At 40.6% G+C, this 66,756-nt stretch overlaps 7 protein-coding genes across 11 annotated transcripts in view; 4 read left to right on the plus strand and 3 right to left on the minus strand.

Moving 5' to 3' along the window:
- LOC115755506 (protein PSK SIMULATOR 1-like) overlaps window positions 1-6,613 on the minus strand; it is an 8,726-nt gene extending 2,113 nt beyond the window's left edge. The window contains exons 1-9 of one of the 2 annotated variants that reach the window (XM_048274620.1): window positions 6,377-6,613; window positions 6,172-6,256; window positions 4,334-4,632; window positions 4,134-4,226; window positions 3,946-4,036; window positions 2,395-2,491; window positions 1,723-1,817; window positions 1,127-1,196; window positions 702-805 (exon numbers count right to left, since the gene is read on the minus strand). In XM_048274620.1, the coding sequence (XP_048130577.1) occupies window positions 702-805; window positions 1,127-1,196; window positions 1,723-1,817; window positions 2,395-2,491; window positions 3,946-4,036; window positions 4,134-4,226; window positions 4,334-4,632; window positions 6,172-6,256; window positions 6,377-6,543 (1,101 nt within the window). In that variant the 5' untranslated portion in view covers window positions 6,544-6,613. Of the gene's footprint in view, window positions 1-701; window positions 806-1,126; window positions 1,197-1,722; window positions 1,818-2,394; window positions 2,492-3,945; window positions 4,037-4,133; window positions 4,227-4,333; window positions 4,633-6,171; window positions 6,263-6,376 lie in introns of both variants that reach the window. The other variant, XM_048274619.1, reaches the window with a different exon arrangement.
- Window positions 6,614-27,601: 20,988 nt separating this feature from the next.
- LOC115755473 (sucrose transport protein SUC1-like) lies at window positions 27,602-30,106 on the plus strand. The gene is made up of 4 exons (XM_030694884.2): window positions 27,602-29,016; window positions 29,092-29,155; window positions 29,280-29,323; window positions 29,747-30,106. The coding sequence occupies exons 1-4, from the start codon at window positions 27,814-27,816 to the stop codon at window positions 29,921-29,923; spliced, it is 1,488 nt and encodes a 495-aa protein (XP_030550744.1). The 5' UTR covers window positions 27,602-27,813; the 3' UTR covers window positions 29,924-30,106.
- Window positions 30,107-40,273: 10,167 nt separating this feature from the next.
- LOC115755524 (sucrose transport protein SUC2-like) lies at window positions 40,274-42,588 on the plus strand. The gene is made up of 4 exons (XM_030694964.2): window positions 40,274-41,595; window positions 41,697-41,760; window positions 41,832-41,875; window positions 42,006-42,588. Exons 1-4 carry the CDS (start codon window positions 40,393-40,395, stop codon window positions 42,180-42,182), a joined length of 1,488 nt encoding a protein of 495 aa, XP_030550824.1. The 5' UTR covers window positions 40,274-40,392; the 3' UTR covers window positions 42,183-42,588.
- Window positions 42,589-45,356: 2,768 nt separating this feature from the next.
- LOC115755512 (transmembrane protein 18) lies at window positions 45,357-49,359 on the plus strand. 2 transcript variants are annotated; one of them, XM_030694948.2, is made up of 5 exons: window positions 45,357-45,461; window positions 45,644-45,900; window positions 47,045-47,150; window positions 48,740-48,888; window positions 48,980-49,359. In XM_030694948.2, the coding sequence occupies exons 2-5, from the start codon at window positions 45,760-45,762 to the stop codon at window positions 49,070-49,072; spliced, it is 489 nt and encodes a 162-aa protein (XP_030550808.1). In that variant the 5' UTR covers window positions 45,357-45,461; window positions 45,644-45,759; the 3' UTR covers window positions 49,073-49,359. The 2 variants fall into 2 exon arrangements, with proteins under 2 accessions (XP_030550808.1, XP_048130725.1); XM_048274768.1 differs by having other exon boundaries at window positions 45,407-45,547.
- A 957-nt stretch (window positions 49,360-50,316) lies between these two features.
- Window positions 50,317-53,865, minus strand: LOC115755479 (5'-3' exonuclease). Of its 3 annotated transcripts, none has more exons than XR_007197561.1 (7): window positions 53,401-53,865; window positions 53,124-53,294; window positions 52,189-52,423; window positions 51,647-51,869; window positions 51,397-51,548; window positions 51,225-51,321; window positions 50,317-50,826 (listed from the first exon to the last, which is right to left on the minus strand). XR_007197561.1 is itself a non-coding variant. In XM_030694895.2 (6 exons), the coding sequence occupies exons 1-6, from the start codon at window positions 53,761-53,763 to the stop codon at window positions 50,813-50,815; spliced, it is 1,185 nt and encodes a 394-aa protein (XP_030550755.2). In that variant the 5' UTR covers window positions 53,764-53,855; the 3' UTR covers window positions 50,317-50,812. The 3 variants fall into 3 exon arrangements, 1 of the variants encoding a protein (XP_030550755.2); XR_007197560.1 differs by having other exon boundaries at window positions 53,374-53,860; XM_030694895.2 differs by lacking the exon at window positions 51,225-51,321 and having other exon boundaries at window positions 53,374-53,855.
- A 1,943-nt stretch (window positions 53,866-55,808) lies between these two features.
- LOC115755481 (dihydrolipoyllysine-residue acetyltransferase component 5 of pyruvate dehydrogenase complex, chloroplastic) lies at window positions 55,809-59,793 on the plus strand. The gene is made up of 6 exons (XM_030694896.2): window positions 55,809-56,840; window positions 57,215-57,406; window positions 57,506-57,593; window positions 59,274-59,344; window positions 59,427-59,510; window positions 59,676-59,793. The coding sequence occupies exons 1-6, from the start codon at window positions 55,941-55,943 to the stop codon at window positions 59,778-59,780; spliced, it is 1,440 nt and encodes a 479-aa protein (XP_030550756.1). The 5' UTR covers window positions 55,809-55,940; the 3' UTR covers window positions 59,781-59,793.
- A 2,167-nt stretch (window positions 59,794-61,960) lies between these two features.
- Window positions 61,961-65,630, minus strand: LOC115755513 (LRR receptor-like serine/threonine-protein kinase GSO1). Its single transcript, XM_030694950.2, has 2 exons — window positions 62,857-65,630; window positions 61,961-62,559 (listed from the first exon to the last, which is right to left on the minus strand). The coding sequence occupies exons 1-2, from the start codon at window positions 65,405-65,407 to the stop codon at window positions 62,252-62,254; spliced, it is 2,859 nt and encodes a 952-aa protein (XP_030550810.1). The 5' UTR covers window positions 65,408-65,630; the 3' UTR covers window positions 61,961-62,251.
- Between the last annotated feature and the right edge of the window lie 1,126 nt (window positions 65,631-66,756).

Here is a 66,756-nt window from a genome sequence, read left to right on the forward strand (position 1 = left end):
CAATTTGAATAAATATTGGAAGATCTATATGGAAGATTTATAGCAGAGGCCACACTCCAAATAAAACGAGTATGATTGATAGAAATTTCAAGACATCACGTGGGAAAGCTATAACAAAGCCAATGCAGTGGTAGATGTACTCAATGACAGATTCAACAGCTTCGAGTCACTCCCGTGCTTCTCCATGTTGGTTTCAGGTTGAGAACTTTAGGATTCTGGTAAGCAAATGACGTCTTTTTCATATTTACAGTTAATACAGGCTGGTCAGCCTGCTTGCCATAGATCGATCTGTATTTAAGAACAGTAATGTGGTGGTATATAACCGCACAAAAGTTTCAAGCCACTTTCCTGTTCTAGTCCACATTGAATTCAGTTTGAGAACTTTAGGATTCTGGCAAGCAAATGATGTCTTCTTTATGTTTATTTTTAAACTATGCATGCATAAATTGGCCTTTGCATTTTCCAGGTCAGTCCACAGTACAAGATATCAGATCCAGAGTGAATGGACGCAGACTGCAATTTTAGTGTTTTATGAGTGATAGGTGATGAAGTATTCTACAGCTACTACACGTGCTTTTTCTATCATGATTAGTCCAAGAACCCAAATGAGGATGCACACAATTGAATGAAAATGGAAAGTTAAAAATAGACTAGGAAAAGAGAACTCCAGAAGAGTCAAAATCAGACATATATGGACTCACAATATTGTCAATAAGAGTTATAATGATTGCATAGTGCAAAGCCATGCCAGAAGATCCCAATTTGCTACCACTGCTGGCAGAACCTCCTGCTTCTCTTTCAAAATCTGTACGGTCAAAGATCAAAGATGTTACAAAGGTTTCAATGAAGAGACCAATATTCCATTCGTGGACTTCACTAAATTAATCGTCAATAGGAGGACAAATAGATATGATGAATGATCAACAAAGTAAATGTGGTGGACGACAAGGGACTTGATAAAAGTTCATCCATAAGCTCATAAACTTATGCAACAAAATAATAGCAACACTTCAGTCATTTCAGCGCATCTTTTTCTGATTTCATCTTGGCATAGTTCATATTTCTTCTTTCCAGAATGAAGACAGATTTTAAGGGGAAGAGGATCTTTGCATTTCACAAAGCATACCAGCACTACCAAAGGCTTTAAGTACTTCATATTGTAGGCAAAGGATAATATCCACAAGTTTCTCCACCACCTAAAGAGCAAATAGTAAGATTGTTGTATCAGCAATTGTTTCAATCATACTTAATAAGAGACAAACTGCTTATAATCTGGGCATTCTAATTACTGAAAGAACATAATGGGTGAACACGCTAACAGCTTATCATTTTGTTAATTTACCAGTTTTCTGTAGTTCATTTGTATCTTTAATCTCATTTCCGTTAAAGTTCTGCAAGAAATATTATCCTTGTCACAGCAGTTTTCCCAACTAAAGTAGAATTTACTTCTAGAGTATTTTTGCATCATATGCAGATTAAGTCTGCAAAAACTGCAGTAAATATTAGACAGGGAAAAGGATTTTTTTAGTGTGACTATAGAAGATGAAATTATCTCGAAGTTTCTGTTCAAACCTTATTGAATAGAACATACACAGATTTTTCGGGGAAAAGCTCTTTCTATTTCCTCCTAAATTTAAACAATTTGTAATTCTATGCAATTGAGAATCTATTGACATGAACAAAGTCTAGGAAAAAGCTGAAAGAGCAGAATTAACTAGGTACCCCGTCCAAAGCCCTTGACCAAAGTGATATGTTCTTCAAACTTTTCACATGCCTCCTCTGACTCCTTAGCTTCGACCTCAGAATTGGAAGGCTCTCTTTCACCCATCAAAGTGAACAATAAGGACAAGCTTTTTGCAAAATATGAAAACTATACAAGGAAAAAGTTAATTAGATACACTCTGTAGAACATGAGGAGTTACAGTTTCCTCTTGGGTCCCTGTCCCTGTATACATCTTTTCTAATCCAACCACTAACACGCCAACCTCAATCTAAGATTAGAGTCGCAAAATGACTATAGTGACTCTGAATCAATAGGGCTCTCCTTTTCCTTCTCATTTTGTTTGAGCAATTAAAAATAGGTTAGACTGGTCCAATCCATGTAAAGAGGAAACAAGGTGCAGATTTTGAATCACCACAAGGATGATAGATAAAACAAGCAGTAGAAACCAATAAAAAAGACTCAAGATCATTAAGGCCCAGACAATGATACATCGGTCGCATCGTATATCAAAATGCCTGGACTCCAAAACAATCCAATGAGTAACCGTGTCAAGGAAATTATCTATTTAGCATATAGAGTCGCTATCCAAGGAGATACTGACGCAAACAATTTGGAAGCTGTGACAAAAGTCCCATAGTCTGTAACCAAGACATCATGTCTTGAGAACTCACCGTCTTTATCTTTGGCATCAAGGCTAATATGTTCTTGCAGCTTATGCTGATACTCTTGTTCGTAGCTGTCCAAGGCATGTAATTCGTGATACAACTCCTGTCATTGATAAAGACTAGTTGTCATTACTTCAATGAAAGAACCTGATTCCAGACACATTGGTGGTGAAAAACAATAGTGGCTAGTCATTGAATGTATTCATTACACTCTTTCTTTCAGTCATTAATGATCGCAATTTTCATCCTTTTCCAATAAGGTGACAGCACCACTTGTACTGTTGGTGTTAATGATGTAATGACAGGTGAACCGGTAGAGGTTCCGTTCTACTTCAAATTAAAAATTCCCTTTCAGGATCGACAATTAGATTTCACAGATGTGACAAAAAAGAAACAACGAAACTTGCGCTACACTCTGCTACAAACATGAGAGGAGAAATAATTTTGGGACCACCATATATCATTACCAGATACAATAGTGTTACTTGCATCTCTTTGTTCTTGATTTTACGCTTGTCACAAAATTTCACTGGTGGGTATCCACATGTATGCAAGATTGTAGTTAGCTAGTGTCATTTTTTGGAAGATGTCCAGATACACCTGTTTTTATTTCTAAATATGAGTTGTTCTCCTACTGGTGAGTCTATATCTAGCGCTCTATTCCCTCTTCAAAATTGACTAACAGAAAGTTTGAGGTTAATGAGTAAAGCCTCCACAAGGTTACATATGCAGAGTAGAAAACTTTAGAAGTAGCTTCCGTGTTAATAATGTTACTGGTATGGAAGATTGCAAGAGAGAGAATAATGCAAGTGGCCAGTCACATTGATGAGACACCTCCTGACTTATTACTGAGGTTTTGATTCATGAATGCTTAGATCCTGAATTTCTGCGCTGCCCTTCCTCACTGACAATAACTGAATCCTGAGACCTATCTCTACTAGCATCATTGTATAATCCCTTGCAGAAGCGATGTCTTGAGGATCTAATAAGTAGGAATCTATCTGCAGGTTCAAGAACAACCCTGATTGCAAAAGTCGTCACAACAAAGTTCCCAAACTACTTCGCCAGAAGGCCTTCTTACGCAATCGAGATTTCCAGATGCATGGAAATGAATTTTGGCAGATAGGGTGGGGTTACCTTTATGTAGACTTTAAAGGCATGATTTTCCATTTTGATTACAGGTGGTAATTTCGGACACAAAAAAAAAACGATACTCGAATATGATGTGAAGACAAGACAAATCACTGAAAGTTCATCCAAAGGGTAAAATGAGACAGCAATAAGATAGAAATGATCTTTGAAAGACTAAAATAAGAGAGAAAAAAAAATCATTGAAATATCCTCCTAGAGGATGAAATATCAAAACAAGGTAATTCCCTCCACCTTAATGGCTCTGGATAATCACCCAAACAAAACAGAAAGCGATTTCTCAGCAAGAAACTTTGCCATAAGGTGCAAATTACCTTCAGATTTGCAATAGAAAGAAATTAACTAAGACATGCCACAGCCACTCTCTTAACCAAAGTAATAATGCATGGCTAGGTTACAAGTACTCACAGCTGTAGGCCGAACCAGATTCATTAATGGCAGCATTACTGCCCATGCATCTTTCCTTAATGGTGTCCCTGATGCAGGTCTCGACTCCATCCTATGAGACAATAGAGGGAGAAGCAGGCCCAAGATCAGTTATTACCTGGAAAGCTATGTTTAGGAAGAAGCAGTAATAAAAAAACTCAATTGCTTACTTATCGAAATAAAGGTCCAAGTGGTGGAATTGATGATCTTTACATAGATTCCCTAACCGTACCACCTCTTTTGTAAACAATTGCAATTCTTTCCTGTCAGACAGCAAGATAGTAAAGTTCCTTGCATCCCAATTTAAAGTAGCACATTTTCTCACGTATAGCTTAAAGGAAAAAAAAAATAGTAATCCTGTGATGACCACCTCTGGTCAGCGGCAGCAATTCTCAGTAGTTCATCCATATCCGTTGATACTAGGTATTGCACACCTTCTGATGGAAGCACTTCTACTTTCAAAGATACAATGTTTTGCTCCACGAGGGATTGCATAAGGTTGGCACCCTTCGTGATAGTATTTCCAACTTCAAAGGCCAACACTTCTATAATCTTCTCATTTGCTGCTCTTCTTGACATGAAACTGTTGTTCATGTTCAAGTTTGTCATACTAGCACCTATTGCATCCAGAACTTTAACTGCCTTAACTAAAAGGCTGACTTCCTTGACCTGTCCGACAAATAAACTACATTAAACAACAAAATTAACAGGTTCTTTGAATCTTCAAAAGGAAAGCTATGCCATATCCTGACATCATCAATACCTAAAGAGAATCTCCGGATTGTTTACAACAAAATCACAAGAAAACCATGAGGGATTACGGCATTTTTTAAGCTACAAGAAGTGCTTTGGAAATGTAGAATGCTGATCATCTGGGACCATGTATTTCTTGCTTTAACATAAAAAATCACTCCATTTTACTCAACTTCAGTCTTGTGGACATACAATTTTCCTACATATAGCAGCTCTTAAGAAGTGCATTCAGCCAAAAGTCAACAAGACCAACAAAAGACAAAATGCAGGTTATACTTCCACATTATCCACAAGAATTGAGTACTTATGTATCTGACACGGTATCCTGTTTGTGAGCCCACTTGCCTTTGCTCTTCTAGCTGATAAAAGCTCAGTTAAAGTGACAGCATAATGAGATCCAACATTTACTAAAGTACAGGGGAAAAAAGTAGGAAAAACAAGTCATGAGGGTAAAGGCATGCAGAAGCATGACGATGACAAGATTTTAGGCAGACCAAGCATCCCCCGACTTCCCAACCCTCCCCACATTCCCACTACCTGACTACCCATTGGCCAACAAGTTCCCATTTCTGTTCATTCCACATCATTAAGATTAAACATCACTACACAGAAAGACCTAGAGTTCTAGGATAAAATTCACGCTAAAATGATAAAAGTTCAGGTCTAGTATGATTTCTGCAATTCAAAGCTCAATCTGTAGGCTCATAAATGCCAGTCTGAAGAGTGGTCAAACAGATGACTGCAAATCTAAACTACTTAACATTATTTTACACAAAAGCACAAAGAGGGAACAATGATTTCATCAGGAAAAAGTCCCATGAAGAATAGAATATGTGCAAACTGATCTTCCTTTAGCAGTTGGTCGCATACATTCATGGCCATTAAAGTTCAGCAGTAAATGGAAAAACAGATATTATGACATCGAGTGAGCTTCTATCAACTTACTCACGCGGGTGCTGAATGTGGACCCATGGTTGAAGGAAGGAAATAAAATTTTAAATGGGAGACAAATGAGAGGGCCTCAAAGTTTCAATTTTCATTTAGACATCCCTCTGCTCTAATACCAAATTGGAAATTTGTAGACCATTTTATACAACATAAGCTTTTACTGTGTAAATCCTCTTGATGGACTGCAAAAGAGCACCATTTAAAAAAAAAACACCACACAACATTTAGGGGGAAAAACCTACAAAGAATTAAATAAGTTAGAGAAAAGGAAAGAGAACTGGGATTTCCGGAGAAGGTGATTGACTTATATACCGCTTTCAGCTCCGCCTTCACTCCTGGCTCACATAAAGCTTAGATTTTTATGTGAGACCTCAAAGTACTAGGACAGAAGCTACCAACAACACCTGCTATGCTAATGAATTGCCACTCGGAGGCTTATTTAATAATCCATAACAATCGCGAAAGTTGAAGGACCCTTTAATAGCAAGGACAGCTCGAAGACCTAACCTGCTTCTTTGCAATTCGGTTCGCTTTTCCTGCCAAACCGTTCCTTCCCCCGGAATCCTCGTCCCGCATCTCCTCCGCAGCTCCTCTGTCTCTGGCGCACGAGATCGAGATAAAACGTGAGTTCTCGCAGGGAATCAACGATTTCAAGTCAGAATTAGGGACGATGATTAGGTTTTCTAGCAACGACGACCTAGAGGGACCGTACTCGAGCCGACCCCGAAGTTGCAACTCGTCGAATCTGCTGATGACGCCGATGCATCCATTACAAGCTGGAGGAGAAGCCACCGACGGCGAAGGCAAGAAGGCCGGCGGCGAGCCGGGGCTAGTGTTGAGGGAATCATCGTCGAAGACGAAAGTCAAGTTAAACACCATGGGAAGTGGCGAGGGATCGGACGGGGGATGGACCGAGCGAGAAGGAAACCCGTTTGAAGTTCGAAGTCAACCCGAGCTTGTTGACGCTGCGTCGTCCGGGGAAACGGTCGCGACTAGCGAGCCTGTCTTGGAGGGAAACTTCCGCCTGGGCCCCACGTTCATTTTCGAATATTCACATCAATAATTTTTAAAAGTTGGACCCAGGTTCATCAACGGCAGCGTTACTGTCCACGTGTCTTTCTTTACGTCACGCTGATCGGTCACAATTATTTTTGGGAAAATTCCAAATAAGAGCCCAAAGTCTCTCTATTTTTTCAAATAAGGACCCCAAGTGATCTTTGTTTCAAATAAGAACCCGAAGTGGCATAATATGTTTCAAACAAAGCCTTGGAGTGGTCGGCCTAGCCTAAAAGGCATTTTCATCCGTTCTCATTTTGATTTATTTATTGTATATTTTTTCATTTTTCTAGTCTTTAAAAATGAAAAAAAAAAATGACAACCACACCAGGGGGAGGGCTGCCCTCCCGCTCGCAACGATAGGCCCACCACTAGTTGGGGGTCGGTGGGGGCAGCGAAGGCCGGTGACCACGCCAACTAGAGGCGAGGGCCTCTGGCCCTCTCCCAGATCTGGGGGAGGGCCCGACCTTGGCCCTCACCTGCGGTCGGCAAGGTCGCCGGCCTTGGCAACCTCGCTTGCTTTTGCCACCCACCCCCCCTAGTGGGGCGATAGCCAAAGGCGGGAGGCAACTTCCGCCTTTGTATTTTTTTTATAATTTTTTGTTAAATTTTAAAGAAATTGAAAAAAGAAAAATTTAATAAAAAGAAAAAAATCAAATATAGAAAAAGATTAAAATGCCCTTGAAATTAGGCTTTTTTTTAAATTTCATGATCACTTCAGGCTCTTATTTAAAATAACATTCACTTTAGACCCTTGTTTAAAAAAATAAGGACGCTTCATATCCTTATTTAAAATAAAGTTCACTTGAGGCCCTTATTTAAGAAAATTAGAAGACTTTGAGCCCTTTTTTGAAATTTTTCCATTGTTTTTTTATGAGCCCCGAACTTTGTCACCATGTCAATACATCAACTTGGATTCCATGTATTTTCTTCTTTGTTTTTTGATCAGTCACAATTATTTAATTTGGTCACTTAAATTAATTTTTCTTTTTCAATTTAATTCTTGAACTTTCGAAAATCCATCCGATGATGTTTATTTTAGTCGCTACGCATCGAGAGGCTTGTGAGGTCCCTTGGCTTTCCCAGAAATTTATCACAATCCAACAACAATCTGCGGCATGGTCTTTTCGTTCAAATACGATCGAAATGGTTGACAGAGGCCTATTGCACTTCTAAGTGAATTCTATAGACAAATCACCAATTATCTAACAAGTTCGGTAGCTCACAAAAACAAAAATAAGTAGATTATTTATTAGGTTGGCAGTGTTGAAAGTATAAATAAATGCTGATACTTTTTAAAACCAGTCAAGATAAGATAATTAATGTGACCAACGAACTTTGGTAAGGGATAACAACATATAAAAGTAACTTCAACAAATAGGCAGCCACGAAAATGTACACCGATAAATTACTAAACTATTTGGTAACTTCAGAAATATAAATAAATGTTTGTACTTTTCAGAACCAAGCAAGATAATAAAAAAAACTCGGTAAGTGACTAAAATAATTCAATAACTTAATTCACGAATGTTGGTAAGTCAGTCAAATTAAAATTGGCGAGTACTTAATAAAGTTAGTAACTTTAATAACAAGCCGCAAAAATAAATTTTTGTTTTTGTCTTGGAGTAGTTAGTAATTCTAGAAGTATGAAAAAAAAAAAAACGTTGATGCTTTTTAAAACAAAACAAGATAACGAGTTTGAAGGAATCCGACATTAGTGGATATCCTAATATAATGAATTTTCATACGTCAGTCAAATTAAAGTTGATAATTTTGAATAAAAGATACTTAGTAAGTCATGAAAAAAATTGTCGGCTGCTTATTATGTAAGTTGGTAATTTTTGCCATATAAAGATATATGGATATTTTTCAGAATTAAGTCAAGATTAGGTAAGTAGTTAAAATAAGATGGTACTTAATGCAATTTGATATAGAATTCAGTAACTTTATTACGTGGATAATTCGCCACATAAATATTGGTTTTTTTCTTTTTAGTATCACCTATAGCTAAAAAAAAAGTTGTCTATTTGCAATGGCGAAAAGGAAGTAATTAACAATAAAGGGCTCTCAAAAAACAAATGCCCGACTCTGACCCCAAAAAAAAAAAAAACCCGACCAGATCCGACGCGAACTGAACGGGTCTTTTTGATCTTCTTCAGTTCGGATAAATGCCTAAAGATCCGGGTCGGGTATTGTAGCAGTTCTTGTTTGGTTCGGGACAAACGGTCTAAACCCTACCCACGCCCATCACCGCCTCTCTGCTCGAAGGATCCGCCTCTTCCGCCCGTCGTGGTCTCCCTTCAGGCACGGATTCAGCAACTCCGCTCGCCGGTCTCCCTCTTCGTAGACGATCGCATCGGCGTACACGGTCTCGCTCGTATCAATCTGTTCGTGTCCGCGTTCGCTCGCAGCCTTCTGTGAAAATTTCTCCTGCGATTTCTCTCTAGGTTTGATCGCTTCTTCCTTCTCGCCTGTCTTAGTCTTAGCATGTTTCAGCTTTGATTTCATAGAATGGGTTTCGTTTTTTCCGTTGCTTGTTAAAGTGGATTAGGGTTATTATTTTCTGTGTTTGTTCCATGTTCCCGCTCTTTTTGGATTAATTACCGGTGGATTCGCCTCTTTATTGGTTGATCTGTGCCTTTGAAATGTCGATCTGATAGATCTCTAAGTATGCATTGAAATCTCCGTGAATTTGCTCATTTTTTTACCATTTGCCATGTTTTTGAGGGAACTTCTAGTCGATGGTTTTTGTTTTCTGGATCTGCATGATTTTGCGCTTTTGCTTGTTCCGATAGTCTGCGATCAGTATTTGCTTGTGATAGTGGTGTTGATAACTTGATGTAGCCACTTGGAAAGAGAATTAGAATCAGGTCAGGGCAAAGATTTTTACTGACGTACATCTATGCACGAGACATTGCTGCCGTTTATGAGCTGATCTATGGATTTTCTGTTGAGGAATTTGGCATATATCATTTGCTGATAGAGAGCTGTATTTTCGGTCTATGAATGTAGATGTAGTACAACACTTTTTATGAATGTGAACCTCTAGTTATTTGTCAGGAATATGTAGAGGCGTACAGCTTATATATGACATACTTCTTTTCTATGTGACTGTAGAGGAAAATTGGGCCGGCACATTATATCTAATCGCAATAATAATTTGCAGGTTCTAAGATTGATGTGCAGAAGGATTGCTAGATGTCTTCGGCGAGTGATCTTAATCTCATAGATAGAGATAGAAAGACGAGATCCGTTGTGTGGGGACACTTTCAAAGGATTCCTTGTGCAGACAAGGGCCAAGAAAAGGCTGAATGTATGTATTGTGGGGCCATAATTGGTTGTTCTAGTAGTCAAGGGACCAGTTCCATGCATCATCATTTAGCTAGATGTAAGGGATACCCATATGCGAAAGTGGAGAAAAGGCAAAAAGTTGCCTCAAGTCAACCTGTTGGGAGTGGTAGTTCATCTAGTTCATGGAAATTTGACCAAAATGCCAGTAAAAAGGAACTAGCGATCATGTTTATTCTTGGTGAATTACCTTTCAAGTTTGTAGAACATGAGGCATTTCAGCGATTCGTAAATAGACTCCAACCGAAGTTCTTAATCCCGTCACGTGACGCTTTGAGGCATGACTGTTATGAGTTATACATGGAGGAAAAAAACAAATTGAAGAAATATTTTTCCGAAACTTCTCCTAGAGTTTGTCTTACCACCGACACATGGACCTCTTGTCAAAACTTGAGTTATATGTGTCTGACTGCTCATTTTGTAGATGCGGATTGGAAGTTGCAGAAGAAAATCCTGAATTTTTGTCAAGTGCCGAGTCATTCTTCCGAGATAATAGGAAAAGCAGTTGAGAAATGCTTGACTAATTGGGAGATTCAAAAGGTTTTTTCTATGACTGTGGATAATGCGAGTTCAAATGACTTGGGAATTCAATACTTGAAAAAGAAACTTAGCTCTTGGAATTCTCTAGTACTGAGAGGTGAGTTACTCCACATTAGGTGTTGTGCTCATATATTGGGCTTGATTGTAAGAGAGGGGTTGAAAGACATTGATGATTCTGTTGTTAGAATACGTTCAGCCGTGCGTTATGTGAGGTCTTCCCCTGCAAGGCTAGAACGGTTTAAGAGTTGCATTGAGCTAGAGAATATCGAGTCCAAGAGTCTTGTATATTTGGATGTGGAGACTCGTTGGAACTCGACATACATGATGTTGGAAGCGGCTTTGAAGTTTCAAAAAGCTTTTGGATTATTGGAAATTCAAGATGGCAAATTTGTTAAAGAGCTCTCCAGGGCAAAAGGGTTGCCTACTAGTGATGATTGGGAGTATGCTCGTCAATTTCTTCCTTTTCTAAAGTTGTTCTTTGATACGACTTTAACAATTTCGGGTTCTTCTTATGTCACTAGTAATGATATGGTGAAGCATGTCTATGGGGTTTATATGATGATTGATGCGTATTGTGAGAATCAGGACAAAAGATTGCAGGAAATGGCGAAGAGAATGAAGATCAAGTTCAATAAGTATTTTGGTAATGTGAACAACGTCAATCTTTCTTTGTTCATTGCTTGTATACTTGACCCTCGACATAAGTGGGAATATGTGAAATGGTTGATTAATGATGTTTATAAAAGTAAGCAGGCAGAAACTTTGCGAGATAAACTAAGAATGTCTCCGACGTCATTGTTCGAACAATACCGCACTGGTGTATGTGCCGAAGGCAACTTGAGGTTAAAGAGCATAGGGACGGTAAGTGTGTCAAAGTTTCCCGTAGTTGATGCTGACATTTTGACTGCAAAGTATCTTAAACAAATGGGACAACAATATTTGGAAGAAAAATCTGAATTGGACAAGTATTTGGAGGAAGAATGTGAACGTTATAGCCCCGATTTTGATATCTTAACTTGGTGGAAAGTGAATGCTTCAAGATATCCTATCCTCTCTTCCATTGCTCGAGATATTTTGGCTGTGCCCGTCTCCACTGTAGCATTAGAGGGCACATTTAGCACAATAGGTCGCGTGCTTGATGTGTTTCGTAGTTCCTTGACTCCAAGTATGGTGGAGGCTCTGATGTGTGCTCAAGATTGGCTACGATCCACTCCACTTTCACTTTCGATTGAAGAGGACTTAGAAGAACTCGAAAATTTTGAGTCAGGTATTTTTTTTTTGTAGAATGTTTATGCCCTTCTATGTTAGAATAGAGTTGTCGGTTCTCATTTTCATTGTGAATATAATGCAGAGTTGTCAACTACGACCCTGGAGCCAAACTCGATGTTGGTTTCTCTTGATGATTGACGAAGTTGGAGCTCGGTATTTGTTAATCCAAATTTTTTTTATTGCGAATTTGCTTCATAATATGTTAGACATTTAGTGATTGCTATGTTCATTTCCTAATTGCATCTGAACCTTAGTTAAGCAAAGGTTGAGTAATTGCTTTTGTGAAGAAAGGGTTGATTGTTTGCTTTTTTCCCCTTTCTTTGTGGTCTTTGCAAGAAATTTTGTTCTTTTGTTTGGACAATGCCGAATAAATATGTACTTAAATACGTTATCAGACTGGACTAACTTTGGGATTCTTGTTGGATGTGATTTTGTAGCTTTTGAGTCAAAGAAGTGGTTTTCTTTTTCTTTAATTTTCTCCCTGGGTTTGTTCTGTTGAAAGCAAGAATAACTTTACATGTTCTTTTGTTTTTCTGAGAATGCTATACAACTATGCTTAAATTTATCGACGAACTGGACTTAAGTTTGGGATTGAGGCATGGAATTTTGATCAATGGGCAGTTTCCAGTTCCTCAAGTTAATGTGATCACTAATTACAACTCGATTGTTAGTGTCTACAACTACTTGAAGGGGCGAGTCCTGTTTATTACCGAAACAAATATGCTGCTTCTGTGGAAGTCTAAGTCTGTCATTTTTTTCCCTTTCTGTCTTTTGGTCGTTGCCCTGTTTTCTCATCTTAATATGTAAATGCAGGAGATAAAAGTGTGAAATAGTATAATGTATAAGTTCCTTTCTGTTTATTTGTTTGCTGACTGAGAGAGACCATCAACTTTAAGAATGGCTAAGTTATTGTTTCCTTGTCTAGATTGATCCTCACAAAGTACCATGGTGAGCTTGAAAGGACTATGGCTAAGATGGCATTGGCTGATTGTTTCCAGGTGTTGTGGGCCACTTAATCCTCCAAGCGGTCTTGGAAGAAATAGTAGACATTTGCAATTCCTATTTTGGCAGACTCAGCGAGCCTCACCTCGTCTTTGCTCACAAGCTCTCTCTCTCCTCAAGCACCCCGATGTTCAGGACATTGACAAGGTCCGTATCAATGAGTAGGGCCTCGCTCCCATCAAGTCTGACAATAATAACTCCGCTCATTTTGGTCCAACATTTCTTTTCATCAAGCCCTAGTGGACGAGCCGGTCCCGGAGATGGATCAGGGGCTTTTATATTTGTTCCTTTTAATGTCGGACATTCGCAGGGTATGGAAGTGTTAGCTTAGTGCTTGAGCTGGGAATGTATGTCTTCTCAATTGGATCTCTCGGATTGTTTTCACTAGTCCTATTTGTACTCGTCTTGCTGCAACCTAAGATACTATTTCATGTTATTGTCTCGCTTTTGCCACCTCAATCCCATAATCACCTGGACTTAGTGTTTCAACGGATAACACTGATATATACTTGCACGGCGCAGCTAGCTTCGATATTCGCATTGAAGGAACTTCTAGGTTCAAAATTTTGAATCACCAAAGCCCTTTACTTTCCTGAAGTAAGCTGGTTTGAGATTTTATCCGTTGCTTGTATGTGAGCTCACTTAAAGATGTTATGCAACTTCGTGGATTAGTATGGGATTTTTGGACTTACATTTTCAACTTCACCTCAGTATTTTCGGTTCCCCCTTCCCCGGCCCTCACTCCCCTACCCCACACCCACCCACACCCCCCCCCCCTCTCTGCCAAAACCCCAAAAAAACACACCACCAAAAAAAAAAAAAAAGAGGAAGAAGGAAGACCTGAAGACCCAAACCATGATTTTGATTCGGGTTAATGCAGTTCGGGTCTTAGGTCGGGTTGTGACAAAGACACTTCCATAAAGTTTTGGTTAGGCATTGCCTGTTCAAAAGTTGCTGCTGCCTGGTAGTCTAATAGAAAAGAAGAGTTGGATAAGCGAGCATCAACTAATCATCTAATCAAGAGAGTTCTTTCTTCAGGTATACACTTTGGTTAGGCCATGGCGTCGACTGTCGAGTTTGATATGTTTATGCGAATTCCAGTGCTTGATAGATCATCAAGAAATATATTAATGGAAAACGATGTTATGCAGCAGATAAATTCTGCTGCAAATGCATTCTGCAGGGAACTAAAATGGTGGCAAGCAAAGCACCCTGAAGCTCCAAGTTCTTTAGCGTGTCCCTTCTGTAGGGTTGTCAACCATTTCCTGTGCACATCCGTTTTGAGAGACACCCAGACATGGTCATTTCTCTTCATTATATCATCATTGGAACCTACATGACAGGTCTAAGGATTGGGTTTGGCTTGCAGTCTTAGTACCATTAATGGCTAGTTTGAACACCAGGAACGGTCCGATCCTTTATTTTCTGATGCAGACTCTCTTAGAAAGATGATTACTTATGGGGCCTTTTCTGCTCACACGATTTCATAGTATTTAAACTCCAAGCTTATTGACGCCAGTCCTTATTCTGAAACGTTCGAGAATTTTATCAACCAGCAATGCTTAGCAAAGCTTTACTGATCGGAATGGAATAATTTTGCTCATGCAGACTAAACACCTTTCGATATTTTATGGGTACGATGGAAGTTCTTCTCAGCAGCATTATGTTAGTCAAATATCTTCCGATTTGTAAAGATCACGTCAAATATTTCCTGTGCTACACTTTTCAAAAAGTTGACTTATGTCCTTGCTCGTCTTACAGTTATTTTGCAGTGTTTTCTTCACAGGAGCACCTAGGTACAACACACGCTACGGTGCTACCATATTGAACCAGGTATTTCATATTCTGGGGACCAAGCTCTTCAACCTGACTTATGATGCTGTCTAATTGCTATGTTAGGTTCCCGACAAAACCCGTTTCCAATTCATGCTTTCTCAGTAATGTCAGTAACTTCAATAACATGCCCCAAAAATAAATTTTTGTTTTGTGTATTGGAGTAGTTTGTAATTCTAGTAAACATAAAGGAAAATGTTGGTTTTTAAAACAAAGCAAGATAAAAAGTTTGAAGTAATCTAAAATTAGTAAGTATCCGATTATAACGATTTTTGGTTCTTTTTAGTCAAATTCAGGTTGATAAATTCTAACAAAAAAATACTTAATAAGCCACGAAAAAAATTGTCGGTTGCTTATTATGGTAGTTGGTAGTTTTATAAATAAAAATGGATATTTTTCCTAATTAAGCAAGATAGGTAAGTAGCTGATATTTAATGCAACATGTGTCGGTAAATCAATTAAATTAAAGTTCGCAATTTCATATATAACTTAGTAACTTTAACACGTGGATAATTCACGAAATAAATATTGGTTTTTTTCGAGTGTAAGAAGGGTTGCTTATGGATGTAAAGTAAAGGTCCAATAGTTAAAAGAAAGCTCTCTATTTGCGATGGTGAAAAGAAAGTAATTAACAATAAAGGGCTGTCGGAAAAAAAAATATATATGCCCGACCTGATCCGACTCGAACCGAACGGGTCTTTTCGATTCGGATCTTCTCCGGCTCGGGTAAATTCCTAAAGGTCCGGGTCGGGCATTGTAATACTTCTCTGTTTGGTTCGGGACAAGCTAAACCCTACCTATACCCATCGTCGCCTCTCTGCTCAAAGGATCCGTCTCTTCCGCCCGTCGTGGTGGTCTCCCGTCAGCCTCGATTCAGCTACTCGGCTCGCCGGTCTCCCTCTTCGTAGGCGAGCCCATCGTCGTACACGCTCTCTCGCTTGTATCAATCTGTTCGCGTCCGCGTTCGCTCGCAGCCTTCTCTGATACTTTTTCCCGCGTCTTCTCTCCAGAGGTTTGATCTATTCTTCTGTTGCTTGTTAAAGAGGGCTAGGATTCTTATTTTCTCAGCGTTTGTTCTTTTTTTCTCCCTCTTTTGGATTAATTTCTGGTGGATTCTCCTCTTTCTTGGTTGGTCTGTGCCTTTTGGAATGGCAGTCTGATATATCCGTAAGTATGCGTCGAAATCTCTATAAATTTGCTCGTTTATTTACCATTAGCATGTTTTTGCAGGGAACATGGTTTTTGTTTTTCAGATCTGCATGATCGTGCGCTTGTGCTCATTTCTATTTCTATGCTGATGGTCATTTTTTGATAGTCTGCGATTGGCATTGCTTGTGATACAGAGAATTTGATAACTTGATGTAGCCACTTGGAAACAGAATCAGTTCAGGGTGAAAATTTTTACTGATGCACATCCATACATGAGACATTGGTGCCGTTTATGAGCTCATCTATGGATTTTCTCTCAGGAATTTGGCATATATTGTTTGCTGATAGAGCTGTACTATTAGTTAATATGATTTTCTCCTTACCTAATTCCCCGACTTTATTCAGGTTTTTGCATTTACATCATGGATCATGATTCTGTTTGTGATTGTCATGTGTATGTGCTGCTCATTCACTGATGTCTTGTTCATAAGTAAAGGGGGAGTATTTTGGGTCTATGAATGTTGATATTGTACAGCATTTTCTATGAATGTGAACCTCTTGTTATTTGTCAGGAATATGTAGAGGACTACAGCTTAGACGTGACATACTTCTTTTTTATGTGCTTGTAAAGGAATATTGGTCTGGCACATTATATCTGATTGTTATAATAATTGCTGGTTCTAAGAATTATATATAGAAGGATTGCTAGATGTCTTCGACGAGTGATCTTAGTCTCATAGATAGAGATAGAAGGACAAGATCTGTTGTGTGGGAACATTTTCAAAGGATTCCTTGTGAAGACAAGAGCCAAGAAAAGGCTGAATGCTTGTATTGTGGGGTCAGAATTGGTTGTGTTAGTGGTCATGGGACCAGTGCAATGCATCATCATTTAGCTAGATGTAAAGAATACCCCTATGGAAAGGTGGTGAAAAGGCAAAAAGTTGCCTCTGGTCAGCCTATTGGGATTGGTAGTTCCTCTAGTTCATGGAAATTTGACCAAAATGCTAGTAAAAAAGAACTAGCGATCATGTTTATTCTTGGTGAATTACCTTTCAAGTTTGTAGAACACGAGGGATTTCAACGATTTGTGAATAGAATCCAACCGAAGTTCTTAATCCCGTCACGTGACGCTTTGAGGCATGACTGTTATGAGTTATATGTGGAGGAAAGAAGCAAATTGAAGAAATATTTTTCCGATACATCTCCTAGAGTTTGTCTTACCACCGACACTTGGGCTTCTTGTCAAAACTTGAGTTATTTGAGTTTGACTGCTCATTTTGTAGATGTGGATTGGAAGTTGCAGAAGAAAATCCTGAATTTTTGTCAAATCCCAGGTCATTCTTCTGACATGATAGGAAAAGCAATTGAGAAATGCTTGAATAGTTGGGAGATTCAAAAGGTTTTTTCTATCACCGTCGATAATGCGAGCTCAAATGACTTGGGTATCCAATTCATGAAAAAGAAACTTAGCTCTTGGAATTCTCTAGTACCGAGAGGTGAGTTGCTCCACGTGAGGTGTTGTGCTCATATATTGGGCTTGATTGTAAGAGAGGGGTTGAAAGACATAGATGATTCTGTTGTTAGAATACGTTTGGCTGTGCGTTACGTGAGGTCTTCCCCTGGGAGGCTAAAACGGTTTAAGAGTTGCATTGAGCAAGAGAATATTGAGTCCAAGAGTCTTGTATATTTAGATGTGGAGACTTGTTGGAACTCAACATACATGATGTTAGAAGCGGCTTTGAAGTTACAAAAAGCTTTTGGTTTATTGGAAATTCAAGATGGCGAATATGTTAGAGAGCTCTCCAAGGCAAAAGGGTTGCCTACTAGTGATGATTGGGATTATGCCCGTCAATTTCTTCCTTTCCTAAAGTTGTTCTTTAATACGACTTTAACAATTTCGGGTTCTTCTTATATCACTAGTAATGATATGGTGAAGCATGTCTATGGGGTTTATACGATGATTGATGGATATTGCGAGAATCGGGACAAAAGATTGCAGGAAATGGCAAAGAGAATGAAGACCAAATTCAATAAGTATTTTGGCAATGTGAACAATATCAATCTTACTTTGTTTATTGCTTGCATACTTGACCCTCGACATAAGTGGGAATATGTGAAATGGTTGATTAATGATGTTTATAAAAGTAAGCAAGCAGAAACTTTGCGAGATAAAGTAAGAACATCTCTGAAGTCATTGTTCGAACAATACCGCACTGGTGTATGCCCAGAAGGCAACTTGAGGTTAAGGAGCATAGAGACGATGAGTGTGTCAAAGTTTCCTATAGTTGATGCTGACATTTTGACTGCAAAGTATCTTAGACAAAGGGGACAACAATAGTTGGAAGAAAAATCGGAATTGGACAAGTACTTTGAGGAAGAATGTGAACATTACAACCCTGACTTTGATATCTTAAGTTGGTGGAAAGTGAATTCTTCGAGATATCCTGTCCTCTCTTCCATTGCTCGAGATATTTTGGCCTTGCCCATCTCGACTGTAGCATCGGAGGCCACATTTAACACAGTAGGTTGTGTGCTTGACGTGTTTCGTAGTTCCTTGACTCCAAGTATGGTGGAGGCTCTGATATGTGCTCAAGATTGGCTACGATCCACAACATTTTCACTTTCGATTGAAGAGGACTTAGGAGAGCTCGAAAATTTTGAGTCGGGTGAATTTTTTTTTGTTGTAGAATATTTACGCCCTTCTATGTTACAATAGATACTTCAGTTCTCTTTTTCATCATGAATTTGATGTAGAGTTGTCAACTACGACCATGGAGCCAAACTCGATGTTTGGTTTCTCTTGATGATTGACAAAGTTGGAGCTTGGTACTTGTTAAACCAGTTTTTTTTATTGCAAATATACTTCGTAATGTAGTACACATTTATTGATTGTTGTCTTCTTTTCCTACTTGCATGTTGACTTTAGTTCATCAATGGTTGACTAATTGCTTTTGAGAAGACAAGGTTGACTGTTTGCTTTATTTTTCCCCCTTTCTTTGTGGTCTTTGCAAGAATTTTTTTTTTTTTTTTGGGACAATGCCGAAATAAAGGTATACTTAAGTATGTTGACGGACTGGGCTAACTTTGGAATTCTTGTGGGATGTGTGATATTGTAGATTTTGAGTGAAAGAAGTGGTTTTCTTTTCTTTAATTTTCTCCCTGGGTTTGTTCTGTTGAAAGCAAGAGAAATTTACATGTTCTTTTGTTTTGCTAAGAATGCTGTACAATTATGCTTAATTTTATAGAAGAACTGGACTTAAGTTTGGGACTGGTGCAAAGAATTTTGATCAATGGACAGTTTCCAGGGCCTCAAGTTGGTGCACTTACTAATGACAACTTGATTATTAGTGTCTACAACTACTTGAAGGAGCCTTTCCTGTTTATTTGGTAATAAATCTGTTGTTCTGTGGACTTCCCTGTCTTTTTTTCTTTGCTCTGTCTTTTGGTCATTGCTTTATTTTCTTATCGTAATATGTAAATGCAGGAGAAAATAGTGTGAAATAGTATAATGTATAAGTTCATTTCTGTTTCTTCGTTTGCTGAGAAAGACCATCAACTTCAAGAATGCTAAGATTTTGTTTCCTTTTCTAGATTAACTCCCAGAAAGTACCATGGTAAGCTTGAAAGTACCATGGCTCAGATGGCATTGCCTGATTGTGCTCTGGTGAAGTGGACCACTTGATCCTCCAAGCGGTCATGGAAGAAGTAGAAGACATTTGCCGTTACTATTTTGGCAAATTCAGCGGCAAGAAAAATCAAATTTTTGGTCTCTGTACTAAAAGTTGGAGTGACGTGCTCAGAAGAATCTCCTCAAGAAATAAGGAACACGAGAGCCGGCAAAGTGGATTTGCTTTCAATCCCCGAGATGAATATATCTTGAAATGAGGTGCATGGAATGCGAAGAAGGTTCTCAGCAGCCTCATCTTGTCCTTGCTCACGAGCTCTTCCTCCTCAAGCACCCCAATGTTCACGACATTGTCAAGGTCCGTCTCAATGAGGAGGGCCTTGGTCCCATCAAGTCCGACACTAATAACCCCGCTCGATTTGGTCCAACATTTCTCTTCATCAAATCCTAGTGTACGAGTCGGTCCTGGAGATGGATCAGGGGCTTTTATGCTTCATCCTGTTAACGTCACATTCACAGGGGATGTAAGTGTTAGCTTAGCCCTTGAGCTGGGAATGTATGTCTTCTCAATTAGATCTCTCGGATTATTTTTACCAGTCTCGTGCTGTGACCCAAGATAGTATGTCATATGATAATACCTCTTTAACATATCCAAGCAAATCTTTCCAACGGAATCTGAATTTGGTTTGAAGCATGACTACACCTGACTAAAGAGCGGAGGGGGCTCTGAACCCGCAGGTGGAATCCAAAAGGGAAATAGATGAAGTTTGTCACGTCGGTACTGCAATCACATTCGCATGTTTTGTTCTTGACAGCCTGTGCACAGCGGGTGATCGGGCTTCAGATACCTACTGGCGAGAGAATTGGGGACCGGGTAGTCGTGCTCGCCGTGGATGGGGTCGTTATGGTCAAGGAAGTGATCGGAGGAGGAGCTAACTTGAGGGTTTGGTCTTCGTCGTTTTATCTTTCGCTGATGCAATTCAAGAACACTTCTCCTCTATCGTTGACTTTAGAGAAGCAACGGCTCTATTCCTTTGGTTTGAAGAGGCAAGTCGTTTTCCGGTTTTCTATTGTAGACTTCCGTTGGTTCCTTGTCAAAATTTCTATTTGGTGAGTAGCCCCAACCATCTATCAAGGAGCACCGTTCGATGAACTTATATAGAACACATTTGATTACGAAATTGCCTTTCATGTGAAAAAAAATAACTACTGAATCTTAAAAAGCTTCATTTGTAAATGTGAGATACTTTCGTAAAGACGTTATTAACCACTCATTAAAATTACTAGTCACTAGTAACAAAATCCGACTTTATAATCAAGGAATTACACTTCAATATGAAATTTATGTCGTAGTTTCCAATTTACTTAGGAATTTTATAGATAACTAACTAAGGTTTAAGTTTACTCTTAACATTAGAAAGTTACAAAAAGGCTAAAAAAAATGCTTTTCTTTTGTGAAATATAACGTGCTTCTGCAATAAAATAAAATTCTCTTCTATTGAAATTTGAAGTTGCTCTTGACCCTAGAAACTTATTTTCAAAAGCATGGCAAAATCACTTCTATATATTACCAGAATAGGAGCTTTCGATCCGAAGCAAGACCTTAAAACGCTTCATCTAAATTTTGGGATGTAAAATTTGAGGGTATTTATTGGGATGAAGGGAAGGAAAATATTTTCCCTCAACTTAAGAGAATGACGGTGGAGAAGGTATACTTTACGTTAACTTTAGTTTGCTATCTCCTAGTAGGCAGGTATAGTAGCCTCTCGCGCCCGGGATGAGCCATCGGAGTTTTGGCTCCTGCGTAGCTGGTTTGTGTTTTGCACAGTGCTTGTTAACCAGCTTTTTGGTTACATATCCCTAGTTAACAAACACTATTCGAAATCTCTTCTATATATTACCAAAATATGAGCTTAATTATGTCTTTTCTACTCTCTTTAAATTTTACCTCAATGTGCAATTTGGTCCATGAATTTACAATTCAATGTGGTTCTTGAACTATAACCCAATGTGTAAAGGGATCCATGAACTTTCAATTTGTACAATGTGGTTCCTAAACTTTTGGTACATGTTCAACTTAGTCCATGAATTTTATTAAATTTTTCAATATTGTTATTCCATTAATTCAAGTTCAGAAACAACATTGAACATTTTTTTATAATTCAATGACTAAATTAAACATATACCAAAAGTTCATGGATCACATTGAACAAATTGAAAATTCAAGGATCACATTACACATTGGTCTATAGTTCAAGGATTACATTGAACAAATTATAAGTCACAGACCACATGGAATATTGGGTCAAAATTCATGAACTAATTGTGTCATTTTTCCAAAGTTAAATGCTAGTAATACCAATCTTTCGTGACTATCTTTGACTGTAGATGATTATGATGATTATGACGAGTTCAATTGACCCAAAGATTTATGACGCATGGATTAAGGATAACGGATGAACACATACGTTGGACTTCATGCACCCATTTGTTAAAGTTGATTAACGAAATAGGTATTTTCCTTTCGGATTAGCACAATAAGAATCACAAATTATGTTCATTGGGACGTCAATACTTTATTTTTTTTTTTCGTGTCATCAAAATCCCTAAACTATCCTCATTGTGAAACCAAACAAGTTTGGCGTATCAGCTATATCAAATATAAAAGTTCAATGTATTACCGGTACAACGGACAAAAATTAGGGTTTTAGTAGTAGATATAGAGTATTTTGTCGGGAAAAGGACAATATACGTGTTAAAAGTTGTGTATGGAGATCATTTTGGTGCCAGAAATTTTCGCTGGATCACTTTAATGCCAAATCGGAGACAAAATGAATCACTTTGATGCCCTCGACTAAATATTCCGGCCAAAACTACCACATGTCATCAATAATTCATTTTTTAATGTGAAATGACATTTTAAAAAAAATAAGTTGACGAGGGTTGTCACGTGGACTTCTACGCCTTTAAAATAAATCAAATTCAAACTTAGAAATTAGGTAAAAATAAAATTAGTTTAAAATAAAAAATTTATTTAAAATAAAATTTAAAATAACCATAAAATTTCAACAAAAAACCTAAAAATTTGAAAAGAAAAAGAAAATAATTTATGGTAGTTCAGGCGGCAAGGGCTTTCACAAGCCCTCTCCACCTATTCTGCGAATGATTAATTTTTTTTTCAGTTTTTACTATTTTGTTAAAATTTTAACCTAAATTTTCAGTTTATTTTAAATAAAATTTTGTATTTTTTGATTTTTTTTTTCCAATTTTTATATTTTTGTAAACCAATTAAGTTTATATTTTATTTTTAATTATATATTTTTTCAAATTTTACCTTTTTTAATTGCTAACTAGACCTCACCGAAACCACGTCGCCTTCAAATATTAGTAAAATAATGCCACGTCAAATTTCCGACGGAACAAATCAGAGTTGACACTCAAACAATCATTTTTCAAAAAAATTAGCACTTAAGTGATTCAAATGAAACTTTTGGCACCAAAGTGATCTCCATACACAACTTTTGGCACTAATACTATCATTATTTTGTCATACCGGTACAAGTTTGAATTTTGGTTATTAAGATTTTCTTATCAGTATTTTTCCTTTCATTTTTCACCTTGATATACTTTGCTTTTTATTTCTGTCATATCTTTAACTCTCCTCTCTCTAATTTTACCCTGCCTCTTTGCGGATCGCGGAAATCGAATCCCGCACCTATAATACTAGCATCCCCACCCTTCAATCCTTTTATCGGCAAGGCCCGCATGCCTATTAGGATATACTTTGTTTTTATCCACGCCTTTTTTTCTTTATTAGTTAAGGTGCAGTCCATCCATGGCATCAATCTTTTCTTAATTAAGCAACGATTGACCAAACTCAAATAGAAAGAACAGGATCGCTCAAGTTATTACCATTACCACGGCAAAAGGAAATAGAAAGTAGAAACAAGCTTGTAAGTGGGATTTGGACTATTGTGCATATGAAAAATGAAAAAAAATTCAAATAGGGGGATGAAATGCAGTCATTTTCTTAAGAGATACTCTAGAGTAGACCTTGTCTCAAATAAAAACCTGAAATGGCTTAGACTATCAAAAAAGGCCCACTATAGATCAAGTTTCAAATAAGGGTATGAAGTAAGGGTTTGAAGTGGCTTAACTCAATCTAAAAATAAGTATCCAAGCTCCCTTGCCGGCCAAATCTTCTTAGGTTGATCGGCTTACATGTGTGACTCGTGTTCTTATTTCGATGGCAACATCGAGGAGCCAAGAACAATAGACACGATCAAAATAGAGAAGTTATATCACTAATACTAAGAGGAAAATTGCTTTCGCAAGAACCTTCTAAGAAACCTAACATCAATTTGGGGCTTCTGCAAATTGGGTCAAAGTAGAAAATTTAGAAAAAAGATTGCACCCGATGTTGTCGCTTGTTGACAGAATAAGCACGTGAGTCGAAAGTGCATCGCACCTGCAACTCAACCGGTGAAAATTTTCCCAATTAGTGAGCTTGGATTCTTATTTGAGACTAAGTTTGTCACTTCAAGCCCTTATCCGAGACAATATCGATTCGACTGTTAGCGGTCTGCCCTAGCAACTAATCAAGGTTGATACTCTAACATTAGTTGTGGATTGGATTGTGTCGAAAAACGACATTCACTATACTTAGGTAGTCACAATGTGTTGCTAGAGACCGCTTATGACTTATGGCTCAAAAAGGGTTTTGAGTACACTTTGCTAATGTTTAGTAAATTTACAAGGTCGCACACAATAGCGAACTTAGTTCATATTTTCTCCGCTCCTTGATCTAATTAAGAAGTAGATTTTAATTTATTCTCCTATTTTAAATATCTACTCGATCGTGCATGTTATGAGATAACGATTAAACGCATGATTGGAGATAGACGGTTTAGCGGGCCCGAATCGCCCGGCCCCACTTCTTTTATTACGCATAAATATTGAGACTATATATAGATATGGAAAAACCCTAGAAACCATAAAGTGAATTAAGAGAGTCTTATTTCGAAGGAGAAAAATATAGAGAATCGTTCTCTATTCTTAGATCTTTGAGAGAGTCTCGAAGATCAAAGTCAATCAAGTAAGAGGAGCTCTAACATTTGTAAGCTAGCACTTGGATCGTTGGAGACTTTAGTTCGTGTGTGTGGATACCAATAGAGGCGCAACAATTGGTGCGCTAATCCAGACATAACCGATTGTCAATTTATCTTCGATCCACAAAAGGTACATCTTGAACACCTATTGATTTCAATATACGCATGTATCCCGATTAGGGTTTTGGTTGATAAATATATTCCGCTGCGTTTACCAATCCCCGAAACCCTTTCATCGACGCCCTCCTTTGAGAGAAACGATCCCTTTTCGAGCCTTTATTTGAGGCTAAGTCAGTCATTTTATGCCTTTATTTGAGATAAGGTCTATTGTGTATTCTCTTTAAAAAAATCAACCCCATTTGAGACTCTTATTTGAAATTTCTCCCATATAACTTAGGATGAATGCTAGCTTTTTGTCCCCAGTTTTAAATTGGAAGTTTGGCGGCCAAGGAGATCAACTGGAGGACGAAATCAAGTCCATTCGGACGTGGACACATTTGTTCTTTACCTTTAATTTGCAATAGTATCATGATGCATCATATATTAAATTAGGCATGTCGAATAAAGTTGCATTTGTTTGTTTGTACTCCTTCATATTAGCTAAGATATGGGGTTGATTCTTGACTCCAGGTAATTTAACAGAATTTACTGCTTAAACGTGGTGTTCCGAAGTAACAATCTCGTGTTAATATCTTTATACGGTGAATCTCGCATAGTGTCTACATAGACAAACAGATATTTTAGCTGTCAACTAGTTATTATGGTTTTGTTCATGAGACCTACGATGGCAGTCGCCGTGATTATGCTCCTCTGCATAATCGGATTCGTGGTGGGTGATCCAGAATAATGTACAAGATATGCAACGGACAAGTCTATATTGACAAGGATCTCTTCCAGTTGAACCTACACGATGTGCTCAAACCCTTACGGACCGAGATAGCGTCCAATGCCTACAGTTACTACGACGAATCTCTGTGGTCCTAGCCGAGCTCGACTTGCTATGGCCACAGCGGCTGGCAATGGACAAATCACGCGTGACGATCAGTCCGAATGCACGATCACTGCCGCGCAACACATCGTCGACGAGAGTCCCAAGGCAATTGGGGCTCAGATTCAGCTCGTGGATCGTAGGACCAGGCACGAGCGATTCAAGTTTAGCGGATAGGCCGGTTGTCTAATCCTCTGATTAACAAAATGGACAGTGAAACATGTTATTATAATTTCGATAATCTGATTCCACATTCAGATTATTGCCCACATTTATAATTCCATTGACGTTATGTTCCCCACATTAAGTTACACGCAATAGCTATTCATTAAGTCAAATAACATCTTGATGGAAGACGTTACGTGAATGAGTGTGACTGGAATGTATATATAAAGGTCTTCTAACCCAAATTCTCTCTATTCGGAAAATATATCATCAACAGTTTTGAGGGGGCAATTGGCTAAAGGCACCTGTTCGTGCTCAACACCCTGCAAATTCTGGTTTGTCAATTGATTTTATCAATATCTAAAGGTAAGTACAGATTTCTTCACGCTTCCACACTCGATCCTGATTACACACGATTTTTGTTCATTCTTGTATAATCGGGATATTCAGTATTCATAAATTCTAACAAAACACTCCCATGCACACGTAAAAATAGCATGAAATGTTCTGAACCCTAACATGCCAAATGTGGCCAAGGTGATTTGAAGGCCATGGACTCGGGAGGAAGTATTGCTTACCCTAATTGGAAAATCTTGCTAGGTGGGTTTCTCTAAAATCCGTGAGATTTCATAATATGAGAACAGGAGGAATAAAATGAAGGTATTTGTAATTTTAAGAATAAATTAAGTATCAAAATGTGGATAATGACAAGCAGAACAATATTATCTCTAGCCAAAAAAAAAAAATAGTCAATGTCATTAGAAATATTAACTCAAGTTGGAAGATTAGAAAACACAAGAAATATTGACCGACTAATAATGAAATCATTGTGCATTCAAACGGCTCCTCATTTTTTAACTTAAATTGCTTTCGAGGACTCTCCGTTGACTAGAATTAAGACCGGTAATACCAGTTACGGATAATAACATATAGATTAAAGGGTGAATAATGAATTAGTAAACGAAAAAACTACCCTGCTCATTCGAATCTCATAGAGAAGGGTGCGGAAGGACCTAAAAAATTACAAGATAAATCTTAGGATTGAATGAGTCACGGCTATAGTTTAAAAAAAAAAAACCAATTCAATAAAATACTATACAAATTTTACCTGATATAGCTCCAATACTTGATTCGTAGAGAAAATTGACATAATCATGTGACACCATACCCTACACTGTTTCTAATTGATCAAAAGTCAATTTATAGTAAAGTATTTTTGTTTCTTAAAAACAAAATAATAATAAGTACTAGTAACGATTAAAAACACCTACTTCTTCTGCGATTGCAAATCATATTTTGAGAACAGGTATAGTGACCGGTCTGAGCCAATTTCCCAACCGAGTGAAAATCATTATTGAAATACTCTTGACCGCCAATGTGGGTCAAGTGATCACAGGTTATTTTCTTCTTTCTCGTAATGCCTTATATTCTGGAAGTAAGCTAAGACGCCACTTTAGCGCCACATCACTATTTAATGGTGACTAGCCCACCACATTAGTAATTTCATTTACTTTTTTTTTTTAATGTAATGACCAATTTCAACAACCTTTTTCTTTCTTTCTTTATCTTCCACCATAAATGTAAATAAGGTACGTGTATCTCATAAAATCGACATTTAAATTCCCCCACAAGTTCGACCGGTTGCCACGAACTTGTGAAACTAATGTATGGTCAGAATTGGACCCATAACTAATCGTAAATAACTGTACTCTCTTCTTAACAAAGTCCAACCCAAAATTAGATCAATGTGAGTTAACCACCATGATCAATGCGAGTGGATGTCCGTCGCCCTCTCGGATTTCTCTCTCTTCCTTCAATTCTTTGCCGTCTATCAAAGCGGGTTTCCAACGCAACCGAATCTTCAAGTTCAATTCCAGCTCTGAAAATAAAGGCATAAAAGAGAGGGTTTGGGTCTCTCTCGCCGTCCAGCCACGGCAGCTTCCTCCACCGTCCCCCTGCCAGAACGACGACGAGAGCGAAGGCGTAAACCGGAGGAGCTCAGCGAGGGCCATCCATCCCAGGCTCAACGAGGCTACTACAACGGCAACTACAGGGGATAGCGAGTAATGGAGCATGGAGGTAACAATGAGGCCATGGCCCCGCTGTGGAAGATCATCGCCGTGGCGTCCATCGCGGCCGGCGTCCAGTTCGGTTGGGCCCTGCAGCTCTCCCTGCTGACCCCATACGTGCAGCAGCTCGGCGTCCCGCACGTGTGGGCATCCTTCATCTGGCTCTGCGGCCCCATCTCCGGCCTCCTCGTCCAGCCCATCGTGGGCTACTTCAGCGACCGCACCAAGAACCGCTTGGGTCGCCGCCGCCCCTTCATCATCGTGGGCGCCTTGTTCGTTGCCGTCGCAGTCTTCCTCATTGGCTTCGCAGCCGACCTCGGCCACATGGCTGGTGACCGCCTCGACCAGAAAATGAAGCCCCGTGCCGTGGCCATCTTCGTGGTCGGGTTCTGGATCCTGGACGTGGCCAACAACATGCTCCAGGGCCCCTGCCGCGCCCTCCTGGCCGACCTCTCCGCCAACGACCACAAGCGCATGCGCGTGGCCAACGCCTTCTTCTCCTTCTTCATGGCCGTCGGGAACGTCCTCGGCTACGCAGCGGGCTCCATCTCCAACATCTACAAGTTCCTGCCCTTCACCGCCACGATCGCCTGCGACGTCTACTGCGCCAACCTCAAGACCTGCTTCCTCATCGACATCGTCTTCCTCGCGGTGGTGACCATCAGCGTGGTCGTGTCGGTCAAGGAGGTCCAACAACCGTCGCAGATGGAGCTGGCCAAGGGCGAGCCCCAGCCCATGACGCCATTCGGCAACGAGGTGACCTCGGCTTTCAAGAACCTGTCCAAGCCAATGTGGCTGCTCTACTTAGTGACTGCCCTCAACTGGGTGGCGTGGTTCCCGTTCATTCTCTACGACACCGACTGGATGGGCCTCGAGGTGTACGGCGGCAAGGTGCAGGGGACGACCGCGGAGAAGCGGCTGTACAACCTCGGTGTTCACGCTGGCTCCTTGGGTTTGATGCTTAACTCCGTGGTCCTCGGTTTCGCCTCCCTAGTCGTTGAGCCCGTGGGTAAGATGGTGGGCGGCGTCAAGAGGTGGTGGGCGATTGTCAACTTCATCCTGGCTATCGGCTTGGCCTGCACCATCCCCGTGACGAAGATGGCCAAGGCGTACCGGGCAGCCCACGGCCTGGTCCCGCCCCCCGCCAACATCAAGGGCGGCGCTCTCAGCATCTTCTCCGTCCTCGGTATCCCACTCTCGGTGAGCATTCTTTCTTGTATTTCCACTTCTTTTATCAGCAGCCAGGTCACTAATCTTCCACCCAACACTGTGTAGGTCACGTACAGTATTCCATTTGCTTTGGCATCAATCTACTCATCCAGTGCTGGCGCTGGCCAAGGTGACGGATTCATCCAACTTTTGTGTCAAATAATTTGATTTTTTTTTTTTTTTTTTTGTGTGTGTGTTCTTCGGCAAGATTGAAACTGATGAAATTGTCCTGATCATCATCAATTACCTTACAGGGCTTTCTTTGGGTGTTCTCAATATGGCCATCGTCATCCCGCAGGTAATATCACCAATACGCAATAAAAAAAAATTCTGGTCTGATTTTCATTACAACCATCAGTATTGACCGTTTCCGCACTTGAAAGAAAGAGAGAAGACAAGATGAAGAAACCCTTCCGCAAGACGTTTATAATTCTGCATGAGCCCACGTGAAGAAATCAGCCGTTCTTATGACATACTTCATGACACCGACATACTAACTTTTGGACCTTCCTCGAACAATTACATGTCAAACATCTTACAATTACCGCCTTTCTCATGATATCCCAAGAGAGAGACGTCGACGTACCATAAAAGTCCCATTCACCGCGCAGCCAATAGAGGAACACGATCAGTTGATGATCCGATTCGATGAGATGAGATGCCATGGAAGATGATTAATTCAGATGTTCCTCCTTTGTGTTTTTCTAATTTGGTTTTGTAGATGATTGTGTCCGTGGTAAGTGGGAGGCTCGACGAGGCGTTCGGAGGAGGGAACTTGCCGGCATTCGTCATGGGCGCAATTGCAGCAGTCGTGAGCGGCCTCATGGCTCTGTTCGTGCTCCCGAACCCACCCTCACAGGATTCCATGCTCGCCCTCGTGGCCGGTGGTGGACACTGATCGGAAAAGCCGGAGCATCTTGACGTGCCTCTCGAGCACAGAGTTTGTTTGTTCTAGCCCACTGAAAATTGTTATTTGAGTTTGGCGACGACGTCAAACTCTCTGAAAGATAAAAAAATCAAAAGGATCTCGTCATCCTGTTTTGTCCAAATATCCTCTTGGGAGATCCACGTCATCCCTGTGCACCGGTCAGTCTTTCACAGCTCTCGCCAAAGGCCTTGCCCCAACTATGCAAAACACACGGTGATGATGTGTGGATTTACTGTTAGACTATCAGGGAAGCATTTCCCAATTGAAAATTAAACCGAAAAATCGAACAATATAAAGAAACACATATAAGTTAATAACATTGTAAGAAAAATATGTATATATCAATGTCATGGCATTTTATTGTAACATTAGGTTGTGCTTTTGCGGAGAAACTAGAATTCTAGGCCCTATTTTGCGAAGATGACTTTCTTCTTCAAGGGGAAAGAAGAAATAAAGTTAGGCCCCTGCTTTTTAACCGCCTTAGCCAAGTTGAAGTTTTAGCAACATATAGTCAGACGAAAGTTTAAAATTTAAAGTACTGCTCCCCTAAATAATTGACGAAATATAAGTGCATAATGATGAAAGAAGTGCTTAAAAAAAGTGCCATTTTGTCTTAATTTTCACAAGTGCCGATACTTAGGGACACTACCTTCGTCACATAAATTTCTAACATGTACTTTCACATATGTCAAATCTCTCTTACATCTCTAGAATGATGCCGCTATCTAAATTAGTAATTAGAACATACAATATCGTCTTCAATAGAGTTGCAACATTCATAGCCTAAGTAGCACCGACACGCGACATGGCACGCCGACAAGTCATTTCTCAAAAAATAGAGAATTTTGACACATTAGGACACGTTTTATATGTATATAAGGATATAGGTTCGTAAAGATATCGGCGGTGAGTTTCTTCTTCTTGTTCTTCTTCTTCTATTAAGAATTCACGATTAGTTTGTTTTTTAGAACTAACTTGGCATATTAATTTTGGGATGGCTGAGTATATGATTTAAGATATTTTTTTTCATAAATTTATATTTTGACCGATAATTTATTTTAAATGCTTAAAATTAACCCCGTGTATGTTGAAATGGCATGTCGGGATGCTGGACTTGACTATTACTGGCGTATCTAGACCACCGACCACGTGTCGGTCGCATGTCCAAGAATGTTGGATGTGATATGAAGGCTCCCAAAGAGTGTTGGTACTTCCTAGTTCGTAATGCGAGAGTGAAAACTAGTTGCTATCAAGGGAGAGATCCTTTTGGCGTCCCCCACTACATTTCAATCTAATTTTTCAAATTCTTAAGCAGATAAAAAAAATCAAAAGGAAACGAAAATCTGTACTCCCTTCTGTATCCCATCTATCTTTCACTCCCTCCCTTTTAATTTATCTCTCTGCGAAAGTCATTACTCCTAAAATTATGTCGTCTCTCCATCCATCCTTTACATTATCGCATCATACTAAAAAAGAACGATTTTCTCAGCTGTAAATCTAAACGTAACAGCCATTAATGTGCCATGAAGCGGCCGGAAAAACGATCATTAAAGTGCCATGAAGCCCCCGCATAATACGGATTACGAGCACGTTTTGCTTGTTTATTAGCTTGGAGCCAGCTAAAATATCACATTGCCACCGCATCGGCACGTCGATTTTGACACTGTTTTCACTGTTACAATTGGTGGAATGGTCATAATCCGATATTGGAGTCGATGGAGACTCAAGAGATTCAATCGGGTAACTTCTATGATCCCGTGGCCTCCGGTATGGACCCTTTCCCGTGCCCACAGAAACTATAGTTCAATTAATTCAAACCCCATATTTCGGTCAGATAAGCGGAACTTGAGTACCGTAATGAACCCATGTTTTGACAAAGTGCGACATCGCGAACCGGACGAAGATGCGACTAATTTTGTTGTTGTTGTCAATAGTTGTAGGGCGACAAACTGAGATGATTTCTTCGCCAGAGTCTTGCGTGTCGTTCGATGTTGGGAATGTATAATCGGTTTGCTACTTGTGGAATGGATATAGATTGAATGTTTGGAAAGTTTCGACTTTGTTGGGGAAAAATTACCAAAACAGTTTTAAATTTATTATAATTGTGTCGATTCAGTCCTAGTTTTTTTTTTTGCCAATTCAGTCCTAAAATTTTTACATTTATGCCAATTCGGTCCATTTGGTGGCCGATCTTGACGTGATACTTTTTTAAATAATATTTAAATGATATTTTTTAATTTTTATGATTTTTTTATTCTTTTCTTTTCTTTTCTTTTCTTTAGTCTTTTTTTCCCCAAACCCTTGGGTCGAGACGCTTGGCGAAGAAGTCTCAGCCCACGCCTAGACCAAGGGTTGGGGTAAAACTAAACTAAAGAGAAAACGAACAAAAAAGAACAAAAAAATTCAAAAAATTATTAATATATTATTTCAAAAAGTGCCACGTCAACACCGGCTGGTCAAATGAATTGAATTGGTACATATGCAAAAGGTTTAGAACTGAATTAGCATAAATACAAAAAGTTTATGACTAAATTTGCAACAACAAAAAAAGACTTAGGGCTGAATTGGTACAATTGCAATAGGTTTGGGACTGTTTTGGTAACGCTCCCATTTTTTCATGAGTGATGTGCTTGGAATGACTTCCAAATATAAGAGCAATGGTTTTTGCTGGTTTGTTTCTGCTAAAGTTTCTGTGACATCTTCTTCTCTCGCTCCTTGTATGGAACTGAAAGACAGGTACAGAATTCTAAGTGTGGAGAAACGAAAGTAAAAAGGTGTTTGATAATGGTTGAATATTAAGTGCCCAATTATATTAAATTTTCTGCCAAATTTCGAATTCCGAACGCCATTAGTAGGTTTTAACGAAATGCTTCACAAAATTCTAATTGCCATTATGACCATAAAAAAAATTCTAATTGCCATCAAATATTCTTTCGATCCAATGAATAAAGTGATCTCTTCTCTACCAAAACAAATCAAGTGATTTTGTTTTTCATTTGAATGTTTCAAGTCAAAACTACTTATGAAATGCTTCCTTTTGCTTGGATATTTCTATTTTTAGTAGACTGAGTTTGTTTCGCAGAAAATGGATGATTCGAAAAATATTTTCCTAACAACAATCACTTGTATCGTTTACAAAAAGGAATAAACGAAAAATATTTTCACCAAATATAAGTTGTTATCCACAGTGAAACTATTTTTTATTGACTAATTATTTCAAGCGATACAAGCAATCGTTTTGAGAAAAATATTGTTAAAATAATTTATTTTCTGTGAAATAAACGGAGCCTTAATTGAGTAATTAAATAAGACCTGAAATAAATTAACTTAACCCGCTGAATTGTGACCGATCAAACTCAAATTTCCAAAAGGTCAATTGCCATGTCATATTCAACCCAAAAAATATTGCCATGTTACACGTGACAACAATAGCCTGTAGCAGGAGACATTTTCCGCCACATAAGCCCGATATAACCGAGAGATGTCTCGTCAAACTTTAACCAATTCAATATTTCATTTGGCTAAACATGAATTTTTTTTATCTTAACAAAGAGAAAAAGAAATATTAAAACAAGTTAAATAATTGACACTTGCAATGAAATGTAACGGATCAATTTAAATTTTCAAAAGGTCAACGACTCAATTTGACATGTCATATTACGTGACAACGATGGCTAATAGCGGGAACATGTCTTCGCTATTAAGCCCTATATAATGGAGACATGTCACGTCAAAATTTGACCAATGCAAAATTTAGGAGAAATTTTAAATAAAGGCTCCAAGTGCCCCCATTTTCTTAAATAATAGTCTAAAGTACTTCTTATCTCCGTTAAAGGCTCGAAATATCTTATTTGTCTCAAATAAGGGCTTAAAGTGACCATACATGTTTCAAATAAAGGCTTCACCTTCCCAACTGAGCAATGACATTTTCATGAAAATATAATTTTAACTTAATTTTTAATAAAATTAAAATTTAAAAAAGTAAAAATAAAATAAAAGAGAAAGGAGATGCAGATGGGAGGGGGCCGCCCTCTTGCTTATGGCCGCTACCCCACCACCGATGGGGCGGGGTCGTAGGCGCCTCGACAAAGGCCAACAGCCCCACCGACCAAAGGCGAAGACCGGAGCTAAGAGAGGGTATCGACCCTCTCCCGGACTAGGCGAGGGTCACCGGCCCTCACCCAGGTCTAGGGGTGGACCTAGGCCCTCAATCGGACCTGGGCGAGGGTCGCTGCCCTCGGCTAAAGGGTTAGCAACCCTCCCCCTAGTACAGCCTAGAGCTACGGCCCTCTCCTAGCTCTAATGAGAGCTAGCAGACTAACATCCCCCCCCTCCCGGGGACGGTGGCGTGGGGCGGCTGCCATAGGTGAGAGGGCAGCCCGCTCCTACATGTATCTCCTTTATTTCTTTTCTTTTTTTGGGCAGTTTTAGTTTTCTTAAATTTTTTTGAAAAATAGAAAAAAAAAATGACGAAAATGCCCTTATAAACCGCCGAGTCAGGCCCTTTTTTGAAACCGATATTGTGATGGCTTGAAAACTCTCATATGCTTGAGAATGGATTAGTATTTAATGAGTTCGGATTATGAGGGATTTTTATCCGAACACTAGAGAATTTTTAAGGAATTATTAGTGGCTCGGTATTATTTTTAGGACACCATGTGTTGGATTTAGGTCTCATCGAGTCAAATATGTGTGAAATTCGGACTATCAGGGGAAAAATAGGACATGTGGCCACACGTGGGCACGTGGGGGGCCATGTGTTGGCAAAGCGGTGTGCTACGTGTCCTGTAGTGCCATGTGGCACACATGCGCACCGCGCCCGTGTCACGTGCTTGACACATGTCGCACTTTAGCATGATCGCAAGCTACTAAGCCACCTAAGCTAATTGGCCTTTAGTTGGTTCCCCTATATATACCTCTAAAGTCAATTTATTCGTTATAAGATTGTCAAAACGTTGTCATTCTACTTGTCTAAAACCATCGATTGCCCTAGCCAAGGCCGATCGCCGTCGTCATCCACGACCGCCGCTCGGCCGCAACTCGCCGTGCGCCTCACTTTGCCCTAGCACCGTCTGTCACCTTGGTCGTCCACAACCTTACCCACTCAGCGCCCTAGCTCGGCCATTTGTTCTCCCATCCGATCATTCATCCGTTCGTTGGATTCTCGAATTATCCAGGCAAATAGATTTATAGTCCTTGTTACTATATATTCTATGTTTTTGCTGTTGTGGGCATTGCTTGCCGATTTGTTTTGGTTGAGATAGCTTCGATTTGGATATTCTGAGATTTTGAGATCCTATCCTTAAGTAATCCTAGTTTTTGGTTTGATAAATCTTGATTTATAGTGATTATGACTCTAATTTGATTTTGGATTCTGATTGAGTCCGGAATTTCATCCTTTGGATTACCTTTAGATTCTGATGAGATGACACCGTTTGTAATCTTATGATTCTATAGCTAGTTTAATCGTTTGGCCGAGAAATCTTACTTGCGGAGGAGTTTCGGCTTATTCCCGTTGATTAATCATTTTTCAAATGAGCAAGTCGATAATGGAAAATAGTTATGAGAAGTGAAGATCATGGACAAGGATGAAGTTGGTGGATTCAAAGTAGATTACCTTCTTTTATAAATCTTCCCATAGTTTTTGAACTTTTGTAAAGAACTGGTTAACGATATTATAAAATCGGATATTTTGTGCTCTGGGTGTTTTGTCGTTAATAGATGCGTGATCTGATTAGTGAAAACCATGAAAAGCCATACCCTTTTATAGGCGTGCTTACCTGTTTGGTATTTTGTATTCCATACACTTGTGCCCTCATGGCCGGCCTGCTTGATTTTATAATTTTTAGAGCTTTTGCATATGCCAATTACTCCGAATAAGAAAAAAGATTAATTAAAGAAAAATGCGGATTTTGGAAAGCCTTCCTGTCGGGATGTGGCGATACGAGACACTACAGATATAGCTACTTTAGGCCATTATTTGAAACAATTTTCACTTCAGGCATTTATTTGAAACAAATATCAACTTTATGCCCTTATTTGATAAAATGAGAGCACTTGAGGCTCTTATTTGAAATTTTCTCTAAAATTTATATTTGGCAACTAACTCATAATTATTTTTTTGCCTTAACAAAGAGAAACATAAATATTAAAACAAGTTAAATAACCGATGCTCGCAAAGATAAAATTATCCGTTGTGTAAGTGCTTCTTTACTCTCTTTTTTCAAATCTCCAAACTCACGGATTTTTTTTTTTTTTTTTTACTCACCACCACCCGAAGGGCGCAAGACCCTTTCCGGCACTATACCGGAGGAGGCTAGCCCGCCCCACCACAGGGCCCCCACTTGTCCGACGCGTTGGGAGGATTTTGAACCTTCGACCACCTTACGCCTTAAGGCCAAAGAGCTCAAAGCTCACCAAACGCGCCCTGCCCACGCATTTTCATCTTTGCAATTATCAATAATTTAATTTATGAAGTGTGCGGAAATCTCTTAAACACAAGGGTAATATGCAACAATTACATATGCAAAATTTACTCTTACGAATTCATTAGTGATCTTATTACTCTTACTTAACAAATTAAAATAAGGGAACACAATAATTTTCGATGCGCTAATTTTTTCGTGACATGCGTGTTCGTTATTTTTAAATTTGAAGTTTCTTGTTAAGTATTTACAATAGAGGCATATGAAAATAAAAATAAAAAACTCATAGCAAAAACAAATATAAATAAAGTATGGAAAGGATTGTGTTTTTCAAGATTTTCATCTGATTTGGAAAGATAATCTAGTTTTTATAAAACGAGAGATATAGACCAAAGTCAAGAATGTACAAGAGATTTAAAGATCGCATCGTAGTTGCTTCGGTTGATTTAAATCATGATATTGCCCATTATTTATTAAAAAGATATGAAACACATCTTAGGACCTGGGCACGCATGAAATTCTGGTGTAAAAATTTGAGATAAAAAAAAATCCATCTTTAGATTGAAGGAAACCTGTTTAACAAATTCCCGGGGACACTCGCAAACACACGACCGATATCATTCGACCTCATAGGAAGATAATGGTGAAAATCTCAATATCTGATATCAATGCATGTTTTCTTTTTGTTCGAAATATTAATGCATGTTGATATTAGGACTGTTATCTATAATTTAATTATGTATCTAGCAGATTTTGGAAATCAATTAATGAGAATAGGAGGGGGAAATCCTATTTAGTGATGGGTTGGTCAACATGCTTATCCTTTGTTTGACCAAAAAAAAAAAAAATGCTTATCCTTTGTCATAAATTCTTGAGAAAATTCTAAATAAGGGCTCGAAATCTACTCATTTTCTCAAATACGAGTTTCAAATGAACTTTGTTTTAAATAAATGTATGAATTGGCATAGTACATTTCAAGTAAGGGCGTGAATTGACCATAGAGTTTCAAAAGGGACATGCCCTAAAGGGCATTTTCGTCATTTCTCATTTTATTTTTTTTGAAAATTTTTCTCTATTTTTCCTTTTTCTTTTTTAAAAAAATAGCCACACACGAGTGGGAGGCTAGCCCCGGCCCATTGCTAGAGGGGGGTTCACGGGGGCGGCAAAGGCCGGTGGGGTCGCCGGAGCCTCGGCGAGGGCTAGCTACCTCGTCGACTAGAGGCGATGGCCAAATTGGAAGAGGGTCGGGCCCTCTCCCGAATTTGGGCTAGGCTCACCGGCCATCGTCAAGGCATCGGTGACTTGCGGGCCTTCGCCACCTCCACCCCCTTGCCAACGATGGGGCTGTGGCTAGAGGCGGGAGCAACCCTCCCGCCTCTGTGTCGGTCTTTTATTTTATTTTATTTTTTGTTAATTTTTAAGGAAACATAAAAAAAAAAATATAATAAAAAAAAATCAATTAAACAAAAAGATGAAAATGTTCTTGAAATCAGACCCTTTTTTGAGATTTCTTGGTCATTTTAAGCCCTTATTTGAAACAACTTTCACTTTAGACCCTTAATTGAGAAAATGAGAACATTTATGGTCATTATTTGAAATAAGATTCACTTTAAGCTCTTATTTGAAAAAATGAGAGTGTTTTGGGTCCTTTTTGGAATTTTTTCTAAATTCTTTTCCCTATTAGGGGAGATGATGCAAGAAAGAGAAGCCAATATCCCAAAAAAATTCTAAAAAAAGAAAATCAATAAATGAATTTAGATATTGAGTTTTGAAAAATGGAAAATAATCTTCAAAGGTTCTCGAGGGCATCGACTAAAAACCCTTCCCCGACATTTGGCACTCCACTCGTCCACACGTGCCATTGATGCTTGCAGACACCAGTCAACCATTTCGAGATCAGATCTCGTTTTCTCTCTGAGGTAATAAATTGTGGATGAGATATTCGGATACCTTAAGAATGCTGGAAATAAAAAAAAGAAGAAGGAAAATGACCAATGAAATTATGACTTTCCTACAACCTTTGACCGCAGCTCTCTGGGAAAGTTAAATGCTACTAATACCGATACCTTTCATTAGACGACGACGACGACGACGAGTCCATTTGACCCAAAATTTATGACCCGTGGATTAAGGATAACGGGCGGACACATTCGTTGGACTTGATGCACCCATCTAAGACAATTTAATGATGAACGTAATGAGTATTTTCGTTTTGGATTAATACCACGACAAACAATAAATTATGTCCATTATGAAGTTAATATGACCATTTTTTTTTGTCACCAAGATCCTAAAATTATGCCTAAGAGTGCCACTAACACCTCCAAACTAGTTTTGTGCCTTCAAGATCCCTAAATTATGCCCCTTGTCACAACAATGCCGTAAATTTTTGTTACACTGATACAATTTTGGGTATCAATTACATGAAAAAAAAAATATAGGTTAAGTTCACATACTTCACACAAGAAACAAACCGTCCAAGCCATTAATATTTTTCGTAATCAAGATAAGATTGAACCAAACTAAAATAGTAAGAGAAAGAACCATATCGCTCAAATCGTAACTTATTACCATAGTAAAGATACTTGGATTTGGACTAACGTGCACATGAAACATGGTATGGATTTATGTCCCCAATTTCAAATTGGAAATTTGGCAGCAAAGGAAGGTGATTAAGATCAGCTGGAGACGGAAACAAATCCATTTGGAAATCGACACATTTGGTCTTTACTTTCTCGTTTCGTCGTTTGATCTTATCCAACCTGATTTGGTACGTACTTTGTTGCCATCTTATCGGATTACTAAGCACGTGGCTCGATAATTAGCCGAAATTTAATGAATTAACACCCCGGCAAATTAACTTAAAATGCACAGGGGAGTTACCTTTCCTTTCTGGGTTTCAGCTAATTTCATCCATTTTTTGCAATGCCGGTTAAATTTGTTTAATTTTCTGATAAGCACTACCGATGGGAAAAGTCTGAAAAAAATTCCCAAACCTATTACAATTGATGCAAATTCAATCCTAAACATTTTGCATTTGTGCCAATTGCATTCATCCGGTCAATTTTGGCGCGAAATCTTTAACGTGGATGCCGATTGCCTTACATGGCATGTCCGACATTAACGTAGACATTTTATAATATTTTTTTAAAATTATATTTACATTTTCTAATTTTAATTAATACGTTAAAACTAAAGTCTGCATTGTTCGCCCCTAATAATAAACCATCGGTTCTATTAAACCACCTAAGTCGGTCTAATCCGGTCCGGTTCCCGATCTTAAAGATCGGGAACCGGTCTTTCCAATTCGATTCTCGGTTTCTAGATGGGACCAGAGCGGACCGGCAACCCATGGCCTATAAGACCTATGATGACGGTTACGGTGATTGCACGCGCGGGACGTCACATTTCTTTGGCGGGATTCAGCAATTGTCGTCTTTTGGGCTTGTGACGGACAACTGTCGCAGTCATCTGACGAGGACCGTCGGTCCATGCCGCAACTGAACTAGACAATACAAGGAAGGTAACTGGGACGGCAAGAACCGCTCCCCAGCAGCAAGTAAAGGTGCGAATCCTAACGTACCAAAGATGGCCAGGAGTGATTTGAATGCCAGCGGAGGACCCCGTCCTTATCCCTCTGCGAGATGGCCTTCCAAAACTAGCGCAATGGGACATAATGGACCACAATCAATGGCAGTAGATACCCGTCGTTTTCTCGGACGTCTCTCTTCGATTCCTTGCCTCTATAAAAGCTGGTTTCCACACGGAGCGAATCTCTCAAAGTTCAATTTCTAGCACTGCATAAAAGGTTCTGGGTAGGTGGGGAAGTGATTCGGAAAGGTTTGGGTCTCTCTCGCTGTCCAGCCGCGGAGGAAGGACCCCGATACCGTAAGCCTTAAGTTCCGGGGAGGACTATACCTCCGCTGTTCGTGCTGGCCGTGGCGACGACGACGACGACGAAGACACAGACCAACGAGACGACTTCTGTAAACCACCGGCGGTAGGTAGCGAGCGATGGAGCACGGCGGAAATGGTGAGGCCATGGCGCCTCTGTGGAAGATCATCGTGGTGTCGTCCATCGCGGCCGGGGTTCAGTTCGGGTGGGCCCTGCAGCTCTCCCTGCTGACCCCGTACGTGCAGCAGCTTGGCGTTCCGCACGCGTGGTCGTCCTTCATGTGGCTCTGCGGCCCCATCTCTGGCCTGGTGGTCCAGCCCACCGTCGGCTACTTCAGCGACCGCACCACCAACAGGTTCGGTCGCCGCCGCCCCTTCATCGTCGCCGGCGCCGGGTTCGTCGCCGTTGCCGTCTTCCTCATCGGCTTCTCCGCCGACCTCGGCCACAGGGCCGGCGATAGCCTCCACACGCCGATGAAGCCCCGGGCCGTGGCCATCTACGTGATCGGGTTCTGGATGCTGGACGTGGCCAACAACATGCTCCAGGGACCCTGCCGCGCCTTCCTCGCCGACCTCTCCGCCAATAACCACAAGCGGATGCGCGTCGCCAACGCCTTCTTCTCCTTCTTCATGGCCGTCGGGAACGTGACCGGCTACGGGGTGGGCACAATCAACAACCTCCACAAGTTCCTGCCCTTCACCACCACGGTCGCCTGCGACATTTACTGCGCCAACCTCAAGACCAGCTTCCTCATCGACGTGGTCGTTCTACTGGTGGTGACGATCACTGCGGTCACGTTGGTGAAGGAGACCGTGGTCCCGTTGCCGAAGGAGCTGGCCAACGGGGATGCCGCGCCGATGACTCCGTTCGGCAAGGAGGTGACTGCCGCCTTCAAGAACCTGACGAAGCCAATGTGGCTGCTCTACCTTATGACCGCCCTCAACTGGATCGCGTGGTTCCCGTTCATTCTCTACGACACCGACTGGATGGGCCTCGAGGTGTACGGCGGGAAGGCGCACGGGACGGGCGAGCAGAAGCGGGTGTACGACCTCGGTGTTCACGCTGGCGCCTTGGGTCTAATGCTCAACTCGGTGGTCCTCGCTTTCTTCTCCCTACTGATTGAGCCCGTCGGCAAGCTGGTGGGCGGCCTCAAGACGTGGTGGGCCCTCGTCAACATCGTCCTAGCCATCGGTTTGTTCTGCACCATCCCCGTCACAAGGATGGCCAAGGCGTACCGGGCAACCCACGGCATGGTCCCACCCCCCGCCCACATCAAGGGCGGCGCTCTCGGCATCTTCTCCGTCCTCGGTATCCCACTCTCGGTGAGCATTCATTTTTATGTTTTCTATTTCCCCTTGTTCATTAGCGAATGAGATCGAACAGGAGCAACCAGGTCACTCATCTCCTACCCGACGTTGTGTAGGTCACATACAGTGTTCCATTTGCGTTGGCATCAATCTACTCATCCACTGCTGGCGCTGGCCAAGGTAAAATATTTTATCTTCTTTTCTCCGACTTCTTCAGCTAGGTTTGGAACTGATCATGATCATCAATGCAGGGCTTTCTTTGGGCATTGTCAACATTGCGGTCTGTGTCCCGCAGGTAATATAACAAACGCAATCGAACCTCAACGTGCATTACTTGATTCTGTTCGATTTGATTAGATGCCTCGGACGATGATTAATCGAGACAGTTCGTTTCTTCGTGCTTTTGTTCTAATTCGGTTTTGTAGATGATTGTGGCCGCTGTAAGCGGGAGGCTCGACCAAGCATTTGGAGGCGGGAACCTGCCGGCGTTCATCATGGGCGGTATTGCGGCTGTGGTGAGCTCCCTCGTGGCTCTGTTCGTGCTCCCAAACCCGCCCTCACAGGCTTCCGTGCCCGTCCTCATTGCTGGTGGCGGACATTGATCTGAAGCCGAAGCGTCTTTACGTAGCTTCCTCTCGATCTCTCCCCCCTTAGCAGCCTTGCATGCTCGCATTGTTCCTCCGCCTTCACCAGGCTTCACCGCCCTATTTCTCGATCCAAAATGAAGTCCGCCGCCGCGATTTAGGTTCCTTTTTTTTTTTTTGTGTGGGGGGGGTGATTCTTGTATTTCCCCGAATTCTGTAATAAATTAAAAAAAAGAGAAGAGAGAGTGAACATGCGAACATGAAATCTCTTTTTCGTGTCATGAGCGTCCAATGTTCTCTCCTAATTCTACCGTCTCTAATAAAAGTGTGTAATTGTCAAAGGTTGTCGTACCTGATATGCACGCACGGCACTGATACGAGTGATCGACGCCATGCGACTGCACGTGCTAGAAAGGACTCGTGCCAAGCAGCGGACTTAGGTTACAACTTATTTTCACAGAAACGACAATCGATAAAATTAACGTAAGAATTAATCAGTTTACCATAAAGTTCGCTATTGCCTATTAAGAATGAGAGATTCGATTAGATATGGGGTAATAAACATTACATATACTATACTCGTAAGTTCACTATTGCCCCCTTTTTTTTTTTGCCTTTTTGCCTATCTACTCATGCTCCTCGTTAGGGTGAATGTCAAGATCGTGGTCCGATAGAAAAACATTAGTCGTTATCGATCGATGCGTGAATTGCTCGAGTCGAAATAATAATAGAGAATACTTTGAGGGTAGTATATACTATCCTTGAAACCCTCTCTAGAATGTTCTATTATTTCATCTCAATCTCATTCCGAGAAATTAATCTCTCGTTGTCAAGTCTTCTCGTTAAATTCGCTATCGAGTGTCTACTATTTCTCTGTTCTTCTTTTACACCAGAGGCTTAGTGGGTGTTTTATGTTACTGCCGCTTCAATACTATCCTCTGATACTTTGCTTGTTTTGTCAAACACCAGTATAAGAACTTCAGTCTTTTAACATTGTTCATGGTGGTGATTGCCTCCTGGTCTTATATTTGGAGGAAGTTCTTTTTCTTTCTTTGCTTTTTCGTCCTGCGATGATACAAATATAAACGGTCCACGGGAAGAAAAGCATTTAAATCGTTGGATCAATTTCACATCGCTCAAGAGTCCCGGGCTAGAGCCCTTTTGAAATCTCTGCTCGTGCGTCTTCCTCTCAATTTGCACGCATCATGCTTTTCTAATGCAACGTGATCGTTGCGGATGCATAGTTTTCTGTGCTCACCGATCGATTCATTCGAAGTAGCCTCTCTTTTTTCAATAGGATTAGCCGAAAAAAAGGCGTGGAGACACGACCAGCATAATATCCACTAGAGCGTTGCCATAAGGGTTGCACGTGCTTTGATAAATGTTCGGTTTGAATCATATCTATTACAAGTCAACTCTTAACATTTTGTCTCTTTTGCGAAAAATATTGCATTTTTGAAAAATGTATTTTAAGAGGTCCTTTTCTAAGAAAATTACGATATTTTTCGATATTTGACTGAAATCCGAAAATGAATTGAAAAATATTTTCTAATATTTGGTAAGGAAAATCAATTTTTACCGTATATGTCTTTTAATAAATTTTTTACTTTTCAAAAAAATTGAATTTTTAAATTATTTTTTTTTTTATCTTTTTTCTCTTTTAAATTTTCTTTGATATTTTTTTATCTTTGTTTTTCTTTTATTTATTTATTTTTATCTTTTTCCTTTCTTCTTCGGCTGGCGACGGCCACAGCGAGCAGTCGCCGAGCCTCGCCACTTGCCTGCAAGCTCAAGGCTCGCATCGCTAGCCTCGAGCGAGGCCATCGGAGGGGCTGCAAGGCTCAGTCGAGCCCGAGGCGTCAAGGTGAGCCACGAGGTCTCCAGATCTGGCGAGGCCGCGACGCTTGGCCGAGCTCAAGGCGGCGAAGCAAGCCGCGAGCTTGCTAGATCTGGCGAGCGAAGTGCGTATGAAGGAGCTCGAACAAGATGACGACGGCGAAATGGTGGTGGGACTAGGTTCGTACGAAGGGAAGGTGAGGTTGTTGGGCGGCGGCGGAGACGATGCTGCTGTAGGGTATTCAACAGCCGAACAGCCGACTCTCGCCCAACCCATCGCCTTCATCTCATAGTCGTTTCTCACCCTCGTTATCGAAGCTTGCTGTTACTCTTTCTCCATCCTCCAATCTCCTTCTCTGGTACAGCCTTCGTTCCCACTAGGGTTTACTGGAAGTGAAACTTTTCGATGATCTGATCGAGCTGCTTATCGAACTGTTATTAGAATGGCAATCGAAATTTGTAAGGAGGAGAGAACGGGATGGAGGAAGAGAGAGAGAATGGAAGATTTTCTCTGTTTTAGAAAGTTACACGAGACAGATAAGCATGAGATTAGACATAGCCATTCAGAACCGGAGGCCCAGAACCAAAATCGGCCCTCAAGGGCCGGTTCCGATTTCAATATTATCGGGCTGTTCCGGGGTAGTTTCAACCCGTTTAATTTTTTTTTTTTTTTAAAAAGAGGGCCTTGTGGGGAAAGAGCTGCTAGGCTCTTCCCCCCTCTCCCCTCCAAAACAACAGCTCTTTGGGCAATTGCTGGAACATAATTGAGTGTTTTAGCTCTTTTATTAATGGGAGAAAAAAAATAAAGAGGAGTTGCAAAAACAACACATTTTGACCAAAAAAAAAAAACACATATCGGACAATTAGGTGGCGTGCAAAGAATGGTCGGGGCTCGCCTGTTCCCCAGTGATGTGACACACTCGAGCACAGCCATATCTATTTATCTTCAAGGGTAGGCAAAAGTTCAAGAAATATATAATTATATTAATGATAATTCATTAAGTTCAAGCCTATTCATCTCCTCTCATTTTTTTCCCAAATTTTATTACCATGTATAATTTGATTATAATTTATAATTTATTATGTTTATTTCATTATTTATTATTTTAAAAATTAAATGTAAAAAACGAAACCAGAACCGGCCTGAAATGGCAGTTCGGCACAACCGGCCACGTCTACATGAGATAGAGAGAGAAAATGATTTCCAGCAATACAAACCGGCTAGAGACACCTTCTCGATGTAATTGAGTGGTTCAGTTCATACGTAATACGGGCCGGGCCCTACAGTTGGGCCTCATTATACTTTTTCCTGGCCCACGAGCTTCACAGGGTCCGTCTGGCTCTAACGAAAAACGCTACTTGGACTTGTCATCTGCCGCTACTACCCTGAGTCTCTCTCTCTCTCCTGCGGGATCGATCTGCTGCTTCGAGAACCTCCCCAGGCCATCGCCATTTTCGCCGGTAACCCCCCCTCTCTCTCTCTCACACACACACACATGTATTTGGGAGCTTCAGGCACGAACAAAATCGTCTTGTTAACCTCCGAGGTCGGTGCTATGCAATCGAACTGTGATGCTGATGAAGTCGTGCGTGTAGTAAAATCTCACTTCGGTGTTTTGACTGTGCATTCCTCTGTGTCTCAGCGACCTGTTACATTGTCGGGCGCTCTCGAAGAAGCTTCCGACTCCTGCTGCTCCGTGGCTGAACCCGGCGTCGCGTCGTTTTGAGTGTAGGAGGAGAAGAGCGTGAGGAGGGACAGATGGAAGAACTAAGTAAGGCTATGGACCAGCACATGGACCAAATGGCGGATCTTGTCCAGAAAATCTCGGCCGAGCTTCGATCTGGACTTGGACCTGCATACGATAACTTCCTTGGGTTTTTCCATGCGATTGATTGGAAGGTTTCTGTTTCTGCTTCCTTTTTCCCTGTTTTCCCATTCATTTGCATTACTTACTTGAATAGAAAAACCATTATGATTCTGGTGGACCGATACAGTGGTGAATTCGTGCAGCCATTTGTAGTTGTATTGCAGAGACTGAAAGGACTTACATTTTCTGTTTCTGATTTACTTTTGTCAATTTAAGATCGCGGCTCTTTGTATATTGTTGATGTAGGTGCAGTTTTGTTTTTTATTTTGATTTTGCTTTTTTGCCACGGGGAACTTATACTTTTGTGTGATATTGCTCACTGACGCTTGATTTGTGTCATCTTGCCTCCTAGACATTCACAACCTATGCCAATTTGCTATAATCCTTAAAGTCAACATTTTTCTAAAGGCCAAATTCGATTCCTCTGGAGCAAATGAGACTGTGACATATAGCTTTGTAGATGAAATGGCTATTACTATCCAGAAGAACTGTAGGGGGCAAACTAATATGGAGTGCAAACTTTAGGTGGCATACTGCGTATTTCCCTTTTATCACTGTGCACAACATACTGCTGCAAGCTTCTTCTTATAACCTTTGTTTGTAGAGGTTTGTAAGGCAACCTCTATTTAGCTGAGTTTAAGTGGCAAATTACATTTCTGTTTTTAGTAGTACTACTGGTCTGGAGGATGGTCACTGGTTTTATTGCTGGATTAGTGTATATCTAGTAGGCAATTTGGTGAAAACATTTTGCTTCCTATATCCTGAACAATATATATTCTTTTGGATATCCGACTATGCTATCTTAGAAATGTTGTCCACAACACCACATATTGACCCTACTATACTGAACACTTAATGCGATTGATTAACTTCATCTTGGATTAGCTAATATTCTGCCAAAGTTGTTGATTAAAGCATTTTTATACGATATGTCAATCTGTATAGATGGTGTTAGACCCTTTATTTGTTGCCAAGGGTATAGAGCATGTGAATTTGCTCGCTTCATGATAATGGCCGTGTGCTCTTGATACAATTTTTGTTGTTATTGCCTTGCCTAAAGTTCACTTCTGTCAATGTTTATTTCTGGAATATTGTTGTAGTTCACTCGGTTTTGATGGTTAAACTTAAAGCAGTATTCCATCATTTTATGATTATTAATGTTGTCATTTTTTTCAGGAACCTTGGTTAATTTGCTTAATCTCATTCCATATAGTGTTGCTGATAATAGTAATCATCTCAAGGAAGAGTGTTAACTTCCAGATGTGTTTATTTCTCCTGACATGTGAGTGTTCTGCCAAAATGCTGACCTATGAGTTTTATCAGCACTTTGGTGCTATAATATGAATGATCAGCATTAAGTGTATTTTGATTCTTCATTTTCTTAACTTTTTGCCATAAGTTGATGTTTCTGAACCTTCTCTCCTTCCATCGTGGGGTTCTTATACATCGCAAAGCAGTGAAGAAATGACATTGACAGCGGTAAGAATATGACTTGCATGGGATTGTAAAACAGTCAATGCTCTTTTAAAAACGACTTTTTTAGGTCAGCTTGTCCTGGTATAGAATCTGCAAAGACTGAAATCACAACGCTCCTTGCCAGTATGTTCTTGGTCTGGTCTGAAACAACTGGCCCTGGCTTTAACAAATTCTGAATAGTCCTGACTATATTGTACCCCTTAAGCCATAGCTTTATTGGTGGAGGATTCTCTACACCCCAGGAATATTTGTTGGATTGCAAATGCATAGCTATAAGTGCAAATACAGATTTACTTTACTAATTGTGTTAGTTCATTCTAGAGGCCAACTGTCCATGCTGTTGTTCCTCTTCTATTGTAATCCACATCAAGGGTAGAATATTCTGAACTTCTTTAATGTTCAACAGCTTCTCCCGGCTTGAAATCTTTGCACATACTTGATGTATGAAGATCCTGTTTTCTGTTATGGCTGAATGGTAGTAACATAAGTAGGCCTTGCTGGCTCTTATCTTTCTGTTCTTATAAGGGATTTCGTCCTTAATATTCGTAGGAGCTTTGCCATTATGCGAAGTACAGACTTATGGACTTAAAGATGCTACTTGATGTATTTCTTCTTAACATGTCTACGTGAAGTCACACCTTCGTCACACAGCTTTATAGATTGTGCAGGAGCAACTCTTGTTCCTCTCTTCTAAGATCTTTTGTAGAATTTCTCTTGAGACCATGATATATGCTTCCACCAAATATATGTTGACATCCTTGTTTGTCCTTGCACATTTCCACCAGTGCTTGCAGCAAACATTTTGCTTCCATTGTCGATCTTCCTATCTAAACCTAATTTGGTTCTTTGAAACATGCATTTCTTGCCCAAGCCTGCCGCCAACTTGACAGCATGACTCATCTGCTCATTTTCTTCATCATTGGCACAATTGTCAATGTCATGCAAGTATTATAAATATCTATGAGGTGCCAAAGCACTTTTCCATATTTGCCAAGCACTTTTCTCAATGATACTTTTCTGAAAAACACAGTAACCCATCTCCTCCATAATCTTAAACTGTTTTATCATGGTTAAAGCTGCAATTTAGTCTGACTATATTTCCATTCATCTTTTCAAAGCCTTAAAATCTTCATCCTCAGAAAATTGTCAAAGTAATCCCACATACTTGCAAATTACTCGATAAGAAAAGTGTTTCTTCATAAACATTTATGTGAATGGCGAAAGCTTATGAAAATGTCTTCACCATCTGCTTGGTACATTTTTTAAATGAGATGCTCATTTTATGCTTGTGCAGCTATTATGTGCTGCGTTGGAAGAAAAGATATGATTCCTGTAGTTAATCCCGTACTAAGTCTGTTCTGAAGTTCGAGTCCTGTTTTTACTGATCCTGTGCAGTGAGTGGCGTTTATCTTGCTGAGAGGCTGAATAAATTTTTGGGAGACAACTGGAGGAGCTTTGCAACCCAGAACTATTTTGATCCGCATGGACTATTTCTGTCAACACTCTGGTCAGGGCCTCTACTGTTTATTGCAATTGTGATCTTGGTATGTGTCTGCACATCATTGCCCTCCTACTCAAGTATTATATGATTCTTAACTGCATCTGTCTGATCAAAATTTTACTTACATATTGCAGGTAAATACGCTTTTTTCGTTGTGCCATCTGATCGTTCGGTGGAAAAAGGCTGAGCTGAGACATAGAGCAAGGCTTTCTCGTAAGCAGGACTGACTTTTTTATTCTGCGGTAGTTACTGAGGTAACGCGTGGCCAGAAGCATCAGTCTCTCCTGATCTTGCTATATAGCTCAAGCACCCCCAATGCTTGACGGGCGATGACTTTTGATCATAATATGTGGGGAGTGAATCTTTTATCACAAGCCTTTCTGTCTGAGCTTCTCTTCATGCGGAGTTAGTCTTGGTCGAAGATTTGTATACTTGGATCTCATTCGGTTCTAGATAGTAGAACGTCCTAATTTGAAATTGCGCTCACATGGTGTTTCTTTTTCAGTGGTGTAAAGCATTTCTTCTAAATAGCTGTGCTGGAACTGCTCCATTTTGGGAATCATATAATCAGGAAATCTGTAATCGTGGTTCTTTGCTTCTCACGTGACCTTGTGCATTGTTGACATATATCAAAGGTGCATTTTGGTGAAATTTACGAATATTGTGGGAGGCAAAACGGGTCGTTTACTGCTTGCAGTGCATTCTTTTTCTTTAAATTGTCAAACAGCAGCTGTTATCCGCCCGACTATCGACGTGGTGAAAACATGACTTATCTAGGGGTGAAGTTTCAAACTTGAAGGTGAGCATGTTAAACGAAACTTCCAAGTCTAGTATTAATCGCTCCCCTATTTTCATTCATTGCGGTCAAACAGTAAGGTCATGGTTATTTCACTTGCTTCGGGTTTTCAAACCAAATTGAGAACCACTTCTGAATCACATATTTGAGGAGCTGTTAGTGGACTTTTGGTTTAGACAGCTATTTAAGCATCATAATCAGAGAAGACTTTCGTCAATCAATCTTTTACTTGTGTTTTATAAATATGGAGATCGTCCACTTTTTTATTTATTAAATGTACATGTGGGTGACATTCATATTTGTGATTGACAAACCTGAGAGGACGCGAGGACAATATATATGCTGCTTTATACAGTCACAAGGGCGACTTGCGAGTGTTATATGTTCAATATCGTCGAAGGAATCGTGTATTGCTTTGAAGAGCATGCGGAAAGCCTACTAGTACATGTTCAGCCGGTATTTTTCACCCGGAAATTATACCTGATTCCAATGCTTCAACCGGCTTTTGCTGTGTCTATCCATCGTAACCAATATAAATTGCGTACCGCACAAGCTGCAGTTCTCATCATTTTCTGATGCCTCAATCATAGTGTCGCCAAAGTGAATACCTTTACAAGTGAAAATGAAAGAGAATAACAAGAGAAACAGGAAAACGCGCCGGGGATACACATATTAACGTGGCTATAGATTTCTTCTTATGGCCGGAAAGACTGCCACCGAAAACAAGTTTGTAGGAAAGAAGGGATACTTTCCATCTATATCTAACTACCGTCAGAAGCTTTTACAATATACTTATCGAGCTCACCTTCCTGTTCCTTGGTAATATGTGCACCATCCGACAGCACAAAATCAATGGGTAACTGGACCACAAGGGAAGTCACTTGAACCAGATGATATGAACTGCACTACATGACTCTAATCTGTCAAAAAACTAGTTGCTCCTCCACGGAAAGATACGCTAGCCTCATGAGGAAGGCGAGGGCAGGAACAAAATAAAAAAAAAAAAAAAAACCCCTTTACACCTCTTTTGGTTGGAGAAGTGGAGTTTGACTGCAGTGTACTTCAGAACCAGATTGCTCCACCAAATTCATCTTCTACTTCAATCTCTCCCTTGAACATACCGTCTTCCATTATGCCAAGTTGCCAACAAGATGTTCCGCAACACCAAGCCTCAACATCCTCTATCTGAAGGATGCACAATGATAAAAAGCAAGAAATTAAGCACTGAAGCTGCAAATTTAGATATGAACTGAATATCCTGGAAGAGATGGAAACTTGATATTTCTAGATTAATGACTAGAATTTGATCACTCGTTAATTGGCACGCCTTGATACAAGAATACATACAATGGACACGAGTTCATTGGTATGAAAACAAGAGGATTGCTAGTATCCCTTGAATCTAGAGACAGAATATATGGCTCTTGTCTTGGTATTAATAATTTGCAGAGGAGAAGCCTTGTTCAGCCTTTATTAGCTAATGCAATGGGACTGACTGACTTGAAGTCTAGACTAAGATAGATTGATTTGAAGTCTTGTTCAAGTGACACGTAAAGAAAATCAGTCTTTAGTAGGACTAGAACCTTGAAATTGAAGGACTTATGGGTTATATTGCTAACCGAAGCACCAGACAAGTCTCCAATCTTTTCCCTTTCTGGTTCTAAGAACACGGGCCAACATCTACAATAAAACATCATCCAAGAATAGGCCAAATCTGCAAAAATGTTATAGAGTAACTCTCCTAGAGATGCTAACCTTCTGAGGTTAAATTCTTTGGAGGATGATGTCTATTGTGACGATAGAGCTTCGCCTCTCCCAGCAATGTGAGGAAGGTAGATAAATTTCTTGAATCACCAGCTGAATTTCTTTCAACTAACCACTCCTCTCGAAGAAAAACATTGACATCCCTGTGTAAAATGTTGTTTATCACATCCAGGAGCATAATAACCTGAAACGAAATACTGAAAACATGGAAGAGGAACAGAAAGTGCGAGAAAAAGTTTACCTCCTCAATGCTAGAACTTTATAATTTCTTCGCAGATAATTTGCATACTTTGTAAGGGCTTCTTGTGCATATTGTTTCCCCACAGTTCTAACTGCTGCCGCGTTTAGTAAATTATCCAATGATCCATGTTTCTTTAGCAGCTTGAGGGCAGTTTTCCGACCAAATGCCGGAACTAAGTGTTGGATTCCAGGAACACCATCAACATCATCACCCAGGATGCATCCTGAGAAGTTTTCCAATAATAAGTTTCTGGAAGCCCAAGAAAGAAAAATAGACCGTGTTAAACGGAATGGCTGTGTGGAGATTATGGATTTCAGTGTTGTTACCCAGCAGAACATAACCGCTCATCTAGATCATAGTGTTATCACCTGTAGTGAAGGATGACTAGTGATCTGATTCTTTACTTAAACATCAAAAAAGAAATTAAAAAAAAAAAAAAAGCTGCAGAAAAGAAATTTGATTCACGGTTAATTATCGTAAACTTAAAGCCTGCTTAGTCATTGACTTTGACTTCTAAAAGCAGTGATGCAGCACATACTTACTAAGGCTCAGATCGGAATCTGGATCACAGTTATACTGCTCGATATAGTGTTTCAGAGTGTAAAAGGACCAGCGATGTAACTCATCCACAGGCATAACAATTTGGACATCTTCAGAAATCAGCTGCTTAAAATCTTTATCGGGAGAGGCAATGACTACTCGAAATCCTTTTTGAAGAGCTTGCTCCATGAGAGTAGCTATGACATCATCTGCCTCGTGGTCTTCAACCTTAATGACCTGAATGACTTCATGTTATCACCAATTGAATTTACTGAAATATTATTTACTCAAGAAAATATTAGTAACTATTGAGATGACCAGGAGACAGCCCGGTGACACAAAAAAAGCGGCCCTTTACATCTCTGGCGCTAATGCCTTCCGATAACCAAATGAGTCTATATTCAGTTCGTCATAATTAGAAAATCACTCCCACACAAGATTAGTGCTCTAATAAGTTGATGATATTAACTTTAAACAAACGAAATAAGGGACCTGAATTCATCAAGATCTTTGTACAAGTCCATCAAGAAATAGAGTTAACATTGCTAAATTCCACAAGGAATGCATAACACGTGAATGTTTAATAGACAGTTTCAAGTTTGTTCCTTTTGGTCGAAAAGGAATCACCTAATCAGAAAAAGAAATTCTAGAGACTTGAATATTCTACTTCTGTGACTATGGGTGGATAAATTTTTGAAATGTGATCGCTGTAGGTTTAACAGATCGAGCAGATGGCTCTTTTTCTTTTCACTTATAGATCATCAACCTATCATAGATACGGGATCCAACATAATAGTTGCTTTATGAAAACATCCTCGTCAAAATCATTCTGCCCCAATACTAATTCAGTATTATCCAGACATACACTGATTGCAATAGTTCCAACAGTTATTGCTACAATTCAGATGATAAAAAATAGGTTCCAAGGCTTACAAACCGGCACATTGCATTCCTTGAGAAAATTTATGACGACTTGATGAGATCTTTCCACTGAGCTCCATGAAGATCTCAGCAAAGGTGATACGTGCCTTGAGAATTTCCTCCTTTGCGCTTTGTACGAAGGCAACAACCGTCGTCGATGCTCACTGCCCCTTTCCCCATCAAGAACCTGCACACCAACAACCTCAATCAAAGTTGGGATTGATGTGAGAGTTAGATAGAGGGAGAGACAGAGACTGGTGGCTCACAGCAACAACAGGGTCGCTGTGGCTGACTTGAGAGAAGAAGAGAGAGATCCAGCGAGCAAAGGAGTGCAAGCTGGGAGTGCTTCCCTCGTAGCACAAAGGGTTCACGTCCAAGAAGAAGACCCTCTTCTTGCTCGCCTTCATCTTTTTCTTCCTCACTCCTCTCGTCCCATCACCAATACTGCTGGGTCCGTCCGTCGAGGAAGATTGCTCATCAGCTGTTCGACGGAATGACACTGAAGGAGACAAGGTCGCTTGGATGCTCCGCGTCTTGCTTGCCTTTGTCGTAGCGGTGGTTGCATCTGCTCTGATCTTCAGGCTCGCGGAGAAGGGAAAAGACGAAGGCCATAGCGTCACCCTCGGTCGAGGTCTCACCTGCACCATCTCCATCATATTTCAGCTCAAGCACGCTGAGCGGTGTTAACTTCAGAACGGAAGCACAAATGCGTATAACCGCCACAAGAAATTCTTTCTTCTAACGGTTAATTTACATTTTGCCCCCCATATTTTGGCAGTTATTGGCAATTATCCCCTGACTTTTTCAATTTCTGCGATTCAGTTGCAATTCCCCTAATGTTGACTTTTGCCATTTTTCAACCGGAGCTCCGATGTGCTTTGTCACGTGACTAATTAGCTACTTTTACAATGAACAAATTTATCCAACAATAAAAGTGAATTGCATTTTGCCCCCTAAATTTCTAGACTGGTTATAAGTTGCTCCTTGTCTTTTTTTATTTTTGCAATTCCCCTGCTTTAATGTCCTCCCTATTGTCGACTTTGGCCAATTTCCTTCAAAGGCAACTTTGAATAATTTTTCAAATCTAAACCACACTTTAAAAAATGATCACTCCGTCCAGCTTTCGAAATTATCATGTAATCGACCAAAATTTTGTGTCATTTTGGAAAATGACCTCTCACAACTTGCAATAGAGGGTAAGATATAAAGCAAATAGAGAGATGAAAAGAACAATCCTAACATCGCATGACACTATACAATCTCCAAATTTTATTCATCGGCACAAATTAAAGTGTTACCTATGTAAGACAATTCTCTTTCTTGTCAAATAAAAGATACAATGCTTCAATTTTAGTATCACTTTATGATTAAACAAAACGCGAGTATCACTTTGTTAATGCGCAGATGTTCCAAGCTTCATTATTAAAAGTACTGAACTATTGAGTGTACCTTACTTCGATGAGTTATTGTGTGAACAAAATAAGTATAAAACAATACTCTAAGGGAAGTATTAAGCGCAATCGAATCCTAAAATTTGTCACGAAAATGCATTCAAATCCTAAAAGCTTTTGAAAAGCGCAATCAACAAAGTGACTTGATTTCACCAATTTAACAAGTTTTAATATTCGATTGTAATTTCGTAATAAATTTCAAGGCTTGATCACACTTTTCGAAAGTTTTAGGACACAGATCCATCTTCGTGATAAGTTTTAGAATTTTCAACGTAGTTATTCCAAATTTTTTTTTTTTTGAAAAGCTAGGCGGCAATTTGCTACGTGTGCCAAAACCCGATGGTAAAATGTAATTCACCATGTGCTCCAAGACAGATTCACCGTTCAAAAGAAAGCTAATTAGTCACGTGATAAGCATGTGAACAGAACTCCAATTGGAAAAATGATCGGGCCAAGGGGGTCGGTGCAACTGATTTCAAGACTTCAAGAGGAACATTACAAGAAAAAAAATAAGTAAAAATCCAAATAAAGATCTGAGATGGATTTTGTTTCAAATAAGGGCCTTAAGCGCCCTTATTATTTCAAAGAAAAGCTTAATCGAGAGCATTTTTGTTTTTTCTTTTTTTTTTTTTCTCTTTTTTTTCCTTCTTTTTTTGCCCTAGCTTCTCGCCACTTGGCTGCCATCGCTTGGGCAAGGCTAGCGAGGCTACCCCTTGCCGGGCGGGTCGAGGGCTGCCCTCGCCGGCCATATCTTGCGAGGGTCTCGCTTGGGCAAGGCAAAGGACGGTAGCCCTTAGCTCATGCTGGCGAGAAGCTAGGGAAAAAAGGGAAAAAACACAAAAGAAAATAAAAAAAAGAAAATGATGAAAATGTCCTTTGTTATGCATTTCTTGAAAACAATAAAAAGATCGCATGCCCTTATTTGAGAAAATAATAACACTTCGGATTTTTATTTGAAATTTTTCCAAAAAGAAGGGAGGAATATTATACAAAACGAGGTGTTTAAAAAATTTCCAAACACTTTTTTAATATAAAAACTTAGATGATTAGTAGTATTATTTCCTCATTTATATAAATTTAGTATTAGAAAATGAGAGAATCCGGTGGTGTGGAAAAAGAAAAAGAAAAAGTAAAAGGAAGAAAGAGTGCTCACAAGTCACAAGGGAAGAGGGGGACAGACAATGCGGAGAGAGTCGGCTCGATCAAACCAAACAGGAAGGCCCCACCCCCCACACAAATCATCGTCGTCACTTTCACCGGTAAGGTTGTTGAAACCTTCGCCTGTTTTCGATGCTTTCGATGACAGCCACGACACGACGACTCTGGACATAAGACACACTTCACACACACTCTCTCCATCTTTCGCTGACGCATTTCGTCGAATGGCTCGCCTTCTCCAAACCACATTCTTACCTTCTTCGCCGTCCCTGTACATCGCCCGCAAGAGCTCGCTCCCCGGCCACCCCCGCAATGGACCCAGAGCCGCCCCAATTCAGTCCAAGATCCGGGAGATCTTCATGCCCGCCCTCAGCTCCACGATGACGGAGGGCAAGATCGTCTCCTGGGTCAAATCCGAGGGCGACAAGCTCGCCAAGGGCGAGAGCGTCGTCGTCGTCGAGTCCGACAAGGCCGACATGGACGTCGAGACCTTCTACGACGGTTACTTGGCCGCCATCATGGTGGAGGAAGGTGGGGTCGCCGCCGTCGGCTCCGCCATCGCCCTCTTGGCCGAGACCGAGGACGAGATCGCCGAGGCCAAGTCGAGAGCAGAGGATGACTCGTCATCGGCGCCGCCTGGCCCTCCCACTGCTCCAGCTCCAGCTCCGGCTCCGGCGCCGCAGGTCGAGACCGCGGCCTCTGTTGCTCCTGTCGTGAGGGCAGCTGCGACAGTGGCTGCGGCTGTTGGTTCGGCTGTGCACCCGGCTTCCGAAGGGGGCAAGCGTGTTGTGGCATCGCCATATGCGAAGAAACTGGCGAAAGAGTTGAAGGTTGATTTGGGAATGTTAGTGGGCAGTGGCCCCATGGGGAGGATTGTGGCTAAAGACGTGGAAGCGGCTGCGGACGTGGCTGCGGATGCAGCAAGTGCGGCCACAGCTGGTGCTGCAGTGGCTGCACCAGTGGCAGCTCCAGAGAAGAGTTCTGCAATTGAATTGGGCACAGTAGTTCCATTCACAACGATGCAGGGCGCGGTGAGTCGGAATATGGTGGAGAGCTTGAGCGTGCCTACTTTTAGAGTTGGGTACACTATCACCACAGATGCGCTTGATGCTCTTTACAAGAAGGTAATGTTAGGACTATGATAGTGATAATATGCTAAGCCGTTCATTTTGGATTGCCATTGACAGTTAATTTGACAAATTAAGCATTTTCCTGCGTGAGCTATGAGTTGATCTTGGAATGACTATTCAGATGGCTGAGTCATTAGAGCAAAGTTTTGGATTAATTTCATGATTCTACCTGAGCTAATCTTATTCATGCAGTGTTGCATTACTTGTAGTATAGTGCCTTGTGCTTAGCTGGTTTATAGCAGGTGAAGTGCTAATGTAACTTGATGGATGCGTACGCGGTTTCTCTTGTTTTGAGTGGTCTACTTTGGTATTGTTTGCCAATAGATACATGTGTTGTTGATGATGTCGTGATGTTGTGTGTCTTCTAGATCAAGTCAAAGGGAGTCACAATGTCAGCATTGCTCGCCAAGGCGACGGCACTTGCATTGGTTAAACACCCGGTCATCAATTCTAGCTGCAGAGATGGGAACAGCTTTACATACAACAGTAGCATCAACATTGCAGTTGCTGTTGCTATAGATGGGGGGCTGATCACACCTGTGCTTCAGGATGCAGATAAAGTACTTGATATATGCTATTATCTGCCTTGTAGGGGTTTTCTTTTTCATTATTGAATTGCTGGAAATTATGGGAGAGCTTATGGTAATGTACTGGTTTAGGTGGATATCTACTCTTTGTCAAGAAAGTGGAAGGAGTTAGTTGACAAGGCCAGAGCCAAGCAACTGCAACCTCATGAATATAATACTGGTGAGAACATAAATCATTCCTTTCACACATTATCTTATCTTTCCCTTATTTATGTGCACGATTTTTTCTTTAGTTGCAGCGCCCACTAATCCTGTTGGATCTTCAAACTTTTAGAATGCTTGTGTTTCTTTGATTTGAGATAAATTTATTGAAATATAAGTGTTGTTGAAGTCAAAGAACTTAAATTCCAAGCTTAGTTATTTAGGGCAGCGGCCATAACTAAATGACCTGCACGACAATTATTCTGGAGAGACTTTTCATGCTGGGATGCAGTCAAATAGATGGAAGGGGATCTGAGTGTTTCTTTCAGTGTTGAATAAAAGTAAGTTTCAAAATCTGAAATTCGGCTGACGGCTCCACTGATCTTAGCTTGTCTTTAACATGATAACAGAGCTAAATATTTTAATGGTGTGCTTACTAACTCAGACTGGATATTAAACTAAAGACAAATCTAAATATTGGTCCGAATAGCCAGAAAGATGCATTGACAAATTATGCTGCGTGACAATCAACTTATATAAGCCCGGATATGCTATTATAGAAGCATTCAGGAGTTCAGCTCATATCAACAAGTTTTTCCTGCTATTTTAGCTTATTTTGTAGAATGATGCATACTCCAGCGTTTTGCAAGTTCTACCAAATATTGAAAAAAGCATTTGTGATGAACGAATCAATTGCTTCAATACTTCTGGAGATCAGGATATGGTTGATGCTTGCTAGATGAATTTCGTGGTGAATAATTGTTTCATTTGCATAATAAGAGGTTATTCATACCCCCGCCATAAAAAAGAGTGTCGTGGCACCTCACTATATCAGTGTTTCATATTGAGGGGTTTTCTTAATCACAAAATGCATCTCATAGAGCGGATAGATGATTGTTGCACTGGGCTAACGGCACAATTAGGGTATTGAGGATTCGCTTTTGCTTGCCTTTGCATGCTTGGTTACAAGTTGTTCTCATGTGCTTTTGCACTTGCTTCGGCCCTAGTAGAAGTATACAATGAGCAAGAGGTAAGAAAAAATGGTGAGAATTCTCTTTTGCTTGCCCTTGCATGCTTGGTTATAAGTTTTTGTCATGTGCTTATGCACTTGCTTCGCCCCTAGTAGAAGGACACAATGCAAATGGGGCAAGAACAAATAGAACAGATACCGATATTTGTTAGCTTGATGGCAGTTGTTCTGGGATTAGGGTCTGTTTAATTTTATGTCTTCATTACCCTAGCGGATGAGAAAAGTTTGTAATTGTCTTTACAATTCCGGTATCTATGGACTCAGCTTATTGTTAGTGGTCTGTGCCTGTTCTGAGTTCCCAGAAGGTTCTTCTTGTCTCTTGGCTAGCTCAGGCTTGGAGCATCCCACATTGCAAGGTTTCCTCTTTTTTATGTTCTGTACTCAGACTTGAACGTGGGGTATGCCATGACCCCCAACTTAAGTTGTGACATCGCTTGTTTCCCTCTGGTTTATTTTCTAGTCTCTGTGGTGTCAGCAGAACTGTTTCACTACCAGACTGCAGTATGCTTGTGCAAACTGAGTGGGCTGAGTTTCCATACTTCACTAAGAAGTTTTTAACTTCTTTGCACCCTCTTTCATGCCAGGCTGTCCACAGTTATTCTTGGTCAATGGCCTGCTTAGCATTCTTCTTTGTGATCTGTTTCTTATCATTGTTGGTTTTGTTGACAGGGACATTTACTCTATCTAACCTTGGAATGTTTGGTGTTGATCGGTTCGATGCCATTCTACCCCCTGGAACTGTAAGTACTGTACCTTGAATCCCTCTTGCTTCGCAGGAAATGCATTGAATGGTGTAAGCAATTGATACATGCATCCATGCAGGGAGCAATCATGGCTGTTGGTGCATCCCAGCCCACAGTTGTGGGCACAAAGGATGGTCGAATTGGCATGAAGAATCAGATGCAGGTAAAACAGACATCTGTTTATTATTCTTATGATTGGATGTTCATGTGTAAGTTCTTCCAGCTTCAACAGACATCTGCTTATTATTCTTATGATTGGATGTTCATGTGTAAGTTCTTCCAGCTTCATGCAGTATTTCTAACATTGAGCAAAAATAAATGACATCAGGTAAATGTCACGGCGGATCATCGGGTAATATACGGTGCTGATTTGGCTCAGTTTTTGCGAACCCTGGCCAAGATTATCGAGGACCCAAAGGATCTCACCTTTTGATTGAACATAATTTGAAAAACAAAGGCTCCGTGTTGTCTCATCCAATTTTCTCAGAGAATGTTGGTTGCCCCGGAAACTAGTTTTGTCCTCCTTTGGTTTATCAAGTTTTGGCATCAACTGAATCAATTCATGCAGAAGGTGAGGCTAACTGCTTGATTGAAGTAGATTCCACTGGAGCAACGACGTATGAAGTTGTGTCACATGGATGTGTTGAACAAGCTTTTGATCAAGTCATGCTTCTTCAATTGCTGTTTCAATGAATAAATTTCGCTATTAGTTGCGCTCATTTGGTATGCTGCACAATGAACCTGTCTTGGGTTTACATTGCAGACTGGTTAAGGTTAACGCGATGGGACATGAGGCTGCATCTGAATTCTAAGATGATGTGTATTGCTATCTATATGTGGCAATTGTGCGGAAACATGTTTCCGGCAAACATAAAATAGGTATTTACTCGAGTTTCTAATAAGCCAGAACTTCTCTGAACTAGACAGCCATCTCGGCGCACTTCTTTTCGATCGAGACCCGCTTCATTTGTAATGAATATGATAGACATAATACTGGAATGGCGAGAACCTCTTTATTGCAAGTGGAAGAAGGTCCTATCCTCGTGGTATTGGTGCGGCAAAATGTGTATGGTGGCGACGCGTTGTTACTTGGAGAAATCCTACGTTAGTCATCAGAAACAATTGCAATGTGTATAATGAGTTCGGTCCTTTTAATGTACAATACCATGGCAAAGTGGGGATGTCCGATGTAGGGCTAGTGACTATGATGTTTTGAAAAAAGGTAACTTGTGCCAGAAAATGCAAACGACGTGGACCATCTCCGTGTTTCGCACGGTTTTAGTCAAGTCGACGGAAAATTTGTTTCGTAGTCAACAAGGAATTGTGAATGAATCCCGAAACAATGACCTCCACTTTTGGACAAAAAGAGGGTTGTTTCTAAAACTGAAATTCAGCATATACTGTTGCCACCAGCCGGAGCAGAACCGTGAATCCAAAGGCCGGACCGACTTCTGTTTTTGGGGGGACCTGGGGCGTTGGCGAGCTGACTCGAGACATCCGAGGCCGGATTCGGGACCCGACGGCCAGTCGCAGGGACCCTAAGCGGCCGAATTTGAGCAGCTGTCAGTCTGCCTTTACTCTATTTATGAACTATTTCTTTTAAAACCTTGATGATTTCTCAACTATATACATGCTAAACAAAAAAATAGGAATATAATTTTGCAAACTGTATTCCAAGAATAAGTTTTCCGATGAAGGTATTGTCCAACCGAAGAACAAGTTTAGGGAAACAAACAGACTCGGAGAGAGCTCGCAGCAATCAACTTTTGCATTCATTCTAGTGTGTTCGTAACAATTTTTTAAGGGTGGATGCACCCTTCTCCGTTACCCAATGTCAGGCTGGCTATCCTTTGTTGCCAGAACGGATGTCGATTTCATTTGGTAAGGGATCACTCAAATCATTCCTACTAATGCAATTAGTGCACCTTAGAGAATAGTGTTGCAAACCGAATTCTCCTATACTCATGTACCCTTACGAGTGGAGCTTGGTTCCGGTGTGAAAAGTGAGCGATACAGAAGGGACAAATACAACTGGTTCATAGGAGTGACATCGAGGTATTTGTGCTAGGAGTTCTAGGTTAAAACAATTATAACACTAAGAAGCTCTCAAGGCAAGATTGACCTCCCATGCACAAATTAATCGGAAACTGATGCCACTATCCTGAAAAGGCTATGACAGGCCGAAACCAGTCGTTGTATTGAAGTGTTCCGTGTATTTTGCTCGAGCGACTAGATAGCTGCTTCAGAATTTCTACTATAAAAGAAGAACGACCCGAGCTAAGCTAGGCGGGGAACGATTCGACACGAGGATGTTCGTCATGCTATTCTTAGGAACAACTATAAAAGGAAGGTATGCCCAGTGTTCTCGACTTCCCAGGCTGCCGCATGGGCTATTCCATGGACAAGGATCGGTTGACCCATGACACTAGCATGTAACGGTGAATGCTGCAAGCAGAACTATCCAAACAGAGCCTTGTTCATCAAGAATTCGGTTACTCAGAGAATCAACAACGAAATTTCTATCGTGTAATTTTCATGGAAACAGCCTTGATGCTACACATGATGCTGAGAAAACAGAACTGAAACAGTTCTTTAAGAAACTCTCCCATAAGATAGAGAAGGCTGAAGAAGGCTAAAATCACTGTAAATATCATCAATTACAACACCAAAATTTTGCCTTGTCTTCCATGAGAACACCCTAAAACTTTTTACACGACGACAGGTTTACTTCAAACCAGGTATATAGCTGCAGGAGAAACCATAATTCCATCTAATTCTTCTCTATTACAAACCTTATCACACAGGACAGAACTTATTGGTTTACAACAAAAATGAGAGCAAAAGACCACGCTTCTTTTGGTCGCCTCGTTTACACAAGCAGTAATGTATTAACTAGACAAGTATTTACCTTGCATTGAGAAGCATGCGGAGTACACTCTTCATTTTCGGCCTTGAATCAGGAGATGTGCCGACACATGCCAGAGCAACTCTTAGAACTGCAAGCATCTGGCTCCTCACGGTGAGGGATGTTCTACTCACACTAAAATCAAGGATGTGGTCCCACTTATCTTGCTTCAAACTGTTGGTCGACACCCACTTCGTTAACTCATTTCCCTGGCTACATGCTGGCTTCCCAGTGAGCAGTTCCAGCAGCACAACCCCGAAGCTATACACATTCCCGGCCATTGTTATTCTCATTGTGTAAGCATACTCTGCGAGCCACCAGATGAGAACAACTAATGGTTAGTCTCGAGGCCAAAAGGCAACCATGGCATGGCATGAATCAGATTAACAAATGGATGAACTATCGATGAGAATAGCTTGATGAACACAATCAAGCAAATCCAGCACAGTAGAGGAAAAAAAAAAGATGTCAACTATTTTCTTTTGATTATTCTTAATGGTGTGTAACTTTATAAAGAAAAGGCAGTCACCTTGAGAAGGAATAACAAATTGCTGATTCATGAAAGTAATGTTTAAAGAAACAAGCAAAATTCAGAGTAAATCACCTGGAGGTATGTAGCCAATAGATCCTGCAACAGTAGAGAGACTGCCTGTGCTCTTTGATGGATCGATTACCTTACAGAGCTCAATATCTCCCACCTGAGGTTCCTTCAAGGACTTGAGCAGAATGCTCCTACTCGAGAGGTCAAGCAGGAGAATTGGACCGGAGGAATAATCATGCAGAAACACAAGACCCTGAGCCACTCCAACTGCAATACTGTAACGGCTCGCCCAATCCAATTCGTTTGAGCTGTCATGCAAAACGTCAAAGAGGGTACCCTTTTGCGCGTACTCGTAAAAGAGATACCCACTATCAAGAGTCAAGACATAGGCTAAAGGGGTCATGACATTCGAGTTGTTTAACTTTCCCAGGACTTCTAGCTCCTGTCCAAACTTGTCGTGGCTACCCAATTGGAATATCTTGTCACTCCAGTTAAGCTTCTTGATGTAGTAGCTTGTTCCAGATGGCATGGTTGCTTTGTAGTAGGTTGAAAACCTGGTCTTCAAAACGATTTTCGTTGGATCGGAAACTTCTTCCATGGCTTTGGTGAAGTCTATACTTGATCTGTGGATGCCATTTGAAGTCAACAAGCCACTATCGATGACTTTAGGAAGAGGAAGGTTCTCGCCTAATTGCACATGCTCGTCGTTAATGCGGTAAAAGCGTTTTGATACTGACACAACAACCACTGAAACGAACAACACAGCAAAAACAGCAGATGCCAGTGCAGTAAGAACTGGCACAGCAACAGAGTTTCTTTTCGGTGACGGAGGGCTCGGTGCTGGAGGGCTCGGTGCTGTCCCATTAATGAGGTTTTTGTTTCCACTATGTTCCACTTTGACCATTTGCCTAAAATTCGGAATAACACCCGACAGGTTGTTATTGGAAAGTATTATCTGTGTGAGGGCTGCCATCAGAGTAAATGAATTGGGAACGGAACCTGAAAACTGGTTGTCTGAGAGATCCAAAATCTCTAGGTTGTTTAGCTGAGAAAAAGTAGCCGGGATATCCCCATCAAAAAGATTATTACTGAGGTTTAGAACAATCTGCAAACTCAGTGGCATGGTTGGTATACGCCCACTAAGTTGATTTTTACCCAGCTGGAGTTCCAACAAAACGTCTAATCTCTGAATTCCAATGGGTATTGAGCCACTCAGACTGTTGTGCTGCAAATTCAAGACAGTAAGGTTCTGCAAGTTTGGAAGGGAAGATGGAATGGAACCACTCAGGAGGTTCCAGCTGATATTCAACTGCGCTAAACTCGCTAACTGCGTAATTTGGCCTGGGATGCTCCCGTCAATCTTGTTTAACTGAAGCTTCATGACTTGAACACTGCTGAGATTCCCCAACTCTGGTGGTAAGGGACCAGTCAGTTTATTCTGCGCCAAATTCAATAGGGCCAAACTCCGGCATTTGCCCAGTTCAGCAGGGACTGATCCTGTCAAGCTATTATTTTCCAGTTCTAAGTAAGTCAATTTCTCGAGGCTTCCCAACGAATCAGAAGGAATCGTACCATTAAGCAAATTGCTACCCAGTCTCAACCTGAGCATGTTAGATGACAGATTGTTAGGTATCGGCCCCTCCAACCGATTGTAAGACAAATCCACATACTGCAAATTTGGCTGGGACAAAAGGTCAGGCGGAATAGACCCACTCAGCTTATTGTAGCTAAGATCCAAACTTTTGAGAAACCTCGTTAACTCACTGGGAATTGGGCCGCTGAAGTTATTTTGGTTTGCAGAGAAACGGGAAAGTGTTTTCAAATTAGCTAGACTATCCGGGATTTTCCCACGGAGATCATTGGAAGACAGAATCAGCACTTCCAACTTTGGGAGCTGCCCTAGTCTGTCAGGGATAAAGCCTGAAAGACGGTTCTGGCTAAGATCGACCAGGGTCAAATTCTGATAAGCTGCGAGTCCCTCAGGGATTTCACCGTCGAATTCATTCACCGAAAGCTCAAGCTCCTCCAAAACCATGGACAGGTTAACTGGAACTAACCCATTGAACATATTAAAACTAAGATTCAAACTCCTCAACTTGACTAACCCATCTAATTCTGAGCCAATGCTTCCCCTCATATGATTATAAGACAAGTCCAAGAACTCCAACCCAGGAAAACCAGTAAAAGAAGGCAAAGGACCTACCAACGCATTCCTGCTGAAGTTCAACCGCTGGAGCCCACCAATTTGCCCACAAGAAGTGATGAACTCATCAGGAATTGAGTCCAACTGGTTGTGGGACAGATCAAGAACCTGCAAAGAACCAATCTGGCAAATCGCAGGCAAAAAACTGGAGGAATTGAGAGCGAGCCCAGAGAGAGAGAGCGTGATCACGGAGGAGTTATCCGGGCTGCACGTGACCCATTTCCAATTACACGGGTCGGGCTCTGCGGTGCTGTTCCCCGGCAAGTCAGAAGTCGGGATTCTCTGGGAGAGATCGATCATAACTGCTGCTTGAGTTGAAGACAGCTTAGAGAAGGCCAAAGGGTAGAAGGAGGAGGAGAAGAAGAACAAGAGCGGGACGAGCAAAGGATTGCTAGGTGTGCACCGGCCCATCTTTCGGCTTCTTTCCGTTATGGTAAAAGCCAGAATGGCGTATTAGAGATGTCCGCAGCTAGAATCGAAAAACCCAAGAGCATGTATATAAAGAGAGAGCCACAACACCCCCAATATCCGATACAGATAGTGGGAAAAGGAGAAGATGATGCGGAAGAAGGAGCAGGGAAAGAGAGAGAGTGGGGTCAAGAACAAGAAAATGGAAGCCTATCAGGAACGAGAAAACAGAAGAAAAGGATGAGAGAGAGAGAGAGAGAGAGAGGCGCTTTAATGGCGTAGGTTTTGGGTTTGGGAAGGTGGAGTTGACTCATGCTGCGGAAGAGAGACTTTGACTGAGAACAGCTCTTCTTCTTCTTCGCTTTGTTTTGACTCCCCACCGTAAAACGCACTTCGCCGACGACCCACTTTATGAACTTTGGCCAGTCAAGCGGCACTGATGGGTCCCTCCTCGTGGACCCCACTGTCGACCCTCTCTCCTCTTCGTCCCCCACACGTCTCTCTCGTCTTTGTTCACCGGGGCAAATTGCAGGCCGCCGGCTCCGGCCCTCCAAACTCCGACCACTCGACAATTCCTGATAACGAGTGATATCAATGGTTCCTGAGCATTCTTTCCTCGTTTAGTATAATTTCCTAACTTTTCTTTCGATTTGGTTCTTAAACTTTTACAATTCATCCAATGGACTCCCCCGATTGAACATTTTAATATTGTTAACTTATAGTGACCGCAAATTCCATTAGTAGGACTTGTAAGATTTGCCGTGTATCATTCACGTGACTTTGGAATCACATCTTTCATCATTACGGTAACGGCCCGAAAGAAAGGGAAAAAAGTTGGTTGACTTCGAAAAATGACGGGACAATTCGGATTATTAATGTGACCCAACAAACACCGACCGTCAGATAGTTTATGTATGAAGAAAATACATGTGATCTAGCGGTATAGTTAATGGAAGGATAGCATCGAGCGGATTTTTGAAAATTAAGGAATTAGATTGAACAAAAGAAAGTTCAAAAACCACGCCGAAGGTTAAAAAAAGAAAAGTTGAAGGCCCACAATGTATGTGGAAACTTCTATGGCGGACGAGATGTTTGATTCAAGAAACTCACGCGGTCGAAAATTGTGATTGACCTGATCCATATGAATCTTGATTAATTTGAGATATTTCCACGATAAGGTATAGAGCAGAGATGAGATCATCTCAAGCCAGACTGGTTTGGTTCGATTTCTCGAGTAGCTCAAATCTTAAGTATTGATCAAGGTCTTAAAGTCCTGTTCATTCGCGATATGTGGTTTGAGGTTTGTTTAATAGATGATTGCGAACCTTCAAACTTCTTTCTACAGTGATACC

This window comes from Rhodamnia argentea, chromosome 2, assembly GCF_020921035.1.
Source record: "Rhodamnia argentea isolate NSW1041297 chromosome 2, ASM2092103v1, whole genome shotgun sequence".
In the NCBI taxonomy this organism is placed as follows: domain Eukaryota; kingdom Viridiplantae; phylum Streptophyta; class Magnoliopsida; order Myrtales; family Myrtaceae; genus Rhodamnia; species Rhodamnia argentea.

Excerpts from the sequence above, each read along its gene's own strand:
- LOC115755473 (XM_030694884.2), top strand. The coding sequence starts at position 27,814 with ATGGAGCATGGAGGTAACAATGAGGCCATGGCCCCGCTGTGGAAGATC. Across the intron at positions 29,017-29,091 it reads TCCTCGGTATCCCACTCTCG|GTCACGTACAGTATTCCATT; the intron begins GTGAGCATTCTT and ends AACACTGTGTAG. Across the intron at positions 29,324-29,746 it reads TGGCCATCGTCATCCCGCAG|ATGATTGTGTCCGTGGTAAG; the intron begins GTAATATCACCA and ends TTGGTTTTGTAG.
- LOC115755513 (XM_030694950.2), bottom strand. The coding sequence starts at position 65,407 with ATGGGCCGGTGCACACCTAGCAATCCTTTGCTCGTCCCGCTCTTGTTC. Across the intron at positions 62,560-62,856 it reads TATTGGCTACATACCTCCAG|AGTATGCTTACACAATGAGA; the intron begins GTGATTTACTCT and ends GGTGGCTCGCAG.
- LOC115755512 (XM_030694948.2), top strand. The coding sequence starts at position 45,760 with ATGGAAGAACTAAGTAAGGCTATGGACCAGCACATGGACCAAATGGCG. Across the intron at positions 47,151-48,739 it reads GTGTTTATTTCTCCTGACAT|TGAGTGGCGTTTATCTTGCT; the intron begins GTGAGTGTTCTG and ends GATCCTGTGCAG. Across the intron at positions 48,889-48,979 it reads TTATTGCAATTGTGATCTTG|GTAAATACGCTTTTTTCGTT; the intron begins GTATGTGTCTGC and ends TACATATTGCAG.
- LOC115755479 (XM_030694895.2), bottom strand. The coding sequence starts at position 53,763 with ATGATGGAGATGGTGCAGGTGAGACCTCGACCGAGGGTGACGCTATGG. Across the intron at positions 52,424-53,123 it reads TCAAGGAATGCAATGTGCCG|GTCATTAAGGTTGAAGACCA; the intron begins GTTTGTAAGCCT and ends GAAGTCATTCAG. Across the intron at positions 51,549-51,646 it reads AAAGTTCTAGCATTGAGGAG|GGATGTCAATGTTTTTCTTC; the intron begins GTAAACTTTTTC and ends CATTTTACACAG.
- LOC115755524 (XM_030694964.2), top strand. The coding sequence starts at position 40,393 with ATGGAGCACGGCGGAAATGGTGAGGCCATGGCGCCTCTGTGGAAGATC. Across the intron at positions 41,596-41,696 it reads TCCTCGGTATCCCACTCTCG|GTCACATACAGTGTTCCATT; the intron begins GTGAGCATTCAT and ends GACGTTGTGTAG. Across the intron at positions 41,761-41,831 it reads CACTGCTGGCGCTGGCCAAG|GGCTTTCTTTGGGCATTGTC; the intron begins GTAAAATATTTT and ends TCATCAATGCAG.
- LOC115755481 (XM_030694896.2), top strand. The coding sequence starts at position 55,941 with ATGGCTCGCCTTCTCCAAACCACATTCTTACCTTCTTCGCCGTCCCTG. Across the intron at positions 56,841-57,214 it reads TTGATGCTCTTTACAAGAAG|ATCAAGTCAAAGGGAGTCAC; the intron begins GTAATGTTAGGA and ends TGTGTCTTCTAG. Across the intron at positions 59,511-59,675 it reads GCATGAAGAATCAGATGCAG|GTAAATGTCACGGCGGATCA; the intron begins GTAAAACAGACA and ends AAATGACATCAG.